The sequence below is a fragment of the Equus quagga genome, chromosome 17, assembly GCF_021613505.1.
Source record: "Equus quagga isolate Etosha38 chromosome 17, UCLA_HA_Equagga_1.0, whole genome shotgun sequence".
Lineage (NCBI taxonomy): Eukaryota > Metazoa > Chordata > Mammalia > Perissodactyla > Equidae > Equus > Equus quagga.
Window position 1 is genome coordinate 40,849,475 of NC_060283.1, and position 70,533 is coordinate 40,920,007.

Genomic DNA, 70,533 nt, shown 5'->3' on the forward strand with positions numbered 1-70,533 from the left:
TTTTCAGTAAAAAAGGTATAAAGAATGGGAATATTTTTGTTTGTTAAGAAAGATAAATTCATCTTAAAGCACTAGAAGGGAAGGAAGAAGGCATGGGACCAGATTCTGATTGCAAAAAGAAAATTATAGAAGGTTTGTGAAAGAGAAACCCTGAGGAGTTTTGTGCATGGCCAAGTTGGCCAAGATTAAAATGAATTTAATTAAGTGAATGAGTTTAAATGTCAAAAGGAAGCTGGTAAAAATTAGAATTTGGTTTCTCCCCTCTCTTAAAAGGATAATTTTCTTAAACTTTTAGTCTGCTCTTGACAAAGAGATCATGATAAGTCGCTCCTACTCCCAGTAGGAACATTAAAAGTTAGAATGGCTAGCTTACTGAGAATGTTAGAGATAGCTATGCAGTCATCGGTGCTGTGTGTCCTTCTGTCCCCTCATGGCAGACCAGGGAAGAGTCTGTGCCTTGGCCAATACGTCTTGCCATCTCTGTGTTAATGCTAGTGGCACTATAGAAGAGAGTGCAACCAGGGGAGTGGAAAAGGCCACTTGGCCAACGGAAAGGAGCCAGCCGGACCTCCCGCTCTTGGGCTTCTTAATAGCCATCCTTCTTCTCTTGCTCTTGGGATCCTGCACGTTTAACTGTCTGGTACAGTTTGTGACTAAACACATTGAGGCTACAAAATTGTAGATGGTTGTTACACGAGGATACGAACAACTCGGAGCTGTGTGCCTGGTGACCCACAGACCTATCTTAGATCAGCTGGGGAAAAATTCTGCTTCTCTCCTGGTCCCTGTGATGATAACCATGCTCACCAGGAAGCAGCCACAGAAGATGGACCTTCACCCTTTCCCTCACAAGAAGGAGGAGCAGGAGGAAACTAGAGCGGGGATGTTGTCACCGATGGATTGCCCAGAGGAACTCCAGGGTGGGTTTGGAAGCATTTAACAGTTTAAGAGATGCAGCCACCAACCACCCTGAACCAGACCAAGCCCCACCACGAGAGCTACGCCTGTGACCTTAGCCTTGTTTTCAATGCTAAGATCGCCTCTCTAGGAGGAGCTTAGGCTTTAGTACTGTAACCTGCAGTGTATGTGGAAGCGTGTTTTCCAGCTGAGCCTGTGCAAGCAAATGCCCACCTCTCCCTCTTGAATATTCATTCCCTGTCCAAAATAAAAGGCCCTGCTTGCCCATGTTCAAGGACACCAGGACTTTGGAAATGACTCCACATGGCCTCCTGTTTGCTGCAAATAAGTTCTACGTTGTGTGACAACTGCCTCTGGTGGAGAGTCTGATTTCCCCTCTGCCAGGAGGGAGCCCACTCTTGGTCTGGTAACGGCCTCAGCCAGCATCTCTCCTTCCTCACCTCAGAACTAGCCTCCCTGGGTGCGCATTCTCCCTGAGCCACCACGCTCCAAGCCTGGGCCACGGTATCACACTTATTCCCCAAGGCCAAGTCGAAACAGGATGAAGGCATCATTGTAACACCTGGCAGTGGAAGTCCTCTTAGCCGGGGAAACATCTCGGTAATGTTAGGGCAGAAGGCGGAACTGAAGGCTGTGGGCGTCACCATGAACCTGGGCCACATCTCAGAGGCTTCAAGTGCTCTGTGAGAGGTAAGAGGAGAGGAGAGAGAAGGGTCGGGAAAGCAGTGGGGTGAGAGGAGCCTGCCCGGAAAAGACTAGACTCCATGTGGGGTCAGGCCAGGCTGTTCCCTAGGGACAGGGTAGCTGTGGAGATGCCTGACTGACAAGCTGAAGTTTGTGTTTCTGCGATGTGAATCTTCTTGTCTCCCTGTAGCCCCCTAACTTCAAAACTGCCCAGGACACTCTTGACTGCCTGTGGGCAGGGGGTCCTGGTGGAACTCTGAGAAGAGGCTAACGTGCAGGGTGGCCAGAGGGAGCCAAGGAGATATCAGCCAGCCCTGCCCTGGGAACTCGCAGGAAATTTGGGAGGGCTTTGGCCGTCCCCGGTCCATGGAACAGAACATCCCAGGAAGGGCTTTGTCCTTCTCCAGCCCCTTGAGGTCCAGATAAGCCATCTTGTCTAGAGCTCAAGGGATGGCAAGACTCCAGCTAACTTCTGGATCTCAGAGCTAAGACCAGGCTGTACCTTTTAATCATAAATTGCTAGAGGTTTGGGGATAACAGGGGAGCATTCCAACATGGAGAACACTCAAAGTGGTCCCCATGTTCGCATGCTTCCAGTACCCAAGCTGTGCCTCCCTTGGGATCCCCCTCCCTCAGGCCCTGGCCTACTGCCCACTGGAGGATTGGCCTTTGACTGTGTCACCTGCAGTCCAGTAACCCCGTCCTCCCCAATTTAATCTTCCCTGGGCCCAAAAAAAGGGAAACAAAATTCCTTCTTAGTCTCTATTCTCAGGATCCCAGGCAACTCACAGACATTTCCCTTCCTCTGGTCAAAGGGTAGGCTATTTTTAAGCCTCTTCATTGATGGTGCCAAATTGCCTTCTAGAAACCACACAAGGATGTCCTTCTCCCTAGACTTCTGCCAGCACTAAGAATTACCATTTAATAAATCTCTGCCAGTTTGATATGAAAAAAATCTCATTTTCATTTTCAGTTCTTTGATTACATGTGAAGATATGTTTTAAAAATATACGTTACCTCTTTTCAAGGAGATGAGTAATAACAGAAAGCCCATTTCAAATGTCACTAAGTCTCTGTTTAGAGAAAAAATTTCAATTTTTATGACTAAGGGAAGGCATCATCATCTGTGTAACTTTTGTTATGAGAGTTGAGGCTGGGGGAGGGGAAAGGAGAAAAACAAGAGAAAAGCTAGGAAGAGGAGAAACGGAAGAGCAGAAGAAATAAAGCAAGAAAGAAGAGAAACAAAGGAAGAAAATGAACACTTGCTTTGCATCTTGTTCCAGGTGGCTCTCCTGGGAGACAGGCTGGTAGGTGATGGTCAAAATGAGCCCCACTCAGCTGACCTTGCCCCTCTGCCACATCACATCCCAGCCAGCAGTTCTGAAACTATGTGACCTCAGGACCCCTTTACGCTATTAAAAATTCTTAAGGACCCCCCCCCAAAGCTTTTATTTATGTAGATGATATCTATCAGTATTTACTGTGTTCGAAATTAAAACACAGAATCTTAAAATATTTACATAAATAACATTTTTACGAAAAACAATTACATTTTCCAAAGCAAAAAAAAAAATTGTAGTGAGAAGAGAGGCATTATTTTTACAGTTTCACAAATGTCTGATGTCTGGCTTAATAAAAGATGGCTGGCCTTTCCTTTCTGCTGCTGTACTCAATCTGTCGTGATACCCCATGTCATGTAGGCTCCGGAATACTCCCCTGTACGCTCATGAGAGGAAGACTATGGATTTCCTAAAAGTGTCCTGGGAACCCCCCCAGGGGTGCCTGGACCACATTTTGAGAACCACTGATCCAGACAGGGGAGATGGATACAAACCCGCTCTCCCTTCCCCGGGAAGGGATATCTCACAATATGTATCAAGGGCCATAAAACACTAATGCCCTTTGACACAGTGATTCTCCTTTAGGGGACATGTTTTAAAACAATAATCACCCAAGAAGGAAAAGCTGCCCAAATGGTCTACAGCTGGGGAATGATTAAATAAGTGCTGGTATATCCACATAATAGACTCTTTTGTGGTTCAAAAATTGTAATTATGAAGACTATGTGCTAGCATGGAAAGAATATATATAGCCCTAAGTGAAAAAGCAATTATCAAACGGACTCTTCACTCTGCCTACCAATCTCGGAAGACTTTGGCTGCCTGGAGGCAAAGCCTGGAAGGAAGAAAGGGAAAGTCAGGTCTGTCCGACGTCTGGGGCAGGGATTATGGGGGAATTTATTCTTTTCTTTTTTGTCTTTTTTACAACCTTTGGTTATCAAAGGCCTGCGGGGAGGTGACAGAGGACCGGCTGTGGCGGGCAGTGCTTCACTTCACAAAGGGAAGGAAGAAGCTCGTGAGGGCAACTTCAGAGCCTGAGACATATTGGAGAGAACCACGGTCCGGGGGCCACACATGACTAAAGGAGCTGGGTGAGGCCAGCTGGAAGGCCGCCAATGCTGGGCGGGTCTTGGCCTGGAAGGCACATGGATTACAGGGCCTGTGAACCGCAGGTGTGATGGACACCAAAGCTGCCTGGGCCGGAGAACTAGGATGCAGAGACTCCGTGTGGGCAGAACCAGGGCCAGGTCTGTATTTTTGGAAGCCCTCGCTGGTAGCTGTGTCCGGGCTGTGTTAGGCCTGGAGAAACTAGTTGAAGTTGAACATAACGGTTCTTAAAAGGCAGCACTGAAGTCATCATGTCTAGCAACAGACTCAGCGTTAGTGGGAAAGGGGTAGGGAGCCTGGAATGGGTTCTATTCCCCGGAGCTGAATATACAACAAAATCCCTAATTACACCTTGTAACTGACGAGCGGTGCCATGTCCGCGCCCAGGATCCGAACCAGCGGAACCCCGGGCCGCTGAAGCGGAGCCCGCGAACTCAACCACTCAGCCACGGGGCCAGCCTCACCCCTTGTAACTTAGACCCACTCTTCTGTGATCGTGTGTGTGCTCTTTGTGTTCTTGGCCTTCCCAGTGGAGCCCGATTGGCCCGTGTAGGTCCAAGGAGCAGCTGACGGAGCCTCAAGGTCGGCTGCTTCGGCACACCTCCCCATTTCCATCTTTGTCTCACCTGCACGGTGTTAAGGTCATTTCCTAGGGCTAGTATCAACACTTTCATTTTTCTGTTTTCTATTCACAGTCATAAAATAGTAAGGACTAAACTCAGTAAAACAGTCCCATGACCAGCAAAACTATGGTGCAACAGACCAAGAGAGGCAGGTGTACAAACAGCTGTTGGCTGCCAGGCAGGTGCTGGAGGCCATAGTTCAGAATGTCAATTTGACAGCCAATGGATCTCTCTAGATTGGGGGTGTGAAAAGGGTGGAGGGTGTGGGTCTTTATTGTGGCCAAGGTGATGGGTGTGCTGGAAAGTTGAATACACTAAAGTCAAGCGTGGGGAAGTTGACAATGGGTTAGGTCAACTCAGGTTCAGCATGAACCTATGACAATTCTTACTTACTTTTTGGGGTTCACTAGCATATGATATGGCTAAGATGTTCTGCTCTCCAGTTTGGGGGCGTGTCTCAAAGAATCTCAGCAGTGTCCAAAAGAACCACATTGAGTACCCACCTGCCATGGCCCTAGTATGCCACGTGGTCTCCAAGGGTCCAATGGGCCAATCTTGCATGCTTCTATCTCTGTCAGAGCAGACTCGGCCCCAGCTGCAGCCTGGTCCAGGTGTGGACCACTGCCCCACTGGGACCCCCTGCCCAGCTACCACCACAATCAACTCCTGCCAACCTTGTTTCGTGGATCTCTGCCTCATGCCCTCTCCCACTGACCTCATGGCATCAGCCTAATCCTTCAGGGTGGATCTCTTCTGTTAAGGACACTTTTTAATGCAACCCCCACGCCATCATCACAGCTAACAAAATTAAAAGTCAATCTTTAATATCATCTACCACCCAATCCATACCCAGATTTCCTCAATTGTCTCACACCTTTCTTTTTACAACTGGTTTGTTCGAATTAGATCAGGATCCAAATGAGGGCACACGTTGCATTTTATAACAGACTGGCATCCTTTTTTTTTACCTTTCCTTTTCACGTCATTGGTTTGTTGAGGAAACTGAGTCATTTGTCTGGGAGTACATTCTTAATGCACAGCAACTAATTGAAGTCTTCTCCCCAGCACCCCCCTTGAAATATACTCCATACAGAAGCAGCTGCCTCCCTGAGCTCACTCTCAGTCTTTCTCTCTTTCTCAAATCCCAGCCTGATCCTTTCTCCCCCTGGTTTGGTCTGTAGGACTTTCCTCTCCTACCCCCACCGTCTTTTGCACAGATCACCTGAGCTTTCTGGTCTTCTTTAGTGTTCTCTCTGCTTTGCCCATGACCAGGATTTGTTATCACAAAGGACAGCCTGAGACCTGAGCCAGCGGGCACACATCCTTCCCCCAAGGGGCTGGAGGAGGAAGGCATGCAGGTTCCAGGGACACAGAGAGAATCCCTGCCCCTGCCTCGCGGAGGGGGATCTGGGGGCATTGTCATCTGTTCACGTCTCTGCCTTCTTCACCAGACAGCACCTGTGGTTGGGAATGACATCTTAATTCATTGTTGCACTTGCAGGGCCTAGCGCAGTGTCTGTCACTTGCAGGACATCCAGAAGGATTCCTTGTCGTGAGCACAGGCAGTGGGCCTTCTTTGTTGTCTTTGGGACAGTGGCCTGTGCCTGGTGGTGATGAACAAGCTCAGTGTCACGTTGTGACAGAACGTTCAGTTACAGTCCTTCCACTCCTGAAAGACTGTCTCATCCTCCCGCTCAAGCCTTGCATGACATCAGCGTTGAGTCATCCTCGGGTCCTCCCACACACACGGCATTCTCATTTTCACTCTCAGAATTAACTCTCGTGCCGTGTCACAGTCATCTCGCTGCGGATCTTTCCCTCTGAACTGACTGGCAATGGTTACTGGAATCCAGTCCCCTCCAACCTCCTCCGCAAGCTTTCTTCCCTTCCCCTCCAGACTTGTGGGGTTTGCCCCGGGATCCGAGTCTTCACGCCGATGAGGCTGGTACACATCTCAGTTCATAAACTCAGGTGTGAAGGGACCGTAGCTGCTTCACTTCTTCCAGGACTTAATTGCTGGTTGGAGGCCCCCTAGGCTTGGTGAGCTCAGGATTCTCCTCTTTTCCAGGATTGCACGTGCATGGCGAGTGGGGCCATGTAGGAAGTGGGGGCGGGGTCGACATCAAGTCCTCCTGGGCTTCTTTGATCCGCACTGAGTGACATCTGCCGAGAAGCCCTGGCCTGACATGGCCTGGGCCATCAGCCCCCACAGGCTGCTCTCACTTCTCCACGGGCCTTCCTGTGGATGCAGCTGCTTCCTCTCCCCTCACAGGCTCAGGGATCAATCTGTGGCCCCGATGTAGAACCCTCCGGGGCTGACTGGAGGAGCTACCTCATGGTTTCCCACCACGCTTAGGTGTGCAGGGGTCAGACGAGTGCTCCCATGACAGGCTGGTCACTGGGGTCTCTGGGAGGCACTGTGTCACTGCTCTGGTCTCCACCTGGGCAGGGGGAGCAGTACCACCCCTCTCCTCGCTTTCTGATCCCACATCCTGTCTAGGGCTCTGTCATACTCTCGTCATGCCTCCCTCGCCATGGGGCTGTGAGAGGCAGCACAGGGCCCTCTCTTAACAACCCACCAGCATCTTGGGGTGTTTGCAAGGGAGCCAGTATAATGAGGGTAAGTAAGGACAGGAAGGGAGTGGAGGACGGCGAAGAGCTGGCAGAGTGACGGATGGTGGCCCCAGGGCCTTGAGAATTGTTGGAAGGGAGCACTAGGGGGAATGTATGAGGTGATGCTCAGAGAGAGGAAGCAGAGATAAGGGAGTGCTGTAATAAGATATGACCCCGGATGGCTTGATGGGGTTCAGGATTTCTTGGGCGTTTGCTTGGAGACAATGGAGCATCTACAGGAGAAGTTTGAGGGTCAGGTGGACTTGCAAGGTGAGTCCATTAGAACCCAGAAACCCCAGAAACTCAGGTTCCTTAGCCCCGTTTGCTAAGCTCATGGAAGTTCTAGGGAAAGTCATTGTCACACGTGGGAGGGAAGTGAATTTGCCCTTTTCCACGTCAGGTTTGCCCCAGTCTGGCGTCCAGTCTTAGGTAATTTCCATCACTGTCCTAGGAAGTGTCCTCAAGGTCCTTCCCGGGATCCAGAGAGCACAGGGATGTTACCGAGAGAATGACAACGACAGAAGGTGTGTTCACGGAAAGGTTTCTTATCTGACTATTCTCATTGGTTGTTACTCCTGGGCCTGGGAGAGGAAGCCGGGGAAAACAGGGGCAGCCCTGGGGCCCCGTGGCTGACTCACCCCGTCCTAGCAGAGCCCTAAGAGGACTCTTAGCTCTCCAGGCAGATGCTTCTTGACCACCATGCCAGGGTCCGGCTCTCTGCCCACTGGCAATGATGAAGAAAAAGCAACCCTACTGTTATTCTGCAGCCCCCGCCCACCCCTCCTGTTCCTTCCCTTTCTCTTCCCCCTTACCTGCTGCCCTCTACCCCTGCCTTCTGCAGCCCCCACTCTGGGCCCTCGGCTGGGCCCCCTCCTGCTCGCCCACCTCGCCTAGCCAGGCTCCCATCTCTCACCAGCGGGCCCCCTCCTCACTTTGGAGCCCTCAAGGGCCCCTGGAGTCCCCTCCCCCCTCCTCCACCCTTTCTGCCTGGCCTCCCTCTCCGCCCCTCGCTCTTCCTCTGCCCTGGACCTCCCCCTGGCCCTTCTCTGGCCTCCAGCCACCTGCCCCTACTCCCCTCCCTCCCAGTCACCTCCTCCCGCCATCTCCCCTCCCTTGGGCCAGCCTGCGAACCATCCCCTGGGCCTGGTGCCCCTGCCCGTGGGCACATGGACCTCTCAGAGCTTCGTGAGTAAGGCACCTGCTGCGTGCAGGGAGCAGCACATGGTGGGCAGCTGAGGGCCAGCCTGGTGAGCCCTTGAATGCTCCAGGAAGCCCCCATCTCCACAGTGAGCTCTCAGTCATCTGGGGGTCTGGCCTGTGTCACTGGGTGGGTGCCCCTCCTTGGGATTGGTCCGCAGGCCGAAGAAAGTGGAACAAGCTCCTCTGTGTCCATACTCAGGCCCCTCCAGGCTCTCCAAGCCGCCATTGGAAGGGGGTGGCTGGGCTTGGTGGACCCAGGGCATCTTTCCCTGCAGGCCCGTTGCCATGCATGGCTCCCCCCACTCAGAAGGAGCAACAGTGTCCTGTGCCTGGTACATACCCCACTCTCCAAACCAGCTTCCCCTGGGGACAGCACCTGGGGCTCCCTTTGGCAGAGCAAAGGCCACCTGGGTTGGGGAGGCTGGGCGGGTGGAGGGTGAAACCCTGCTGTGAGGGACTGGGGCATGGAGGCTGGGGGAGGGCTGGGACCCCTCTGGGGCAAAGCGTCCTGCTCACTGTGGGTCCTGGGCCCTCAGACAGCAGCTGCTTAGCTCTGTAGTTGTGACTGACCATCAGCGTCCAGCTGGGTCAGGATCTGTTCCTACAACCTCCCTGGGGGCAGCTGTGGGCTGCTGGGGGGCGTGAGAGAGACTTCCGGCTGGAGGTGCAGGCTGCCAGGAGGGGCCTCTCTGAGCCTGGAGGCTCCTGGACCTCGAGATCTTCACAACCTCCTTAACTCCCTTCCCCACAGGCCCCACTGCAGCCAGGTTCCCACCCATGATGGAAGCAGAGCAGGACTGGACCAGCCAGAAATAGGGGCACCCACGTTTATTCTCTTCTGTCTGCCCAGCTGGGCTAGACAGCTCGAGTTGGGGTGGCCAACCATCGACAGCCTGTCCCCCTAGGAAGGTGAGTCCTGGAGTGCTGACTGCGTGTCGGGAGGGGTGACCCCTGAGAACTCACAAACAGAGCACAGGCTCCCTGCCCCCCCCCAAGGCAGGGGCACATCCTGGGCTGGCTCTTTCTGACCACAGCCTGGTGTGGTCAGGGTCCAGAATGATGCTTTCTTTTGGCCCCTGTAGACCTCTCAGCCTTGGTATCCACCTTCCTGCAGGGCGAGAGTTCATGCTCTGAGACATACCCTCCGATCGATACCTCTTCTCCAAGGGTCACTGCATTTGTGGGCTGCGGAGCCCAGATTCTTCCTGCTGATGGCTTCGAGTTTGCAAATGATTATGAAGTGAATGCAGTCTGCCAGGAAACCCCAACCTCGAGCTCTGAATTCTAATGCCAAGGTCAGGCGGGGAGGTGGAAAGGGTGTGAGGACGCCCTCCGCAAGACCCTTGCTGAGAAGTTCCTTCCTCTCTCCCTCCATCTGCTCGGGGGGTAGGCCCTACCCCGAGTGGAGCCTCAGCTGGGCCCTGGTCCAGGCACAGGCCAAGGAGCCAGCAAGAAGCTGCTCCCGGAGGTTCCAGCTTCTTCAGGGCATTTGCATGCCCCAGGCCCAGCGTGGCAGGACTCCAGAGGTGCCATCCAGATTGAGGGTAGGAGGACTGGCTCTTTCTGCAGCCCAGCAGGGCACTTTGGCCCTGGGCCTGCTGGACATAGCTCTGAGTGCTGCTGGGAGCGGGGTGGCAGACCAAGGAGATGTCTGGTATGGGGGGAGTGGTATACCCTCCCCAGACCCACCCCCACCCCACAAAGACCTGATGTCCCTTCAGCGTGTGGGCTGCCTCAGTCTCCAGAGTCTCTTAGCTGCCTGGACGGGGGCTGAATCATGGCAATGACCCTGCTCTCAGAACAAGGGTCTGGCCTGCCCACCGTGCCTAGGCTGGGCTGTGTTCAACTTCGACACTCACCCCTTCACCTGGCTCTTGAGCCCCAAATTCATCCTGTCCGTTCTCTCTCTTTGCACACACACGCACACACACACACACAGCAGTCAGACACAGAGTCCTCTTTGTTCACTTCAGGACACACTCTGGTCTGCACCCCTGTCCTTCCCTCTTCCTCTTGGCTAACTGGACACATTTGGGCCCTGTCACTGCCAGAGACCCTCAGACATCTTTTCTTTGAGGTCAAGGGGCCTTCTAGCCTCCTGCTCAGGTGCCCTAGAAGATACTCCCCTGAATGTCTATGGAGCCAGCGGTGGGAGGCCAGACTTCTGCAGCCTGGGGGAGAGAGGCAGCCCGGAGGATACCGTCCTCTCAGGGCAACTGAAGTGAACCGCTTCTATGAAAAACACCCTGGAGCACCTCCACCGTTTTTGGTTTGGAAACTTCTCTGGGAAACATTTGGGACTCGTCATTCCCAGGCCCCAAATTGCCCCTGAGGACTCTCCCTCCTGTCCATGACCTGTGACACCTCCGGGCTCCCCCAGGCACCAGCGTCTCAGACAGGGCTGACCCAGGATGGAGCTTGCAATGTCCACCCAAGTAGGGAAACCAATGAGTCGGCTCCTTAGAGCTGTGGGACAGGAACCCCGACCCTTAGAGTCCCCTAGCCTACCCAGGTAAACACTGGGTCTCGGGGGCTCGGCCTGGGCCCGTTGGCTGCAGGACGATGGAGAGGTCTGGGGAGGAAGGTTGCGGAGAGTGTTCCTTGTTAGCCAGGCCATCGCTCTCCATCTTGCGTACTTGCCTTCTCAAGAGAAGCCTCGGTGCATGATGCTCCCTGCCCCGAGGTGGGGAGGTGGGAGCCACGTTGTAGCTAAGTTTCCTCCCCAAGTGCTACTTGGAGGCAACTTTTAACGAGCTCTTAAGAAAGTCCAGGCCTTCCTACTTTACCTGGGAGTTGTTTCCTGAGACCAGAAGAGATGCAGCTGGAATCAAGCTTCTCACAAATAAACAATTGGACTTGGAGGCCTTATTCCCTCCCACCCAAAATGGCATCCTTCAATTTCCTGAGGGCCATGAAGAAGAGGTAGGGTCATGAGACCCATGAACAGCTTGGGGCTGCCCCAGTGCCGTGGAGAGTGGCTGGTGCGAGGACCCAGGGCGCCAGGAGCCTTGTCTGAGCCCTTCCTTTTGCCTACTGCTTGGCCTTCCTGGAGAGTCCGTATTTCCCAGAGCTGGTAGAATTAAGCCAAAAGAGAACCTGGAATCTTCCTCCCCCATCTTCCTGATCCCAGATTCCTCAGCACCAGTCAAGCTGTCCTAGCCTTTCCTTCAAGTGAGAAGCCATCAGGAAATAGCAAATACTTCTCAAAGTAATATAGAATACTTGTTAACAACCATTTCACGGAAAACAGGGCAAAAGACCAGGCTATGTAGGGCTGGCTCAATTAGTTTTTGGTCATCTGGTTACAGAAAGAGAACTTTGATTATACCTCATATATTTTAGAGGAACCAAATGGTATTACGTAGTCTTTTGCAAAGAAAATCAATTTTGTGGGAAGCCCATCCTGATGGCCTCTCTTCCTCAAGTGGCAGTTCACGGGGTCTTTGCCTGGCCAGGTTTTTATGCGACATTTTACACGACTCCACAATTATTCGTATGAGAACTACTAACCAAATTTTAAGGGATTCAAATATCTTGCTGTCCTTGGTAAATTTTCTCTATTCTATTTGGTGATTCTGACAGCATCTGTGCCACAGAGTTTATAGATTTTGAGAAATTATCATTAATGTTCTCCTACATGAGGCCTTCACTGCGTGATTTTTTTTGAATGAGGCAGGGCAAGGGTTTTTTCAATGGCTTACATTTATACCCAGAATCCACAAAACAAGTAATTGCAAATTATTATACACTACTTTTTTTTTTTATTTTTGCTGAGGAAGATTAGCCCTGAGCTAAATCTGTCACCAATCTTCTTTTTTTTGCTTGAGGAAGATTAGCCCTGAGCTAACATCTGTCACCAATCTTCCTCTTTTTTTTGCTTGAGGAAGATTAGCCCTGAGCTAATGTCTGTTGCCAATCTTCCTCTATTTTGTATGTGGTCTGCCACCACAACATGGTCACTGTTGAGTGGCATAGGTCCACACCCAGGAACCAAACCTGGGCCACCGAAGCGGAACACGCCCAACTTAACCACTAGGCCATGGGGCCAGCCCTATTATATACGACACTTTTTTTTAATGTTTCCAGTATATGTCATAAGGCCCAACCTAAAATCAGAGCCATCTTATTCAAGGAAACCAATTTAAATTTTGTTAAGTTTGTGTTTAATTTGTTAACATGTGTTTTAAAATTTATTAATAAACTTAGGAGACTAGGGAGGCAAAAGGAAGACAAGGGAAACATTTTTTGGCGCAGGAGATCTGGCTTGGTTTAGACAGAAAGAGTCACTACTCGTATTCCTTTACATAGAAGCATAAGGAATCATCACAAACATCGATTACTTGCCACTTGTTCCTCAGCCAAATAACTTAATAAGCCTATGATAACTTGCGTGATAACTCAAATAATATTCTAGTAATTTATTTTGTATTATGACAAGCTTCAACAAGTTACCTTTGGGGATTATCCTGGACTCGAAGTTTTTCGTAGACAAGTGATTTCCGTGAGGTGCAATCCATGTCTCTGTGCTCTCCTGATCCTCTGAGCCACTCCTGTGGGGCGGCATCTGCAGAAATTGCTGCTGTCAACAAGGTGCTCTTTGTTTTCTCTCCCAAGACCCACCACTGGCCACCGGCCCCCTTCAAGGCTCCATCACGTATCGGCTTGAACCTTCCTTTGGTGGCTTGTGGCTCTCCTGCCCCTGGCCAGCTCCTCTCCATCTTCATGGGTTCCAGTCTTTCTGCCAGTGCTTTGATTGTGCTCTTCCTGAGTTACCTCCTTGAGTATTTTCTCACTCCATGCATTATTTCCTATGGACCCACAAGCCTCCTCCACTATCCTTATAGTGAGGACTCCCCACTCTCTGTCTTCTGTCTCTGGGACATCATCTTTGGGGCCTCCAAACCCTTGGGTCCAAAATGGAACCACTTCCCTTCCAGCCCTATCCTGGAGCCTTTCGCTGCCTCTCCTTTTGAATTCCACTGTGATCCATCTAGTCCCAGCATCAGAAACCTTGGAGTCACTGTTGACCCCACAACACTCTTCCTCTCACCATACTTCAGGTGGTCCCTTAGCCCGTCAGTCCCCCAGTCACCCACGGAACACACATTTCCTTCTTTGCGTCTCCTCCGCCCTCAGTTCAGGCAGCATCTCCTCCAAGAAGCCTTAGAGTATAAAGAATGTTTTATTCATCCTTGTGTCCCGAATGCTTTGCACCAAGCAGGTCCTCAATAAGTGTTTCTTATTAGTGAACTGAAACATAATACTTGAAGTTGAACTCTTCTGAGATGGCAGATGAGCAAGAGTGGATCCTCAGTGTTGAACTCAGTAAACCTGACTCATTCTGCTTCTACAAAATTCCACCTGCTTCTACAAAGAAGATACTAAATTCTTGAGGTAGCAACTTCATTCTCTGTGGCCAGGTAGGTTTTGATTATAATAATACCTACATGGTTATAATTTTAATTTTTATTTGCCCATTTTACAGAAGTATTGGAAAAGAGAATTTCCCACGATGCCATTTTCCTCTTTCCACAGCATTTTCTTTCCTGTGTATTTCCCATTAACGTGTCAAATGCATGTTTATTGGCATAGTTGTAATCAGAGTAAAAGATTCCCTCCGAATTTATTTTCTTAAAGTTATATTATAACTTATGTATTACTCCACATAGCTAAACATCTAATACAGCTCTTTCTCACAGGATACACCATAGTTAACCAAATGTTTTACTTTTGTAAGCAGTGTGTCTTTCATTTCTCATACATCATTCTCCATAAAATTCATTCCTTAGTTGTTTTTATTGGGTTTGGGACTCTGAAAACCTTTTAGCTTAATGACTTGCTGCATGCAAACTGCAAGAATAATTTTCAAATTCTTCCTCAATTGCATGCGGAAGTGGTCAAGAGGACGGAGGGTTTCACCCTGGCCCGTGGGCGGCCATGAACACAAGGACTGTGCCATATAGTAGGAAGGTGACTCTGTTGTGTGTCACTGCCAAGTTTGCCAACACCCTGGCTCCGTCCTCTCTGAGTGTCTCTCTTGAACAACCTGCCACCTTCTCTCCCGCTAAGGGCTCTTGGTGAGGAGTCCTGGGGAGCCCAGGACTGAGCCTGCAGGGAGGGCAGGAGGTCAGGTACCAGACAGGAGGCAAGGGAGCTGCACAGGATCTGTGGGAGTTCCAGGGGTGCGCCTGTCTGAGAGTGTGTGGCTGTGTGTGTTTGTGCAAGTATGTATAGCTTTCTGACTTTAGATCTGTGAGTGTGTCTCCTTATGCATTTTGTGTGATTTGTCTGTATTATAAATACCTGTGTCTTTGGGTGTGAGTGTGTCTCTGTGTGTGTGTGTCTGTGGGAGCATCAGAGTGTGTGAGTGTCCTTGGGTGTGTGTGTGGGTGCATGAGCATGTGCGTGTGTGTGTGTGTGTGAGTGCTTGTGCCTCCATATGTGTATCTTTGGGTGACTGTGTGTGTGTGTGTTTCTAGGTTAGGGTATGTCTCTAGGTGTGTATGCACGTGTGTGTTTAGGTACATGTGCAGGACTGTGTGTGTGTGTATTCCTTTCTCTGTGTGTCTTTGGAGGGGTGTGTGTGTATGTGTGACTCTGAATGTGTTTCTGGGTTAGAATACATGTCCCTGGCTGTGTGTGTGTGTGTATGTACATGTCCACACACGAGTATGTCTCTGAGTGTGTCTATGCACGTTGACGTCTAGGTGTGTGTGCAGCTCAGGGGGGTGTGCACGATTCTGGCTGTGAGCCCATGAAGGTCTGACAAAAGACCACAACACATGGCACAAGTATTCCGGACCCTGGGGCTGAACTAACTGGGCAAAGCCCCTTTATGGCAAGGTGGTCTGGTACCCATTTGAGGCACCCTGGAGCCAGTTAAGAAGGGAAGACTGCCTGATGGAGAAAATAATGAGTAGACCTGGAGTCCGGTCATCGTCATCTGTCGCTCCCTGGGCCCCTCATCCAGACAGGAGGCTGGGGCCGGGGGTAGCTGCTGGGCCCGGGACCACACACTCTAGTTTCCTGAGACGAGCCTGCTTCGTGTAACCTGAAGCCCCTTCTCTGATATGTTCCAGACGTTTCCCGCTTGCTGGCCACCAAGAGCAGCCCAGTAACACACAGCCCCTTTGTCTGACCATGGTGCTGGGAGCCTGTCCTTGGAAACATGGTCACTGTGGTGTTGAAACCAGGGTGCGTGCCAGCCGTCCCTGAGGGAGAGAGGAAAAGTACCTGCCCCACCCCCAGGTGTTTGCTCTGAGGCCCAGACGTCTCCGCAATGAAGGAGGCTGTGTTTGCCCTTTTGTCCAGGTGGAGGGAAACAGGGGGACCGTGTGCACCCCGAGAGCCAAGGAGGATCTGTGCATCTTGGGCACAGCCAGCTGGAAGCAGGGACTCTGGGCCAAAAACCCAACAGGACAGTGTCCTTCTCTGTGGGCTGGACTCAGGAAGAGAAACCCTCAGGCTGAAGACAGGGGCCAGTTCCCAAAGCCCCCTCACCCGCCAGCAGCTGCCAGCTTACCCACGTTTGTCAGGGACTGTCCTGGCTTTAACACTGAAAGCCCAGTGTCTCAGGAGTCTCCGCAGCCCTGGGCACCAGGACAGTTGGCCACCCGAACCCCACTCCAGGTAGCCACTGGGGCCTCCTGAGGGGAAGCTGCCTCCTGCCCAGGAAGTGACCTCGGGCCCCTGAGTGCATTGTCTGGGGGCCAGGGGGAGTCTGGGGATTTTGCTCAGCACCCTCGGAGTGGCCAGGCTGGGTTTTCCCATGGCTGCTGGCCTGCGTCCACCTTCCCTGCCACCAAGAGCTCGGGGCTGGGGCTTTCTGCGGAGATTCGCTCTGTTAACAGCTGTTGCTCACCTCACATTTGGTCTCCAGATGCCCCTCCCTGAGGTCCTGGGGAGGAAAAAGCTGGCACAGCCAGGGAGCTGCGAGTGCAGCTGGGGCCCCTTAAACCTTTCATTCCAGCTCCTTCCACTGCTTCTGGTGAGAGAGGTGCGGAGAGGTCATGGCCCTCATGCAAATGGAGGTTTTGTGATTCCAGAGCCAGGACTGGGTTCTGTCATCCAAGGAGGGAGGCAATCAGCCCTTTGTGTTAAAGGATGCAGAGGAGAAACAGCCAGAGCAGTGAGGGGTCCCCCACATGGGCAGGGTGAATGCCAAGGCCAGTGCCCTGTGGAGGTAACTGAAGTGTTAGCATTGAAAGGGAGCGTTTACAAGGTGGACAAGGAAAACACCTGAGCCCAGGTGACAATATGGGCAGAGCAGGTGGGTGGGGGCGAGACAGGCTGACTGGAGCCTGGCCCAGCACCTCTGGGGTCGCAGGGTGCTTTCGGGGAGCTGTAGAAGTGACCTGGGAAACCTAAGTTGGGGACTTCTGAGGCCAGGCTTGATATGGAGGGCCTGGTAATGCCCCCCTTGAAAGACCCCAGCCCCGCCTTCCCTCCCTGCTCCCTCCAAGCTTCCATGCCCAACCTCACAGCAGGGCTTTACCCTCCTCATCCTGCCACATCCTGCCCCACCCAGCGGCCTTTGCTCTGCCAAGGGAGCCCCAGGTGCTGTCTCCGGGGGAAGCTGGTTTGGAGAGTGGGGTATGTACCAGGCATAGGGCACCGTTGCTCCTTCTGAGTGAGGGGGGCCGTGCTTGGCCACGTGGAGGGAAACAGGCCTGCAGGGAAAGATGCCCTGGGTCCACCAAGCCCAGCCACCCCCTTCCGATGGCAACTTGGAGAGCCTGGAGGGGCCCGAGTGTGGACGCAGAGGAGCTTGTTCCATTTTCTTTGGCCTGTGGACCAATCCCAAGGAGGGGCACCCACCCAGTGACACAGGCCAGACTCCCTGATGGCTGAGAACTCACTGTGGAGATGGGGGCTTCCAGGCTACCCTTCAGCTGCCCACCATGTGCTGCTCCCTGCACCCAGCAGGTGCCTCACTCACGAAGCTCTGAGAGGTCCATGTGCCCACGGGCAGGGGCACCAGGCCCAGGGGGTGGTTTGCAGGCTGGCCCAAGGGAGGGGAGATGGCAGGAGGAGGTGACTGGGAGGGAGGGGAGTAGGGGCAGGTGAGCAGTCTGCCCAGGTGGCTGGAGGCCATAGAAGGGCCAAGGGGAGGCCCAGGGCAGAGGAAGAGTGAGGGGCGGAGAGGGAGGCCAGGCAGAAAGGGTGGAGGAGGGGGCAGGGGACTCCAGGGGTCCTGGAGGGCTCCAAAGTGAGGAGGGAGCCGCTGGTGAGAGAGGAGAGCCTGGCTGGGTGAGGTGGGCGAGCAGGAGGGGGCCCAGCTGAGGGCCCAGAGTGGGGGCTGCAGAAGGCAGGGGTGGAGGGCAGCAGGTAAGGGGGAAGAGAAAGGGAAAGGAGGGGTGGCGGAGGGGCTGGGGGCCACAGGATAGCAGCAAGGCTGCTTTTTCTTCATCGTGGGCAGTGAACAGAGAGCCGGACCCCGGGGTTGTGTTCTGCCTCTGTTCCCTCAGACCTTAGGATCAGGTAATTCTAGAGAGAGAGCAAGGTCGGTGGAAACTCTGCCTGCAGCACAGCTGTGCCCACTGTAGAGATGAGAAAACTGAGGTCCACATGGAGCCGGTCAGAGGAGGTGCTTGGGCCGAAACCAGGTGTACTCTTCTGCAGGAGAGCAGAAAGTGATGGGATCAGGCAATGGGATCCAGAGGAGTCCTGGATCAGGGTGGAGGGCGGGACGAAGCCAGAGATCCAGGCTGCAGAGGCATCCAGACAGCTGGAAGACGCAGGACCCACATGCAGACCTTCCTGTGATGAATGCCGTCTTGAGTTCAGAACTTGGAGGGTGTTTAGTCAAGAGGCCTCGGGGCTTTCACCTTATAAATATTCACACCATGTTCTTTTGATTTAGAAGAGGTGTAGATCCAAATATTGTAATGAACACTGAGAACTTTTCCTTCCGTGATAGCTTTCCCTTCATATAACGTCGTGTGCATGATGTAACAGAACTTAATGTACCATTAGAGAAATCTAATTTTAAAATTATATAATACATAAGTTAAGATTTCTGGTTAAGCTTATAGAATAGTATCCATCCAATTTGTGAGTAATTTTCTACCTTCAAAACCAATAAGTAGGCAACAAAGTTTTGGTCTTGTGACATCCTCCAACATTTTCCCTGCCCCATGGACATCCCTCATAAACACCAGTGATAACTCGGTAGAGCAGGTTCCCCAAAAGCAGGTGGGATGGGCTGAAGGTGGGAGGTGAGTTTGTTGGGGCAGGAGAAACACCTTGTGGTCGTTGGCTGGGTGCCGACAGTGGTTTGAGGACAAGGAGCCAGAGATTCACACCTGATAAGCCATATTTTCTCTGTGCATTTGGAGGCAAAGGCATCTGGATGGTGGGGAGCTGCGGAGGACCCTGAATGAGACGTGGAAGAGGCTGGGGTGGGCTGAGCTCACACCAGGAAGGGATGCTGGCACTCCAAGACCGCCATTTTGAGCAGCTCGGTTTGGCCCGTTGGAGCCTTTTCCATGGCTCAGTGGCCTGGAAGGGAGTGGGGGAGGGGGGGGGGCGAACCCAGGCGGGGGAGGAGGGGGGGGGGGGGGGGGGGGGGGGGGGGGGTGGGGGCACCACCCAGGGGGTGTATAGGGAGGGCTGGAGTCGGGGGAGCTTTCAGGGGCTGAGGGATTCCACCATGTTCCTGTGGGGATGGGGGGTCCAAGGGCAGGAAGTGAGAGTAGGAGGAGGTCACGTTGTGAGGCCAGAACGTGGAGGGTGGAGTCTCTGGGGAAAAACAAAGACCCGTCTGGAGTCAGGTGTGGTTTGTGTTGCTGTGCAGCTTCCTAATAACTGGGTCATCTCGGGTAGGCTGTTTAACCTCTCAAAGTCTCCGTGTCCACACCCATGAAGTGGAGGCGCTGCCGGGCCCTAACCCGTGGGGCTTTGTGAGGACTCGATGACGGGGGCAGGGTTGTGCTCAGCGCCAGGCCCGGCAGGTTCAAATCTGGACTTGCAGCGCCATCGCCCACCCAAGCCCAGCTCTGCTGTGTGCCCCTGGTGCACACGTGGGCGTGCGACTCAACCTTGCTGGACTTCAGTTTCCTCGTCGGTAAATGAGGTTGATGATAGAATGGGCCTCAGAGGTTGTTTGGAGGATGAACTGATTTTATTTATAAGGTGCCTAGCCCACCGTCTGGTCCTTAGGACCCTGGGTACAAATGGGGCAGGATGCCATTGCTCAATGATGAAGTCTCCATGAAGGGTTGGGGTGTCCAGGGGTGGAGACTCAGCCAGGAGTGGGGTGTGACAGCAAAGATATTTGATGACAATAAGGAGCAAAGATGGAGGACTCCAAATCTGGAACAAGAGGCTCTGGGGACAAAGAGTTTTTGCGTGAGAATAGGAATGCTGGCCTCACCGTTAGTGGGGGTGATAGACAGACAGACACAGACGGACAGGACAGGGGGACCTCCCCTAGCCCTGACCTGCCAGGCCTTGTGTATTGAAGAAGCTTTTTATTCTCCAACCCAGGATTTAAAAAAAAAAAGAAATCAGAATTAATTCAAAGGCTTCCAGGAAGGTGGTACCAGCCTTGCTCTGTGGCGGGGTGGGGACGCTCCTGGTGTTAAGGTGCTACAAGACAGTTCATGGGAACAAAAGGACGCACTGTGACTCTCAAATTAACAATTTCCATGCAACAGAACAAAGATAAAAATGCGTGCCTGTCGGGGAGGGGTGGGAAGGGATGAAGTGGGGAGAAAATGCTCACAAAAAAGAAGTAGGACAGACATTTAATAACTAAAGTGTGGAGGAGACCATTAGGCTCCCACTGGAGCTGTGGGCTGAGGACACTACACTTCTGGCAACAGGAAACATGATGAGAAAAGAAATATCCTGAAAAGGCCCACCATTCCCCCACTGTGTAAGTACACAAGTGTAGCTCAGTAGCTGTGACCTCTGGCAGGTGTCAAGAAGCTGGGGAGACCAGAGGTGACAGCCCCGGGACTCAGGCAGGAGGGGCCCCAGAGCCCTAGCACTGAAGGTGTCTGCAGGTGGCTCAGTGGACAGCTAGGGGTCAGTCCTTGGGGACCTGGTTTGGATCCCAGGAAAGGGCCTCGTCTGTGCTCCAGTGGAGTCATGCAGGCTCAATGCTAGGTGGAGCTTGGGGACAGAACCGCAGCAGAGCCTGGCAGGTTCAGAGCAGAGCGTGGGAGGGCCCAAAGGGGACTGGGCCTGTCTCCCTCCCCGTGCCTTTCATTTCTCAGTTTCCTTTCTCTTCCTCTCTTCTCTTATTTCTGGAACCCCACCCCTTCAATCAGGAAGTTTCCATTCTCCAAGGTCCTCCTTTTCCTTTCTTCTTCAAGGCAGACATCGCGGGGACTAGGAATCTCAGTGCCATCCAGTATCAGACACTTGCTGGGTGCTGTTACCCCTGTTGTCACCCCAGCTCCTGAAAACAGTGTTTTTGAGACAAGTCCTCTTGTCTGTCTTGACCACCACTGCCTGTACAGGGTAGATGATCAATGGACATTTGTTGATTGAGTGAATGTGTGACCCCCAATTCACAGAAGTTAGGCAACGAGCCAGGTTTACAGAGTGGCTACATGAAGGAGTGGGTGCCTGCACCCGGCTGGCCTGGGGCTCTCATTGGAATCAGGCTGCCTCAGATCACAGCGGCCCTTCTCTCAGACACCCCGACACCCCCTTCCTGTCCTGATTCCTTCCATTATAGCTGTTGCCCTCATCCCATGCTGACCCTGCCAATTGAGTCTGTCCTGTGTCCAGTCCTTGAACTGCCCCATCCCACTGCAGCTGGTCCTGATTTGGATGGTGTTAGAAGAAAGGCACTATACTGTCTGAGGTTTCTCTTTTATGGGATGGCTTCCTGTCCCAGGTAGGTTCCCAGGGACCTCTGAGCACCCCTGATGCTGCTCCTGTCTGGCCAGCCCTCCAGCCTCAGCTCTTGCTATCCCACACATACCCTGGCCTTTGGCTGCACAGTGAGACCCCCGGACCCCCCCTCAAAATGCTGAGCTCCTCCTTTCTTGTGTCTGCACTTAGGCTGTTCTCTGTGCCTCTTGTCTCTTCTGTCCTCACCTTGTCCCTTGCCCCTGTGCCCTGAGCAGCTCCCCCAGGCTGGGTTGGGGGCATCCTGCATGGCTCTGGTCAGTGCTTCCACCCTGCAATGCCCGTGGTGGGCAGGTCTTCCCTTCTGGAGGTGATGCTAAACGAGCAAATTTCAGGAGCATCAGGGAGGGTGTGGGGAGCCCTGGGGGCTAGGGAGCCGCTTTTTGGCAAATACGATCAGAATGGCTTGTTCCTCACCCTACAGGGAGCTGGCTCCCGGAGCGCAGATGCTGCCCAGAACGCTGGTGGGATTTTAGGTTTGAGCTCCACTGCCGCCCACTCTGAGCTCCCCAGCCAGCAGGCAGGAACCCACCCAGGTTCCCAAAGCCTCTGATTTGTGCTGGATGCTGGGACGGTGGGCAGCACCATAGTGGCCAGTTCGAGGAGGTTTATGGGAAATTCTCTGAGAAAAAAATCTTGATATTTATGACTCCCCAGGGCTGTGGCAGAGACAGGAGAGGAGGAAGCTGGATGGACAGGCCTGACCCATGGGCGGGGCCTTGGGCAAGTCCCTGCCTAGCCTGCCTCTTATTCGTGAGCACAGCGCTCTGAGTCTGGACCACACGTTCCTCTGCCAGGGGTCCACCATTACTCCCTTGATAAGGGTTATTGGCAAAGCTCTTCCAGAAAGGGAGGTAGGAGACAATTTGTATGCAGAACAGCCCATGTAGGACTCAATCTTTTGTATCAAAAAAGGGAGAAAACAGAACACATATGTATATATGTTGGTATAGAAACTCTGGAAGAAGCTATTGTCAGTGGTACCCTGAGGAGCAGGTGGGTACTGGATTTGGGGGGCAGTGGTGGGACAGAGACGTTTTACTGTATGTGTTTACATATGTATTTGAATCGTGTGCATGTATTTGAAATTTTAAATAAAAAGCAACAGCAATAAAACAAATTTTTTTTTTTTTTTGGTGAGGAAGGTTTTTCCGGAGCTAACATCTGTTGCCAGTCTTCCTCTTTTTGCTTGAGGAAGATTATCCCTGAGCTAACATCTGTGCCCATCTTCCTCTATTTCATATGTGGGTCACCACCACAGCATGGCTTGACAAGCATGGTTGTAGGTCCACACCCAGGATCCAAACCTGCAAAACCGCGGGCCACCGAGGTAGAGTGCAGGACTTCACCACCACATCACCAGGCCAGCCCCAGAATATTCATTTGAAAAAAGAAGATAGCCAGAATGGGAGGTGGGCGAGGCTCCCTCGGAGGAGGGAGGGGCTGAGCCCCAGTCACTCTCTGCAGGCCCCTCCATGCTGACTGTTTCCCGGGGCTCCCATGCCACAGGCCCTGGACACCTGCGTGTCTTGTTTCTGCTGCTGTCCTGACAGTCTCCTGGCCTCTTGCACCTGCACCCAGGATGCCCTGGCCTGGCCGCCTCACCTTGGCTTAGGTTGGGCCAGGGGTCTGGGGGGGCGGGTCTTGCTTGGGGAGGGACTGCCCAGAACCCTGTCTTCAGGCCCAGGCCAGCTTGGACCCCATGTCCAGGAGCAGGGACTGAACTTGCATCCCCACAAGCACAGGTGTGATCAGGTGAAGATGATGAGAGCTGAAAAGGCTGTCCCTGTTCCATCAACCTCTTCACTGAGCTGGGAGAGCCCATGCTCTGGAGGGCCAGGTGACTTCCCCACAGTCACCCACAAGCTGTTATTTGTACCGAGATGACCTGTACGCTGGGACGAACCACCCAGATCCATCTCGGGGAGTTTCTATTCCTGTAGACACCTGCAAGTCCCAGCATGCCTGGCCTGTCAGAATAGCCCGTGCCTCAGTCTCTCACAGGATCTCCTAGTCACTCCAGGCTGCAGTTCAGCCCCAACTTTCCTGAATGGCCGGAATCTGCAGGGGGTCCCCGCTGAGAGCCGCCCAGGGCCCATGGGTGAGTCTCAGCTCTCCTGGCCCTGGAGATGGGAGGATGTGGGGAAATCTCTTCTCGCAAGGCCTTCCGGAGCTATTTGGCCCAAGGCTGACCCAAACCGCTACGGAGAAGCCAGAGCTGGCGAGTGGCATGGGGCCCAGCATAGCGGGGTAGGGGGTGGGGGAGGCCCTCCTGCTGCCCATCCTCGAAGACACTCTGCATGAGTGCCCCCTGCATGGGGCTGAGGCATCCCCCAGGCTGGGCCCTGAGGCCTTCCCAGCCCGTGAGTCCTAAATATGAATGTGCCAGCATCACGCTTTTTTCTGTGGGTGGTAGTTCTGAATCCTAAACCCCAGGAGCGCTGGAAGTCTTGGTGGCTTCTTTTAGATGCTGGTGGCCCCTGTGTGACACCCAGCCTAGAACATCTAGTGTGTGACCTGCTTCCCTCTCGTCCAAAGGCGTCTCCTGCCTCTGCTCATGCGCTGGTTCTTGTGCAGTGCGCAACCTCCAAGAGGGCACGGAATGCAAATCCCCTTCCTGGAGAATGTTCCCCACTTAGACAGAGGGGACCCCCACGGAACCCCTCTCTAGACCTGATAGAACGAGCCCCCTCTGCCAGATCAGGCTGACACTAGAGCCATTTGAAGAGCATCTGGTCCCACCCCCTCATTTCACCGATGAGGAAGCTGAGCCCCAGAGAGGGAAGTGACTCTCTCCAGAGCAGGTTGGTGAACAAGCTGGGAGGAGAAATGACATCTCACAGCTCGCTCAGCTGTGCCACACCACCAACAGGTAACAGCCCCCGGGCCACTTAGAAAACCCAAGGCACAGAGCCATGGACTGACCTGGCTCTCGTGAACTGCAGGTGACTTTCCTGAGGTCAGCAGGGCCTTCACGGCCGGGGCTCTATCCACACCTGCCCCGACTCTGTCCACACCGTCCCAGATGGCAGGGGCAGCGGCAGCCTCCGGCAGCCTCCGTGACAACAGCAGCAGCAGACAGAAAGCTGGTTTGTCCCTGATTATCGGTGACATTTTCTACGAACCTCAACTTCCTCCTGGTTTGACTCAAGTTTGAGCATCTTGCCGGGGTGGGGAAACCTCACCATAGGCAGCCCAAGAACCTTCTCCAGGGGAGCTTGGCTTGCGTGCCACCACCCTCGCTGGCCCGGCTCCCTGCTCCCCCAGAATCTGGCTGGGAAAGCACCAAGAGCCCAAGATGACACATTCTCAGGAATCGCCTTGCAGCCCCTGAGCAAGGTGCTGGCGGCAGACCAGGGCCACGCTTGGGAGCCCAAGCTAGCCGCTTGCCAACTGCATAACTTCCTGGCCTCAATGTACCTCTCGGGGGAATGGGAGCAATAATGATTTCTTCCTCACAGGGCTCTTGGGAGCAGTAAGTAATGGGGATTGCTTGCCCCCAGTAAGTACCAGGGAAGCTTGGTTGTTATATATTATACCTGGATTATTCTCGAACCCCAACCAAGTGTCTCTTGGATAGGCTGGGAGGGAAGATACAGTAGCATGGAGAACCCTAAGAATTCTAGATTCATTCTTGAGAGTGGAGGTGGAGAACAGGAGGTCAGGAAATGTCCCAGGATCAGCCTGGGTGAGGTTGGTCTGCCCAAGGTGGTGGGGCTGGGGGGCGGGGTGTGCAAGGTGCTGCCCAAGGCTCCGTGGAAGGCTCGGGGCTCCTCCAGTTCTGACCAGTTGTCCCCACACCAAAGGGAAACGCCTGTCACTCTGGAGCTGCTACAGACCAGGTCCTTCCCTCGTTCCTCCTTTCATTTAATAAGATCTTCCCCAGGGCCTTTTGATGAGGGACATGGTGATCTAAGGGTGTAGAAGACCTGGTCCTTGTCCTGGGGTGGCTAAAGGACAGCAGGGACACTCCCCCCCGGTACACAGATGTCCTCCACTTGGCCACGGCAGGGAAATCACATCGGATGATGTAGGTGGATCAGGAAAGTGGACATTTGAAGAAAGGGATGGGTTTCTAGGAGGGGAAGTGACAGGCTGAGGGAAAAGAGTATGTCAAGCAGCGCCAGGCACGCAAAGGAGTGAGGAAGCGGGGCTGGGAGCTCCTGGATACACCGGGTGCTCTTGCTGGTGATGCTTGTGGCAGCCTGGAGTGGGGAGAAGATGAAGGCGAGACTCAGAATGTGAGTTCCAGCGAGGCCCCTTGCTACCTGTTTAACCTCGGGTAGACTTGCTACTTTCCCTGAGCCTCACTCTCCTTCTCTGTAAAATGGGCGTAATTATCACAACATCCCAGGGATGTACTGAGGTCCCTCCTGCAGGGCACTCGGCACCAAGCTGGCCACACCTCAAGTCCCTGAGCTGGCCTCCCCTACTCCCCCAGCTCCACTCTAGCACGACCAAGCTTAGGATGCAGCTCCAGCAAAATTCTGCGGTCAGGGAGATTCTGTCTACGTGCTCTGTCGCCGCTGTGTCCAGTTCCTTCTTGCATCACATCCCCCAGAAGCCCAGCTCAGGTGCAGACTGATGAATTTATTGGCATTATGGTGTTAGTGGCAGATAACTACAACCAAGCAACTATTTATGTTCCAACTGTGGCCTTCAACCCAGCCCCTCAGAGGAGACCGGGATTTTAGGTGAGGAGCCTGGATGGGGATGACACTGGTCTGGGGATTGGGGACCACTCCTCCTCAACCTACGCCCCTCAGGCTGTGCCAACTCTGCTCAGCCATGGGCTGGCCCTCTCATCTCTGGGTGGCACAGACCACAGAGTTTCGTGCGAGTGAGGGGTTTGGCAGCACACGAGAGGGGAGCGCCTTCTTAGTCTGCAAACCTTCCAAGGTTGCATTCTTTCTGTTGCTTGTGTTGTCTGGAAAGTCCAGTCCTTCCACTGGAGGAAGGTTGGCTTGGTCTAATCGACAAGGGGTTTAGATGCCCCGGTTGTGCAGGCACAGGCTCAGGGCTGCCCGAGAAGGAGGCTGGATCCTTGAGGGCATGGAAGGGGAGGGTACCAGGGGGCACAGGCAGCTGCAGGAATTACAGCCCAGAACGAGGTCAAGTTGGCAGTAAGAAAGCCAGCTCCGTGAGGCCCTGGGCTCCCCATTCACAGGGCTGAGCAGGGCTATTCAGATGAGAGAGCCCAGAGAGAGGCCCTACAGCCAGCGACAGCCAGGAGCAGAGCTGCCGCCTCTGGACACCCTGCCCTGTCTTTTTTCACATATGGGACATTTTCTCTCCTCTTCATAAAACACTAAAAAATATTAATATATTGACAGAAAGTTCCATTTCAGGGCTAAAAAAAAAAAAGCCCTCCAGTTGCCTGAATTCCCTTGACAACATTCTGGATAAGTGGCTCTCCTGCTTTTGCTTGCATACCTCTGGTGACAGAGAGCTCACTATATGGCATAGCTGCTGTGTCTGCTTTCAGACCCTCCAGTGGCAAGACAGGTCTGCTTTCTGCAGCATCTGGAACCCATTCCTTTTACAGCCCCGCGGAGTCACAGTGGAGCAGGTCTTGAGCACCGGAGGATGCTAATACATCTATTCTTTTTCTGGCTTCCTAGCCCCTCCACATGCAGCCCCAGAGGACAGACAGCCTCTGGTGCGCGGGTGACAGAGCAGTGCAGGGCCACTGTCACGCCATGTTCCTCTTCTAGATTCTCCAAACGCAGAATTGGGTGCACCTCAATTCTCATCTTCTCTCCTGTTTACAAGACTCCTTAGGCATTCCCATTTTCCTTGCAGCTGTGACTGCATCCGTGTTTTGTGTGTAAATATTTGTTCCTTTCCAATATTTCAGGAGTGCACTTCTGATCTTATCTCTGACTCACACATTGTTCAAGAGACTATTGAAGAGAATGCACAGCAATGTCTATCATATATTTTTAATACCACTGTGCTGCCGCAGAGCTGTGATTTCTTTGTGGTCTGAGAACAGGAGGGTAGAACCGCCATTGCCTTGCAGTCCTTCGCTGCGCCCAGGGTGGGATAAATTTAGTGAAAAACTCTTTCCTGTCCCAAAGAGACTGTGTTCCTTTGATTTACGGCATAGCCCTCAATGATCTGCTAGTTCTACCTTATTAATAGGGCTGTGTAGAGCTCTCAATTTCTCTATTTGATGGATGCTATTCTAAGAAGCGAGCATTAAGATCTCTACAATTATATTTCCATTTCGACTTCTCTTTGCAGTTCTGGTGTGTTCCCATTATGTACTTCTTTGCTATGCTCATTGGAACATAAATTGAGTGTTTTATGTTTTAATTACGGTTTGTTAACTTTTACGTTGGTAGAGTTTCTGTGTTTCTTAATTCTTTTCACTAAAAAAAATTACTTTGTTATATTTCCTTCTTTTCCAGGGTTCTGTGTGCCTGATAAACTGTAGATAATCCTATCATTTTACTGTCTACGCCTATTTTCTCTGGGTTTCTTATCCGCAAAAGATGATTGAGTTTTGAGTTTTTAATGGATGCCCCTTTTTATGGAGAGTATTAGAATTATACTATAGTTGTTACATCTGTGCAAGCCTCCGGGGTTGCCCTCTCCTTTCTATATTGAGACATTACAATTTTTCACTTTCAGTTTCCATCGTGAATTTTCTCTTCCTTTTTGTCCCTTTAAAATAGACAAGATAATTTAACCTAAATGTGCAATTTAGAACATGGTCAAGTTTTAACATCTACGTTTATTTCTATTAATAGCTCTCCAAACTTCCCGTGAATTATTCTTAAATATCTTCCCTTCCTTCACCCACTCTTCATTGTTAATGTGGCATTTTGGCTTTCTTTTATATTCATCTTTACTCTTTATGTTATGCACACTTTTTATGATGTGATGGTTGACCTGTGAACTCATGAAATTTTTCTGTTTATCCTGGATCGGGGTCTTGTCATCCTGCTCTCATCTCTTAGGGGCACCTGCTTTCTCAGCTGTCACTTCCAATTCTCTGTCACTTCATGCTTTGTTCCCAAGTCCCTCAGATGCTACATGTTGAAGTGTTTATCTTTGACCTGGCAAGATTTATGCCTCATCAGCTGAACACTGGTTAGCTTATGCGTTTCTTTAAATTCGGTGTAAACTTGCCTCTTACCCACACAGTGCCTCAAACACGCTCCTAAACTTTTCTTCTTTTAAGGGAAAGTCAAAAGCTATTCTCATTTTTCTCCTTTTTTCTCTAGCATTTAATACAATTTTTTTAAAAAAAATTAAATTGTTTTTATATTGTCATTAATTAATTGGAAAAATATACCAAAAGAAGAGAGAGAGAGAAATAAAAATAAATGATTTAAAAATCTGCCACCATCTAACTGTTAGAATGCAACCGAGGTTTGGAATATGGAAATTTTTTTCTAGGTTTTTTTTCCCTAAGCGTGGGCTTTTGAAAATCATAGTTGAAATCGTTGTGAATGTATAATCCTGTAGTTTGTGGGTTTTTTACTTAACGTAGTCAGCATAAACATATCATAGTCAGATAGAAAAATTTTCCATTGAGTAGATTTACCGTAGTGAAATTAAGCCCTTGTTGGCATTTTAATGCATGTATTTTTTGCGATGAGAAAAAACGTGTTAAAGTGAATATATTTCTGTACACAACTTTTTTTTCATAATTTACTTAAGGTAAATTTTCAGAATCACTGGATGAAAGACCAATAAGATTTCTGTGGCTTGTAATATAAGCTACAAATCTCCAAAGTTGTGTACTAATTTGTGTGTTCACCAGCATAGCGGTGACTGTTTCACGGAACCCTTGCCAGCTTCTTCATTAAATCTGATGAGCAAAAATTTTATCTCTTTGTAAATCTTCTTCTGGGAACTGCCATCTATTCGTGTCCTTTGCCTGGTTATCTATTACGGGTCTTGATTATACATTTTTAAATATTCTTCATAAGAGAGATTATCATTTATCTAACTATAGGTTGCATTTTCTTTCCTCCAGTGTATTATTTGATATTAAAATTTTTTAAGAAAAAGAATTTTCTAATTTTGTGCAGTCAAACCTGTCCTATTTTCTGATTTTTGTGCTTTTCAGTCATTCTAAGTTGAAAAGAGCTTTTCCTTCCACTGGCTTTTATAAGTTCTCTACTAAATTTTCATCTAGTTTGTCTATGGTTTGACTTTTTTGAAGTTTAATTCATTCATAAATTTGGAATTTCTTTTGCTATACGGCATGAGATGAGGATCTAAGTTGGTTTTTACCCCCAAATTGTTCACTGATGTCTCAACATCATTTCTTGATGAAGGCTTCTGTTTGTATTATTGGTTTTTGGGAATTCTCATTTAGTCTTATTTCTGTTAATTGTCTTAGTGTAGTATCTGGACCTTCTGTGTATTGACAAGTATCTGATTTCAACAAAGTTCCCTTTATTTTTTTACCATTAAATACAAAGTTAGCCGTTGATGTCAACAAGTTACTCCATATCATGTGTAAGAAATATCCTTCTATTCCTTCATTTAAGTGACTTTTGTGGAAAAACTATTGATACAATCAAATGGCTTTTCATTTTTGCTTTACACAATATCGATAGATTTCCTAACCCTGAAATGGTCTTACATCTCTATAGTAAGCCTGATTTGGTCAATGATGATTTATAATTTTAGTATACTGAGTTCTACCTGGTAATATCCTAATTAGGATGTTTGCATCTATCTTCATAAGTGCATTTGAGCAGTAGTTTTTCTCTTTTGTGCTACTTATGTCAAGTTTTGGTGTTTGGGTAAGTTAGTTTCATAACAGAAATTCACTAATATTATCTTATGTTCTGAAATTGTTTGTAGAGCATGGGAGTTATCTGTTTCTTGAAATTTTAAATAAACCAGAGCCTGTTTGAGTAATTCTTTGATCGCATCCTCAGTTTCTTTCATGGTTGTTGGTCTAATCAATACTTCTTGTGTCAACTCTTGTATTAATTGTGGTAAATTATGTTTTGCTCCTGAGTCGTCAATTACATCAAGCTTTTTAAATGGATTAGCCCACAGGTGATAAAGTGGCGATTTCTTATTTTTTTCCTCTCCTTTCCATCTAAGCTTAATGCCTTGTTATGATCAATGAGTCTTTCTTCTCAATAATAGTTCTTAGAGATACATGTATTGTTTTGTTTACTGTTTACCATCCCCCCTCCCCGCCCCCGCCCCCTCCGCAAGGAACCAACTATTAAATTTATTGATTCTGACATTTTCCTCTTTTCTAATTCATGTATTTCTGCTTTTATCTTTATAAATGTTTTCCTGATTTCTCTATGACCTTTTTGTTCTTTTTTCTAAATACTCAAGGTGAGTGCTTAGTTCATTTGCTTAGTTGCCTTTTTTTAAAAAAGATTAAAGCTGTTAAGGCTGTTTATCTCTGAGAATAGTTTTGGCAGCAGCCTGTGAATTTTTTTTTAAACAACCAATCCAGAAAGGTCTTGTCATTCTTGATTATATCCTGTGTATTTTGTTTTGTAGTTCTGACTTCACTTATTTTTAAATAGATAATTCTATTTTTCATTTCCTAGCTTTCTGTGTATTGTGGCCAGAGAATAGACCCAACATAATTTCTGCTTTTTTTTTAAGTGGAAAGTTTTGTTCTTACTAGGCAGATAATTCATTTTGGCAAATGTTTCTTGGATATTTGAGAAAAAAAGTGATGACTTATTTGTCTAAAACCAAATCCTAAAGCTATTAATTAAATCGTATTCATTGTATTGTTTACGTAATTCTATATCCTGATTTATATTTTGCCTACTTGATCTGTTCAAATCTATAGTATATTAAAGTCTGCCCTACAATGCGAGTGGCTCTTTGAATTCTAACAATTTTACTTTATGTATTTTTGTGCAATGCCATTCGGTGCATAAGATTACTATATTTGCCTTTACAATTTTTCTTTTATTGATATACAATGACCTTCTTAATCCTGATGTGTGGCTTTATTCTTAATTTCTACAATGCTAGGTCTGAATGTTTTCACTTTGACTTTCTTTTCATGTATATTTATTTCGATATCATTGAAGGACTTGTACATTGAACATTTCTCTATCATTGTGTCCTTCATAAGCAACAAAGAGTTGAATGCATTTCATAACTGAACTGAAAAGGTTAGTTAATAGAGGAAAGTTGGAATTTTTCGTATTTATTGCTGTAATGTCTACGCATAGTTTCTTTTTCCATTCTGTTTACTTCTCTGCTATATAGTATGATTTGTTAGTTTGTTTCTTTTTGTCTTCGGCGATTTTGAAGATAGACATCCTGCTTTTAATAGTCAGTGGTTACTTCAAGGTTTAAAAAACTATGTTACAGTTTCCGTAGTTATTAAAGTAAAAAGAACCCAGCGCGATAACTTACTTTTCTTTTATGGACCGTCTGCTCCGTCCACGTCCTGTTGCTCTGCACCATCCTCCCCCCTGCAACCCGAGAACATTCTTCCTTCTGTGTTAATTTATCGAAAGTGTTATATCTTTTTTTTTTAAAGGACAGGAATGATCTCTTATTTGTTTTGTAATTTTAAATTTGTAACTATATTCATCATAACTTAAGTCCTTTTCCATGCTTTTCTTGCTTTTAATGCTCAGCTCCAAGCTTTTCCACCTTGATGTTTTCAGTTTTCATTGTTGCTGTCTCTCGGAGGTCTAAATTTTTGCCTCTTAGAGACGATTCTTTTTCTGGAAGCCACACATACCTGAGGGTAGCTTTCCCTGCTCTTCACACCTGAACAGCACCCAACTGGGCATGAAATTCTTCATCCAGATTTTCTTCCTCAAACCTCTTCTGGTGTTAATTATTTTTTTTCAGAGACATTTCCAAGGAACTTGGTGTGTTTATTCACAGATGTTTGTAAGGTTCTGTATTAATGACATTTAAAGATGAAAGTGGAACGTCTAGGAGAGGCTCTGTCTCCATAAATTTTGCATGAAACTTGGCTCCTTTAATCCAACTTCTCGTCTGCTCTGTTGTTCAGTTCAGCCCTGCCTCTCGGGCATCAAGCTTCTGATGACCAACAAAGGTCATCCTCGTCCCTTCTGGTCTGTTCACAGACACCATTTGCTTGACCCATAACCAACCCCCATTCAATTCTATTTCCTTCCTGGTATGAGACTGGGACCAAGGCCCATTCAAATCCTCTCTAAGGCAAAGGGACCCACCATCCCTGCCGAAGAAAGATAACACACTACAGATGGGCCTGCTGGGAATGGGAATCAGGAATGGCCCCACTGTTGCCTCTGACACACTCCCCAGATTCCAACGTAAGTGGAGGCGTTGGCTCAGCCTCTGCCTGGCTATCAGGTGCAGCTGGCTGCTCCAACCTGCCTTCAGGAGAACCTGGTACCTTCCGGGAGTGCTGGTGACTGACAGCCCAGCTCTGCCCTTTCAGCTCTAGAGTGATGTTGATGCCGGGGCCACACTTTCCTTGGGCTGCTTCCAGCTAATGACTAAGCTCGGCAGAGGTACCAGCCCTGGGTGATTCCTGCCCCCCCAGTGGGCAGCCTGTGCTTAGGAACTCCCCATCGGCCTGGCTAAGACGTTCTTAGAGCTGCACTGTGGTCTGAAGCTCTTCCTACCAAGTCCTTCCTTCCTGCTCTCCTTCCACGGGTGTCAGACCTGCTTTGTGGCTTGAAGGCTCTCCCTATCTCCTCCTGCTCCCTCTCCCCTTCATTGAAGACATTTCCTCCAATAAATCTCTCAAACGTCTAACACCATCTTAGCATGTGTTTCTCAGGCTCTCACCCACCCACCTTACAGTGCCACCGATGGACTGGTGTGGATCCTGGGTTGGCCAGAACAGGAGACATCAATGGCCCCAGGCAACAGGTCAAGTGTGGGGGAATCGCTGGCCCCCACTACAATTGGACTGGTCTTTATTGGCAACCCATCTTTGAGAAAAGTGACCGTTTCAACCCTTACTGCAGGCTGGAGCCTTTTTATCTTAATCCAGTGAAGTTCCTGATCTTTTCTTTAAAAAGATTTTTAAAAAGATGATTTCCTTGAACTTTCAGAGGGAATTCAGAGGATTAATTTTTCAAATCCTCTGCTCACTGTGCCATGAGCTGGAAGCACTTATTTTCAACCTAATTTCTTTTTTGCCAGCCGATAGAGTGCTTCCTCTGGCTTCAAAGATTACCATTTGAAAAGTTCCCATTTGAAGTCTGTCAGTGTTCCAGATGTGACCTTTAGGATCAACCAACTGGAGAACACTGATAGCTGAGTGGTGTCTATTTCCCACACATACACCTGGGACTGTCAGTTCAGACAAGCCCCGGCATCCTAGACTGTGTGCTTTCCGCCAGACCATTTTTATCCCTTTGTTTTTCATTGGTTTGTTCAATTCAGCCATATTTGGGTTTGAGTTTATCTTTGAGCACGACTGACTTTTTTCTTTTTGCCTACTTTAGTTCTGTCTTTGATCATCAGCAGTGTGCTGGGTCCATCCATGGAGTATGCCTGAGTGATACCTAGCCCCAAACGGATGCCTTAAGTTCCTTTTTTGAAGCTCTTTAAATACAAACACGTCTTCGCTGTTATCTTTGTGGTTCTTGGTTTTCTGCTGTTTCTGATCTTGGAGGTGACTTCCGTAAGCCAATTAATTGAGTCCTCCCCTTTACTGTTGCGGCACTTCTCAGTCAGAAATGGTTTGGGTTTTTGCCTGCTTTTCTTATCATTTCTGAAATTGATCTTGTTGGTTCCAAGAAATTATCTTGTTGGTTATTCTGGCTATTTTTTTAGACAGGCCTGTGGATACGCTGGCATAGTCAGGAGGAGACAGCCTGCCAGCTTGCACGTGTTCTAGGCATTTTTGGGTAGAAAGAGTTATACCCGGGGCTCTACACTGTGCAACTCCAGCAGGCGCCATTCACACAGACCACAGGAATCTAAAGCTTTGACTATGAGCAAATACATTTTCCTAGATCTCTTATGACATAAACTAGTAAGGAAAGTTGACACATAGGAAAGCCACCAAATCAAGTAATGTATGTTTAATGTTTATTACATGGCGCTCAATGGGTGATATATATATATTTTTTTTTTTTTTTCTTTCTCCCTCTCTTTCCCTAGCAGTTAGAGAGGATTTGGGAATGACATTCTATATAGAGTCTTAAAAATATCCAAATCCTTCCTTCCAAAGACTCCCAAGGGGACTGCAGTGATGAGAAACAGTAGCAGAACAGGAATTCTCTCAGCAATAGCGGTGCAGCAAAGAAATAAATCACAGTGATTTTTTTGTGGAATTTTTTTGTTTTCCAGTAAAACTAGGAAATCTAAGTGTTCATCAAGAGGCTACCAGCTGGATGAATTATGGCCTATCCATGCAATGGGCTGCAATGGCGCCATTGCAGTGTTAGAAAGAAAAAGTCAATTCATAGATGCTGACGTGGAACAATTTCCAAGAAGCACTGTAAAGTGAAAAAGCAAGAATAGAGCTGTGGGTATAATATTTTCCAAATTTAAAGAAGAGTCATACATACATATGTATGTACATATATATATATATATATATGCATATACTTAGAAATTTTCTGGAAAATGTATGGACAAAACTGTTAACCGTGGTTACCTCTGGAAAGGACATCTGAGACCCTGGGGTACCATGAAATCTCCTTTCTTTTGTTATTTTGTACTGTTTGAATCTTATTGAGTGCATGGAATACTTTTTTAATTAAAAAAATGAACTATGGGCTGGCCCTGTGCCGAGTGGTTAAGTTCGCATGCTCTGCTTTTGCGGCCCGGGGTTTCCCCGGTCTGGATCCTGGGCACGGACCTAGCATCACTCATCAGGCCATGCTGAGGCAGCACCCCACATGCCACAACTAGCAGGACCTACAACTAGAATATACAACTATGTCCTGGGGGGCTTTGGGGAGAAAAAGAAAAAGAAAAAAAAAGAAGATTGGCAACAGATGTTAGCTCAGGGCCAATCATAAAAAAAAAAAAAACAACTAGTAAAGTAACATAAGCTCAACGAGTAGCTGCACTGGTCACAGCACGGGATTCTCTGTGAAAGACTGTGTTCGTGCCTTCTCCCTGCCACGTCTGCGTCTTGGATCTCAGCCCCCGCTGCTGGGACTTCTCGGAGGGTGGGAACTCGCTCACCCAGCTGCCTGCTGGCGAGGCGGGGAAGGAAGAAGCCAAGTGTGAGTGATCTCTCATACGCAGGACCCTGTGTCCTCATGGACGTGGCATGCTCAGTGTCTAGGACTAGTCACGCCAGCAGATGGGCCTCATCCGGGCGGGGGAAGCGTGGGTGAGAAAGGAGGGAGGTGGGTGGAGGTTTGGTCATATGTGAATTCTCTGCCCAGCAGCACTGGTTCTGGAGGCCTGGGTTGAACATCTCCTGGTTTTGATCTGCTCCAGGGCCACTGCTATGGACTGAATGTTTGGGTCCCCTCCCAGGTTCACACACTGAAATCTAACCCCCAACTGACGGTGTGAGGAGGTGTGGCCTTTGGGAGGTGATTAGGTCTTGTGAGTGGAACCCTCACAAATGGCATTAGTACCCTTAGAAGAGAGACCCCTGAGAGCTCTCTTGCCCTCTTTCTGCCATGTGAGGACACAGTGAGAAGTCAGCCGCCTGCAACCTGGAAGAGGGCCCTCGCCAGACCATGTTGGTGCCTGATCTTGGACTTCCAGCCTCCAGAACTGTGAGAAACAAATGTCTGCTGTTTATGAGCCACTCGGTCTATGGTATTCTGTAATAGCAGCCCAAACGAAGACAGCCCCCTATCTTGGTATAGAACTCCACCATAACATGCACCCCTCACCCCCAAATTGGCCAGGCTCTTAAGTAAGACTCAGCCAGGGCCTGCCTCAGACTCTCATCTTGGCCTGACTTGTGACCCCCTCCTTGTCTGCCGGCACCCAGCCTCCCTGTGCAGCCACACCTGTGGCCTTGGTCCTCTTTTCCCTGAGACCAGTTCTAACTTTCTACCTGTCTGAAGGCCTTTCTTTGCCCTGTGGAGACCTCAAGCCTTCACTTCCTTTCCTCTGCAAATGTCTTTTCTTCCATGTTTCTCCATTTTCTGTCTGGTTTTCTCCTCGGGGTAGCACAAGGCTGCAGCAGCTCCAGACCTTCTGTCTTTCCAACTTCAAATCCACAGAAAGAGCCCCAACCCGCTTCCTGGTAACCCAAGCAAGAGTTTTGTTGCCTTTCAGTGCCTCTGGGTGGTCAAATGTCCATCCTTGAACCAATGAACGAACCAATCACCACGTCCAGGGGAATGTGACGTGCTGATTGCCGCCAGCCCTATAGTCAGGGGTGGGGCAACTCTGTCCAGTCTTCAGGAATGTAGGTGGGGGAGGGGAGAAGGACAACGTATAAGGAGGAGCTGGGTCCTGGAAACAGCGTTTGAATCCCTGATGGAGCGGCAGCTCAAGTCAGCCCTGCCCTAGTTTTCAGTTACAAGAAATTCTCTCTTTGCTTAAATTGGTTTGGGTCAGGATTTGTGTTTTTGTTACTACTTTTGACAGAAGGAGTTCTGATTGAAAAAAAGGGGCAGATGTTCATACGCAGTTCTTTTTTGTAAAAGAAAAAGGCACACGTGTGTGTGTGTGTGTCCAGAAAGAGAGGGAGAGTGCGTTTGGAATGAGACACATAAAAAACTAACAGTGGTTATATCTGGGCAGCATTAGAGTAATTTTTCTTTCCTGTGTTTTCTAATTGTTATTCAATGAGCACGAATTGCTGTGTGATAAAGGGGAGGTGTTTATTATTCTTGACAAAGTCGTTTGAAACCATTGCTTTCAGAGAGTGAGAAGAACTCCAGCTAATTTATTTTTGACCTTGTAGGAAAGAACATGAGCCAGGGCAACAAGAGTGAAGACTGCTCCTTCAGTGACGTGGATGAGCTGATGAAAAGCGTGCAGCTGGCAGTCTACGTCCCCACCTTCCTCCTGGGCCTGCTCCTCAACGTGCTAGCCATCCGAGGCTTCTGCACCTTCCTGCAGAAGAGGTGTCTGGATTACGCTGCCACCTCCATCTACATGATCAACCTAGCGGTCTTTGACCTGCTGCTGGTGCTTTCCCTCCCATTCAAGACGGTCCTGAACCACGTGCCGACACCCTTCCCTTCCTTCTGTACCTTGGTGGAATGCCTCTATTTCATCAGCATGTATGGGAGTGTCTTCACGATCTGCTTCATCAGCCTGGACAGATTCTTGGCCATCCAGTACCCCATCCAGGTCAGCCACCTCCGGTCCCCCAGGAAGATCTTTGGGATCTGCTTCATCATCTGGGTCCTGGTGTGGGCTGGGAGTATCCCTATCTACAACTTCCACGGGCAAGTGGAAACCTACAAATGCTTCCACAATATGTCTGATAGCACCTGGAGTGCCAAGGTCGTCTTCCCCCTTGAGGTGTTCGGCTTCCTTCTTCCCATGGCCGTTATGGGTTTCTGCTCCTCCAGGAGCATCCGCATTCTGATTGGCCGTCGGGACCATAACCAGGACTGGGTCCAGCGGAAGGCTTGCATCTGGACTATCGCGGCCAATCTGGCTGTGTTCGTGGTCTCCTTTCTTCCAGTCCACCTGGCATTCTTCTTGCAGTTCCTGGTGAGGAATGGCTTTATTGTGGAGTGCAGAGCTAAGCAGAACATCAGCTTGTTCGTGCAGTTGTCCATGTGTTTCTCCAACGTCAACTGCTGCCTGGATGTTTTCTGCTACTACTTTGTCATCAAAGAATTCCGCATGGGCATCATGGCCCACCGGCCTTCCAGGGCCCAGCTAATCCTCCAGGATACCCTGACCACAGGGGCTACCAAGAAAGACCTGATCAAAGAAAGCAAACCCTAGCCCTGAATTCCAGCAGCGGATATCCTGTTCCAAGGTTTGGGATGTGACAGGATGATATATGGCACATTTACTAATGCTCTTTCCATTTTGATGCTCATTAGATGCTGTCTTTGCTAGTTACGCCCCAAAGACCTTTCCGCAGCACCCAGACAGCTTGACATAAATCACGCAGTGTTTGGGGATCTCTGAAGAACCTAAGAACCAGGTGAATTCTTGACTTTTAAGTCCAAAATCATGAGGCAGAAGAATTGAGAAAGACAATGAGACCATCTGAACAAGGCTGTTTCCCAGCTCTCCCTGTCCTTCTGTAGACTAGAAGATTCTGGAAGGGACAAGAGGAAGGAGTTAGGAACGAGAACTAAGAGGGTTGGTCATGGTGGAGTGTGTCCTGGGTAGAGATGGAGCCGTAGAATGGATCAAGCTCCTTTTTAGTTTGGGGATGCCGGGTGGAGCAGACTCACACTTTGCTATCCCTCTGGGCTCTGTTGGCCAACAACCTCACAGAGATGACAGCAAGTGGGGGTGATCGAGGCAGAGCAAGTACACACAGAGAGCCCCAAGTTTCCTATTGGCCTTAGAAAGGTCTGGGAAGCCAGCCAAACCTTTATTTGTTCACAAGAAGGCTACAGAAGGATGAGGGGGGCTGCGGTGAAGCTGTGGACACTTTGTGGAAGCAGTGAGGACAGTGTGGAAAGATGTTGGTGACACCTGAGAGCCATGAGGGGACAGGATACACCCGGGGAGGGAAGAAGGCCAAGGGCTGGAAGTGGACTGCCCCTCCCCCAGTGCTATCAGGATGTCACGGCATGGAGTTTTAGCGCTCGCCCAGAGGGAGGTGAGGCGGTGGAGAAGGGAAATTCCTAGACGTGATCAGCTTGCTGTCTTGAACAGCCTGGGAAGTTGTTAATTAGACTTGGTTTCCTTGAGAACCGGGAGAAAGAATCAGGTCTAATTTAGTTCAGCGAGAGAAGAATAAGGAACATGTGTTTGTGTTGCCCACCTGAATCCTGGCTGGGCATCTGGCCAGGGAGGCACTGTCCACAGAGCTGTCCCCCTCCAGTGGTGACAGGGAGAAACTGAGTCAGGCAGGAATGGAGGCACCATCTCAATGGCACAGGGCTCTTGGCACTTCCTGGTTGGAAACTCTGAACAATTGAATCACGGCTTCGATTGGGCTCCTCAATGATCCAGAGACGGAGCGGCAGCGACAGCCGAAAGCTTCCGGTGACTCAGCTGCTCCAGAGAGTAAAATGATTATAAGGATAAACGTGGGGCAGTTTTGCAAGACAGAATGAGTGGGATGAGAAGTAACAGATGAGACTTACTGTAAACAAGGGGAAGGTGTTTGGGAAGAAAAGCAACCACCTTCTACCTGTAGGATAAGAGGCTTCCATGGCCAAGTGGAGGATGGAGGGGAGGGGTGACCGTGTGGCGGGGGAAGGGACCTATTTAGATAAAACCCTGAAGGGAGGAAGAGGTGGAGGTTGGGCCATTGCCCAAGGCTTGAAGCGATGGGGCTCTGTGAGGAGGTGGGGGACGGGCAGGAAGGATGGAGGGCAGAGCTGCTTCCTGCCCGAGAATCCCCAGCTTGACTGAGAGCCATCAAAGGGCAGGAGCCCCGCCTTCTCCTCCTTCCTCTCAGCTGACTCAGTGGTCAAGTGGTGTTCTGTAGGGCTGGAGGGAAGGGTGAGGAAGAAGGTGTCAATGAAGGGGTAGAAATGGCTGTGGAGGGGTGATCATGACCAGGACCAGAGGCTCTTGTCCCTCAGACTGGCCTCCAGGAACCAGCAGCCAGAGTCAGGGGCTCTGCAGACCAGAGATGAGTCCTGCCCGTCTGCCCCAAGCCCTGGACATCCTCCCCCCTGCCTATGGGCTGGCTACACTGTCCCATGGCCGTCCTAGACAGAAGCACACCTGTGTTACTGTTGGAAAGCCAGAAAGCTGCCATATGCAGCAGGACATTTGGGCTGAATTGGGGTCAGAGTCCATGGGTGGGTGGAGATATGGACCACCCCTCCTCCAATTTCTCTCTTTGCATGAGTCTAGACTCATGAGCTGTGTGACTATAAGGTGTATGTCCTTGGAGGGGTAGAGCAGTCCTGGGTGGATGTGACAACTGTGGACCTGTCTGTGGGTGAGTCTTGGAAGCCTGACCAATCCCAACACACTAGGGGGAGGAGAGGTACCTCTTCTCTCTCCCCACAGGGACCCATCCTGGCCTTCGAGTCACAGGGGACTCATCAGGGTCTGTGGGAGTGGCTACAGGCCCAGTGCAGCAGGCCAGGCTGCTCTGCAGAGGATCCAGCCTCTGGGCCCAAGCCCAGCCCACAGTCAGCGGTCAGGCATGGAAAGGGCAGAGGGTCAGGGACACAGGGTCAGGGTCAGGGTTAGGGTGCTGATGCATGCAAGTGCCAATGCCCACAGCAAGTGGCAGCCAGTGAGTTGGGGAACGCTGAACTTTGTCACGGAAAAGGCTGAAATTCCTGCTACTAAAGCCGGTGGAGGCTTGGAGACATTGTTTGGCCATAAACGTGACCTTATTTGTACTCCTAGTCTGGAAAAACCCGAGACATAGCTGTGATGTGTACCTGCATGAAACTGGCACAATTAATTGGAAAAAATGATTTGATTAAGCTGACCTGTCAAATAAATAGACTCCTATGATGCTGTGTGACCTTGTCTTAGGCTACACTTACTGGTTCCAGAGAAGAGCTGGCTCCCGATGGCCCTGGCCAAGTGATCCAACAATCTTGGTCAAAGGGACCAAGAAAGGACCAGGTCAAAGTAGCCACCTGGACACTGTGAGAGCCCAGGGAGCTGCCCTAGGCCTGTCCCAGGAGCACAGCTGGGGCCTGTCCCAAGCGGCTGGGAGCCAGACCCTGCATGGTCTACTTGAGACTCCCCACATCCACACAGGTACTTGGTTCTCTGTGGTCCCTCCAGCACTGAATCCACCTCACCCTGCTCCCTCCATCTTGTCCCACCACCACCATGACACTGGAGTTGCTTCCAGAGGCCCTGGCTCTTCTGCACACCCCATGTGGTCCAGCATAGAGACCTGCTTACGGCTGATGTGCTGAAGACACAGGGCCAGTTCTCTGGAAGTCCTCCAATGGTGACTCCTCTGTCTCTGACCACCTATGGAGTGAGTCCGACTCTCCCAGGTGAGATCTGGGTTCTTCTTCATAGCTCCTCGCACGTGAATCCTGCTAACTTATCCAGAGCTCCTGGACAATGTGAACTGCTGGCTGCTGGCCCAGCCACCCCTTTCTCCTGAGTTCCCCACAATCTGGGCAAAGACCAGTCATGGCCTGGGTGCTAAGGGCTGATGGGGACATCCTTGTTCCTTGATGGTTGCTATGGACTGAATTGTGTCCTCCCCAAATCCATGTGTTGAACCCTACCCGCCAGTGTGATGATGTTTGGAGGTGGGGCCTTCGGGAGATGCTTAGGTTTAGATGAGGTCCTGAGGGTAGAGCCCTCGTGATGGGATCAACTCCATAAGAACAGACACCAAAGCACTTGCTTCCTCTCTCTCTCCACGTGCACACAGAGGAAAGGCCACATGAGGGCACAGGGAGAAGGTGGCCATCAGCAACCCAAGGAGAGAGCCCTCAGCAATCATCGACCCTGCTGGCGTCTTCATCTTGGGCTTCCAGTCTCCAGAACGATGAGAAATAAATTCCTTTTGCTAAAGCCATCCAATCTGTGGACTTTTCTTATGGCAGCCCGAGAAGGGTAATACAGCCAGCTCTTGCTAAGCCGGGAGCCGCTTCATATCTGGGCCATGTCTCCTCAGGGCCAAGGACTGACCCTCCCTTGGGATACTGGCCCCCAGGGAGCATTCGATGTAGAGAATGCTAGTCCACAAACTGCATTTGTCAACTATATTCCTCTTGAGTCCCTCTCTGGGGACTCTATGGAGCTGAAAGTCATTATTTTAATGCTGTGTAGCTGCCACGGGATACTAACGACATTTGGAATAGTAAGATAGCAGCCTCGTAGCAAGTTGCCACAAATAAACAGTAATTGCAAAGACGCTTGAAATGGCTGAGACCTGGTAGGTGACTGTGGAGACTAATAGAGGTTCAAAAGGATTTTGTTAATGGATCAGTGAGGAGAGAAATTGAGAAGAGCAATCTGTGTGGGAGTGAGGAGAGCCTGGTGTGCAGAACAGTCAGGAGGCAGGGACAGAGGCGTCCCCGCATAGGAACCATGTGGAGATGGTGGAGATGCCCACACCAGACCACCCTCCATGGATCCTTGAGGGTAAGCTGTGCCGAGGGCAACGACCTTCCAGAGAGCCAAGGAAAGACGGCCAAGGCCACCGTGAGAACCCTACTGCTGAGGGGACAAGGAACTCAAGATCCACAAGAGTGGAGCTTTTTAGAGGGGTGGGAGTGCCCCATGAAGCTACATCGCAGCCACCTCGTGCTTTTTACACCTGGAGCTGGCGTCTCTACCAAGCCTAGGACACAGAACCATGAATGGGCGTCTCAGGGAGCATCCATGGCAGGTCAAGGTGAAATCCAAGAGCTTGAAGTGGAAGGACAAGTGGATATCCCTCTACCTCAATTCAGCCTGAGCCTCCTGTCCCCTGCCAAGAGCCTGTGAGATTTGTTCTTCTCAGAAAGCTGCTGCAGATGCGGCCGCATGGTGCTCGATTGTGAGCCGTGACCTAACGGTGACCCTCCGTACTTTGAAGTCTCAGAGGTCGGATCCGAAACGCTGTCACTTCAAAGCCTGACGTCGGTTCTGCTTGGTGGAGGGGCCCTGAGTGCACTTTGAGACCTCAGACAGTCTTTGTTCTGGGGGCCTCGCTTGAGTGAGGGTAACCAAGACAGCCCCTGCGAGGGGAGGCTGTTGAGACCTGGGGCTCCACGGGGCACCCACAGTCACGCAAAAGGCACCTGAGGGTGCAGCTGTGTAACATCTCTGCAAAGCGTGTTCCTCTGTGGGAGACTTCTTCTTGAAGGTCGGCTTTGGGCTGTAACTTGTACAAGCGATGGTGAACAGACACGCATGCTTGTGTTTCTCGTTCAAGGCATGTGTTGTAGAGGCTAGCCAGTGGAGGCCGCAAAGAATTTAGGAAAGACACGCAGGAATCAGACCAGCCCTGGCGAAATGCAGGTGATCCAAATAGCTGATTCTCATGAGAGGGAGAGAGCTCTCTGGCGTCTCTTCTTGTAAGGACACTAATCCTTTGGATGAGAATCTCACCTTGATGACCTCATTTGACCTTAATGACCTCCTGAAGGCCTTGTTTCCAAATACAGACACATTGCAGGTCAGGGCTTCAACATGTGCATTTTGGGGAACACAATGCAGTCCATTGTATTCGTGACCTGGTGTAAAAGAAGTGTGTGCTTCTAAATTGAATGTAACCTGCTCTGCGCTCATCAAGCTTTGCTATAGGATATTCCAGCTCCATCATTGGGGCTCCATCCCTCTCCCGGGACCCTGCATAAGTCCTAGGGGCGGTGTCCCTTGATGGCTACACTATTTACAGAGACCTCTGGGTCTCAGCTCACACTCACAGCCACCTCTTGCTTTTTACACCTGGTGCTCACAGCCACCGTGTCCATTTATCAGGCCCTTCGATGAGGTGTCCGTGTCACACTTGGGCCTGAAGCTCATTCTGTAGCCCCTGAGACTTCAGTGTTAAGTGTTCTCTCTCCTTCAGGCCTGGGGCTCCCTTCAGTGATCCTGGCACTCTGTGGGGGAGCAGAGTCTTGTCCTGTCTCTTCTTGGGAACCGTGACCGCCCTGTACCTTCCCAGGCTTGGGGGGCTGGTGCTCCCACCTCCCTGAGTCTGGTCACTCTCCTCTATATCCTCCCCGAACAATCCCGCGGGGTTTTCTTCATCTGGCCTCTGGACACACAAGCTCGCTTCCTTTCCAGGCAGGTGGAAAGGAAGTGACATCTTCCCAGTGGTCCCTGGTACTTGTGGTCCTGATGGCAAGTGCTCTGTACTGTCTGTGGACAGAACCACTTTCAACTTCAGTTTAACTGGCATCGTATTTCTGAGCAACCACTGTGCGTCCACTGCTGCGTGGGACAAGAAGGACAGAAGAGGGGCTCACAACCTCTCTGAGAGACCCGTGAACACCTGGGGAGTGGAGAACGGGGCAATTCATGAACCCACACCAGCTGCAGGCCTTGCATGTGGTGTGTGGTTTCTAAACTTAAAAAAAAACTACAACAGCAATTTACATGGCAGGCATGGTGGTCTGATAGGTAAAAGGATAAAGGAGGAGTGACTATGGTGAGCGGGTCCCTTGAACCCCTCCTTAGAAGCACCGCCCCCCCCACCATCAGCTTCACTAACCTGTGGGTACACAGGGGCATCCTGAGGCCTGTGGTGTGAGTGGCCAGGACTGTGGGGTTCCAGTGGTGCTCACAGGCCCTCCTGCCACCCACACCTCCTCCTAACACCACTCTGTACTCTCAAGAAGTCCTGGCTTCCACCCCAGGCTGGAGCCACAGAGCGCCCTGCAGGTCAGGTTTCCTGAAAAGCTGACCCTGAGATGGAGCTTAGCATGTGGGAAGTTTATTAAGAAGTGCCGTGGGGACCAACACCTGTGGAGAGAGGGGACGGATGCAGTCGGGGCAGGGGGAGAACATGAGCTGGGATACAGGACCAATGACAGCTTCAGCCAACCCCAGGAGACCTCTGCAGCTATGAGGTCTGTTTGGAGTCAGCCCGAGTTAGAATGAGACCCCAGGCTAGCAGACCCCACGTGGCCCAGTCTCAGATGTAGGCCTGGGAAGGGGTATGACCTTGGATAGGTAGCTCCCTGTGCTGAGGGCCTGAGGGCAGCTGGGCAGCACATCCTCACTGGAGGCGGGCCTGGGCTGCGCCTCACAGGGTCCACCCAGGGGTGAGCAGGCACAGTGCTTGGTTGGCAGCTCAAACCTCTGGGCTGGATCTACTCTGGGGGCCAGCTCGGCCCTGGGAGGAGTGGTTGGGAGTGCACATGTGGCCAGCCCCAGGACGCAGGATGGCTGAGTCTGAGCAGGGTAGGAAGCTGCAGAGGGTAGAGCGAGTTGCCTTGTTCTGGGAAGGGATACAAAGTGGGCAGCTGGACAGAGAAAGTTCCCAGAAGCAGAGGCAGTTGGAGACCTTGGTTCCCAGATGCAAAGTCTTTAGAGAAGTCAGACCCAGCATCTTAGCCTTGGAATGTCTTTGAGACTGTTGAGGGCACGAAGTGTGTTCAGGGCAGACCCCCACTTTGAGTGGCAGGTGCATGGAGCTGGGGCTGGGCAGTAGGCTTTCTAGGCACCCAATGCTGCTTTGTGGCTCCTGGTACGGGGTGCACAGAGGACCAGCTGAGAAAGCCTTGGGCACCTATGACGTGAGTGAATGATGTCCTATTCCAGGGATCAAGAGCACACATCACCCACCCAGGGCTCCTTCCTCCCTCATTTGGGGTACTTGGGGCCTCTTATGGACGGGATGCTCATGTTTCCCCCAAATTCATATGTTGCAGTCCTAACCCCCAATGTGATGGTGTTAGGAAATGGAGCCTTTGGGAGGTGATTAGGTCATGAGTGTAGAGCTCTCATATATGGAGTTAGTGTCCTTAGGAAAGATTCCCCAGAGGGCTCCCTTGCCCCTTCCTCTGCATGAGGACACAGAGGGAAATCAGCTCTCCAGGAACAAGAGGAGGGTGCTCACTGGAACCTGACCATGCTGCGCCCTGATCTTGGACTTCCAGCCTCCCGAATTGTGAGAGACAAATGTCTGTTGTTTAAGCTCACCAGTCTGCAGTCTTCTGTCATAGCAGCCTGAACTGACTAGACAGGACCCAGTTCAGTAACTAGTTGTCAGTGAGATTGAGAAAATGCTATTTACCAAAATTCCCCTTCTGAAAGGAAAGTATTTGGGAAAGTCCTTGGGGATGAACGTGGGAGGAACTGTTCCAAGAGAGAAGGGGGCCGGAATCCAATGCCTCAGAAAGGGAGGAAGGAGGAAGGGAGACCAGAGAGGTCAGGGAGCTGGAAAGAACCAGAAGGATGGCAGGGGGCATGTGTGACCTGGAAAAGTTCTAGTGAGGGATGGAAAATTGTGAAGTGCCTGGTGTGAGCAGACCTTCTGGAAACAGAGAAGGGAAGTTTGGCAGTCTGTAGCCCAAGGCAGCTCCAGGAAAGAGAGATGCAGAAGGATGTCTGCCCCATAATACGTGGTTGTCCTGGGGAGGGCTCTGTTGCTCCTGAAGGCTGGGACATTGGGGTTCTGGTCAGGCTTATCCAGGTCTTCAAGGGGTAAGGAGTGGGGGTGACCCTGGGATGCTGAAGGTTGCTTGATGTCTGTGCATCAGAGCAGGCCACGGCTACCCTCAGTGGGGTGAATGCAGGACTCCCCGAGACCTCCTCCCTCCCTGGCCTGAGCTGGCCACGGCCCCATGAGTGTGAGCTATGCTCAAGTCGGGCTCCCAGGGCCTTAGAGGCAGCCTGCCTGAGAATGTTGAAAGCTCAGGCGCTGGGCTGAAAGGTCAAGGCTGAGTCCTGGCTCTAACCCTGACTGCTGTGTGCCCATGGCTAAGTGACCCATTTCAGGGTACCGGCCTCACCTTTAAACAGAAATGACAGCTCTACCGACAATGCCACAACACATAGAAAATGTCTGGCAGATGGCAAGGGCTCAGTAAATTTTGACTCTTAGAATTGTGGTGAGCTGCTTTTTAAAAAAAAAAAAAGCAAAAGAATTGGCCAGTGGCTCTCTGTGTAGGTCACAGGTCTCAATCGACTTTGCGCCATGGGAAGCCTGTGGAATTCCCCCAGCATAATAGTTTTAATGGCATAAAGTAAAATACATAGGATTATAAAGGAAATCAAATATACTGAAATACAATGATCAAAATTTAGAAATTGTGATATCATAATATTTGTCCTTCTTTATTTCTTCTATATAAGAAGGTCTAGTGACAGGTTTAATATCTACGGTAATCTTGAGCTAGTGATGAGCTGAGTTAAAATGATATTTGAAATATCTGCAGTAACTGCGGTGTGATATGAAAATAGCTGACGTCTCTTGGTGACAGAGTCCCAAGAACCATCTATACTACTGTGGTGTGATACATACACGCACAATGGAAAGAAATGTTAGTTTCAATTAGCAATTAGTGAAAATAAGTATATAATGTTTTTCCCCAACCAGTTTGAGACCCCTGAATTCCACTCCTGAACCCCAGGTTAACTCCTGGTTTAGGCAGAGACAGAGGGATATCTGGGAACAATGTGTGCCCTCTTGGTTACGTGCATATGGGCCACCAGGGTGCCAGCCTCTTCCTCTTGGGGTGTGGGTTGTGGGGCTTAGCAGAAGCTGGCCCGCCCCTGCTGGCTGCAGCCCGATAGGGTGAGGCTCTCGGAGACTCTCGGAAAGCAAAGACACCCGCATCCCAACCCTGATCTCTGAGATGCAAAGTCAGGCACACCTGTCCAGGCATGCTTGGGTGTGATCCAAGGAGCAGAGGCAGAGAGGAGCAGAGAGGCCCTCGAAGTAAATCACCTTGAGTGATTGTGGACCCCGGCTGATGTGCTGTCTCATTTCAAAGGGGACGGCTGGGGCCAGCACGCAATGTGGCTGATGCTGGATGCCCCTTCCCACCCAGCCACCCTGCCCCAGGGGCCGTGCTTAGGGAAATGATGGCTGAGTGTGGGAAAATGCACTAAAAAGAGCTGTAGGCCTGAACCTAGACCACCAAGGGCATCCCAGCCTTGGGGCCGCAGCATCCTCTGTGAAAGAGTAAGCTTCAACAGTGACACCTTGTGACAGGAGGAGCAACAGTAGCCATGGACTCTGGGGACTCTGGTTCTTCTCCTGGGGAGGGGAAGCAAAGCTGACTTTCCCTTTGGACTAAGGAGGACCCTGGGGGGCAACCCTCCTGCCCAAAAGACACGAGAGGACTAAAGCAATGAATTGGGGAGATAAAAGAGATGTGAACACGTTTGTAATCTAAGTTATGGAGGAGGCCATCCAGCGACATCATCCTCATCATATTATATGTCATATGTTATTATTATTCCTGTTCCTCCACTGTGTTGATATAATAAGTTCAACTCTCGGAGGATGACCTTACCTAACCTTATGTGAAAGTTCTTGGGGGCACATTATTGTCACCCCATAAAGCATCTCCAAGGCCCAATCACCAACAGATCCAGCCTTTGGCACGACTGTGAATTCAGTTTCTCAGCTCCTAATTCTGTTCTCCAGTATCCGCCCCTCCCTCCCCCCAAGGCCGTATGCTCTCTTCCTGCTCTTCATCATCTGTCTTAGGACTCGTTACTACTGATATAAGTGCTTGGTCACGTGGTTCTTCTGTCTTGGGACATTTTCAATGAAACCGAGAGAAAGCTGTACTTCAAAGGAGGAATCGAAAGAGCAAAGGGGAGAAATATCCCCCATGCATCTGAAATTGCAACCAACAGCCTGCACAGGTGGGGTGCTGCGTGGACTTGCCAAGGCTGTGGAGCATCTGGAATCAGCAAATCTGGGGAGGGGGCAGCATAAGGCAGATGAGAAATCCCTCTGCAGAGAAAGATACTCGGGTGCATTTTAAGTTGCTGTGTGTTGTAATCCATCTCCGTTAGCCCCGGCCTTTCATAAAGTCTCCCACACTCAGTAGCCTTGTGGCAGTTGTCTTTTGTGGGAGAAAAGAATCAGGGAGGTGTTCCATGTGGGGTCAGACAGACAGATGCATAGGACCCAGGGCTAAGATGGAGAATTGGGGCAGTTTCCCCTGAGACCCCTGGGTCTATTGCAGGAGATGCCACTGAATGTGGGATGAAAGCCTAAGCCGTTTTGTTTGGAGATTAAAGAAAGGGTGACTCCATAAGGATTAAAGAAAGGGTGACTCCATAAGCTAGAAATAGCTATGTTCAGGACTTTGCCTTCCAAGGGAACTGTTTTACAGATGTGGAAACAGATGTGAACGGAGGTACCAGTGACAACAGCTCTCTGACTCCCAGGTGAGTGCTCTTTGCAAGACACCACTCCGGGTCTGTGTGCCTGGCTGTCCCTCCCCACTCCAACATCCTCTCCAGGCTCTTCATAGACCCTGAGCCATCACAGGGTGACCTGTCTGCTCCCTAACAGAGATTGGTACAAGCCCAGCCGCCAGCCTCCACCCAATCTGCACCTGGTCGAGAGTGGACTTATTCTCTCCTTGTCTGTTCTGCCTCATTTGGCCTTCCATTGCACTCTGCACCAGGCATGGCGTTCTAAATAGAAATGGTCCTTCTTAATGGTCTCTCACAGCGAGGACTCACATCCCCTGTCTGTCCCCAAGTAAATACCTAGTGCTTGACAGCTGCGCTCATCACCAGTACCCCAGCCCTCGCCTCAAACCCGTGAGCAACTGGAGGCTTGACTGCCCCCTGGATCCCGGGCCCCACAGCACCTGCTGGAGATAACAGAGGGGCGGAATCCTGCCCCAAGCCACTCATCCCCGACTGAGGACAGGGAGCCTTGGTCACCCTGATAGGAGTGGGGATAATGCTGCGGTAACTGATATGTCCCACATCACCAGTTGCCAATAAGGTCCCATTTCTCTTAAGGTTCAAGCAACAATTCTAAGCCCCCAACATTACGGGAAGGGACACTTAAGACTTGGGATAAAATTCCCAGTGATGGTGTCACGCAGGGATTCAAAAAGTGGTGAATCTGAGTAGCAGACTCGAGGGCAGAGCACGTGCTCTGGAAGCCCCTGGTGATTTAAACTGTGGCCCAAGGGACGATGAAGACACAGACACTCAAGATGCTGTAAAAAGTTGAGATAAAAATGCTCCAAGAAACGTGAAAGTGGAAAAGAGCACTATTTCCAAATTAACATATTAGTAACCCGCTATGCGATTAAAATAGGTCTTTAAAAATGAATACATGAATTACTACATGAAACATTTAAACAATTGCATGCACACCCCTAATAGTCTGTATACTCAGGTCAGATCTTCTCATTCAGAAAAATGATTTCTTTTGTGTGTGCATCTTCTTAATGGCCAAGTGGGAGGTGCCTCATGCTCATACATCATACATCAACTCAGGGTTGCCTTAGGTTTGGGCATATATGGCATGTGCTCCTGCTTCTGGGAGAAACCCAGGCCTGGGGAGGTAGAGCAGGTCCAGATTCTTCTATGGGATTTGGAAGCAGATTGGGGTGGCATATCTCTGGAGGCAATGTCCGGGCCAATGTCCTGGGTCCCTGCCACAACTGAATGATCCAAGGGCCCAAGGCCAGGGACTCCAGCACCCAATTGTCATCTGTTCTTTCTCTTGGTGGGAAGCCAGAGGAGGCCCAAGGTGGTTGGAGTTACCTGGAGAGAGGGGCCTGAGCTCTGGGTCGGTCAGCACCTCATTTGCAACTTGGAACTGCTCTGTATTTACTTGAATCAGCTCAGGGTTAGTTTCTCTCACAGGTAACCAAGAACCATCCTGTTAGGGGGATGGCATTTCCTGCTCCAGAACGAAAAAGCCTGGCTGTGGGGAGAGGGGAGAGCGGGGGCTCTGGGGAGCGGGTGAGACTTGGAGATCTTCTCTCTAATAGGGGCTGGGAGGGGGGTGTTGGATGGACAGGCCCTTCCCGCAAGCCTCAGAGCTACAGGTGTAAGTCTTTTTTGGTAATCTCACCTCAATTCCCTGGGAAACTCCGGGTTAGGGTCTTTCCTGGGATGAAAGCTCTCTGGGTGGTGCAGGCAGCACAGCGACCATAGGCTGCCCAGGGGCACGGGTGCAGATTCATCCTTTTCCTGGGAGGCAGAGGCCTGAGGTGGGGCTTGGGAGACCTCCCAGGGCCCTGTCCATGGAGCCCAAGGGGTCTCCACAGGAGGGCGTGGAGGGAACAGGGAAGCTGCTCTGAGTCCGCTGGGTGTTCCCAAGCAGCATCCGATGGAGAGTCCTGTCTAAACCATGACTGTTGTAGGGGGCACCTGGTCCAGATGTTGACACCTGGCAACTGCCAGCTGAAGTTCGAAGAGGTGATGGGGATCTCCCCCTCCCCCATATCTCCTGGGAAATTCTCACCGCGCTCAGTCTCTGCTTAGACGCCCCTCTCTCTGGGAAGCCTTCCCTGACCCCCACGCCCTGGTTAGGCCCTTCCTCTGGGTTCCTGTTGTATTCTGGTTTCTCACACAGAACTGGAGTGTGTGAGGTCTTTTGGTTGCAGGGAATTCAGTCCGATCCCTTCAGGAAAAACAGATTTATTACAGAGGCTGGATGATAATGATGGTTACATAGCTTTACAAATTTACTAAAAGTCACTGAGTTGTTAAACAAGAAACAAAGAAAGAAAAAGGAAAGAAGAAAGGCACGAAGGAGGAAAACCTGTTTCATTGCAAAGATGAACTGGAAATAAAGACAACAAGACTCTCAGCTCCATTGCAAGGTTGCCTGGGAGGCCCGGACGGGCCCACGGCAAGGCATATCTGGGCTGGGCCTTCTGAGGCCTGGAACGTGGCTTGGTGCTTGGAGAGGCTGGAAGGCCCCACAACATCCGCTGACTCTGCTCTCCCTTTCCAGTCCTTCAGCTCCGTCTCCTGCCACCATTGTCCCAGCTATTGGCCACTGTCTCTGGTGGCCAGTCCACCTCTGTTGATCACTGGCAGCCTGAGGGTGGGCTCACTAGCTCACCGCTGGTCCAGTCAACCATGGTGGGGGCCATGAGCCACACAATGCACCACTTGGCCATCTACAGAGCCTGATGGGCGTTCTGAGGCTTTGTGTGTCTGTTTCTACCTATAAGCTGGGGCCATGCCTGTGAAGGCTACTGGAACACAGTCATGCCCATCTGGACTGTGTGTGACGGCCTCCGAACTACAACCGCAGAGTCGGGTAGTTAAGATTGACACTGTAGGATCTGCAAAGCTAAAACTATTTCTGATCTGGCCCTTTGCAGAAGAAGCTTCCTGACCTCTGCTCTGAGCTGTAAGCTCTTGAGGGCAGGGACTCAGTCTCGTTCACTTGATCTCTGTCCGACACTTGGCAGAGTGCCTGACACACAGCGGGAGCTCAGTACACTGTGCTAAAGGAATCAGCAAATGGTGTCTGGGCTGAATCTCTGCGGGGTGTGCCCCTCCTTTTAGAATGAAGCTTCACCTAGACAGCACCCTTCACGCACTTCTGTCCGTCGAACAGAGTAACCGACTGTGCCAGCTTGCCCAGGACTGTGGGTTTCTCAGGACAGGGGACCATCAATGAAAACTGGGAAAGTCTTGGGCAAACCCAAACAATTTGGTCACCTTATGCTGAACAGCTTGGCCTCTTTCTACATGGAAGCATCTGCCTGCCCCATTTGGGCCAATGAATCCAGCACGGGTTGCCATGTAGAAGTGTGTGCCCAGCAGTAACAAGCACGTACAAAAGCAGCTGCATAACAGCCACAGAGTCAAAAAACCATGTCAAAGAGTGGCTGTGCCTGACAGCAGCAAGGGGGCTGGAGAGGCGATTGCCATGGGGATTCGGGGTGCTACCCTGGAAGGCAGCTGAGATCTCGTTGGGCCTGGAAGATGAAGAAAGGCTTCCTGGGGAGCTGGCATCCAGCTGGGACGCGATTGAATGAAGAGGAGTCCATCACTGGCAGAGAAGAAGGAAGGCAGTGACTTTATTGGTGTGTGAGGCCCTCAATGTCCATAAGCCAATTTCCAGGGAAAACTCAGATGGGTCACATGGCCATCCCTGAGCTAATTTCTGTGACCAGGGGATGAGGTGCTGATCAGCCAGCCTGGGTCATGTGCCCATCTCAGAGGGCGCAGTGGGGTGCCAACGGTGGCACGAAGAACATCGCATGGCGTGGAAGAGGAGCTCTGGAAGGGAAATCAAGGGGGCTTGGTTTGGGTTCCCTGGAAAGCAGAGCAGGAGGCAAAGGCTCAAGGGCCACTCCTCGTTTGGGGTTGGTGACCACAGGGAGCAGGAGAGTGGAAAAGGGGACCTGGAAGGAGGGGAGCCAGTCCTAGAGTGGGTTATGGAGCCGGCCCTGGCTAGGCAACAACGTAACTGGTTGCTCAGTCTCCAGGGACCATCCTCCTAGAAGTTGTATAAATAACTGTTTCTCAGCACAGAGCTTTGGGGGAGAAAGTGAGAAGTGTTTGTCCACAGGCTCCCAGGTTCACCCATAGGCCGTTAATTGCCCGGAAATCACGGTTGTGCATGGGTGGATGCACCATCTCATTCTCTAACATCCGGGGAAGCCCCAAAGGCAAGAGATGCACAGCCTGGACCCGAGGCCAGAGGATGCTGGATTGTGCAAGGATGAAGCCAGTCCACATCCTCACAGAGGTGGTGGTCTCAGCAGTGGCTGGGACTGGGGGTCAGTGACCCAAAGATAAATGAGAGGGTCCAAAGTGGCACACAGAGGTGTCTTACACAGAGGGAACTTGAGTGTGGGGCGAGAGGAGACTAGAGTGGCCACTGTCCTCCTCCAGACCATCCCGTCTCCTGCCTCTAACTGAAGCTGCGACCAGGACTGTCTGGCATTTGCACAAAGAGATACCCAGGGCTGGGCGGTCACTGGGTCACGGGAAGGTCAGCTGTCACTAGTGAGAACCAAGGGACAGTCTTGCATCCCCCGAAAAGAAATGAGCTCCTCTCTGTGGAGTCCAGAGAGGTCTTAAAAGGTTGCTCAGCAGGGGCTGGCCCCGTGGCCGAGTGGTTAGGTTCGCGCGCTCCGCTGCAGGCGGCCCAGTGTTTCGTTGGTTCGAATCCTGGGCGCGGACATGGCACTGCTCATCAAACCACGCTGAGGCAGCGTCCCACATACCACAACTAGAAGGACCCACAACGAAGAATATACAACTATGTACCGGGGGCTTTGGGGAGAAAAAGGAAAAAATAAAATCTTTAAAAAAAATTAAAAAATAAATAAATAAATAAATAAATAAAGGTTGCTCAGCAAATATCTAATTCAGCTAAAAGAAGGAGTAAGCACCAGGACCCTTGTCTTCCTGCGTGTCTAGAGAAGTTCTGAAACAGAGCGCTTCGCTGTGGCAGTTGGGGAACCCTAAGTTAGACAGCCGGCTGTGAAGGTTTGCCAAAGGACCTGGAGGGATGGCAAGCAGACGGGCGGCAGAACATCCTGAAGGAACCAGGGTCCCCCAGCCCCAGCCCACGGCCTCAAGTCTCCACTGTGCAGGAGTCTGCTCATCTCACCGTGTCCTGCTCACACCCAGCCCTCCTCTCTCTGCGGGAGCCAGAAGGTCATGGAATCCAAGGAACTGGGTTCCATCCCTTGGCCTCGAGGGGAGGGGAGGGAGAGAGTGGCCCTTGGTGGCTGTTTGTGGGGCCCGGTCACCATCTACCTGTGCAGGGATGATCAAGCCTTCTGTAATTGGATGCGAACTTGGCCAACGTCAAAAAGGAAAGTGGAGAAGTGAGCTAGGGGCATCACAAAACTGTTAAAACGTGTGACCTTGATGACAGAAGATGACATTTAATATGAATCCAACACACAGGTCCCCAGCTGTGCTTGTCTGGCCCAGACACCCATTCCCCCACGGAGCCCTGGAGGACCTGTCAGAACGTTTAACCCACCATCCCATAACTTCCGGTTTCTTCTTCTGAGCCCCTTGACGGTGATCTTGGGAGGGCAGGGTCCACTTCCTGTTCCCAGCCCATGTCACGGGCCTGCCATGCTGCAGGCTCTCAGCCATACTTCAAGAGCCCCTGTTTCTTATCTTGGTCTACATGTCATGTCTACCCAGGCCAAGAGGCCGGCTATCAGGTCTGTGAGCTCCTAAGGGGCAGGGCTGGAGTCCTGCCATCTCTGTCCCCATTCCCGAGACAGGACCCAGCACATAGTAGGGCTTAAAACCACTTGTTGACTGAATCACTGACATCACCTCCTCACTCACTGCCTTTTTGGTTCCAACCCAGTCTTCAGCTGGGATGAACCCAGTGATGTGCAAAGGAACTTCTCTTAACAATCTGGGAAACTGTGACGACAGCCTCTCTGAGCAGAGACAGGAGCAGAGATGGTGAAGAGGGGGCTTCCTCATGGTTCCTGCCTCCCCAGGACACAAGTGTGGTGTTTTCACATGCTGTACAGCCTCTGCCCTGAGGAGGGGCGGCCGTGTGGCTGCCCTATGACACTGGGGGAATGCAGACTTCTGAGCCAGGGCATCTCATTCCTCAGGCTCTGGGCCACCCGAGAGGGCCACTGAAGCCCTGGGACTTGGCACAAATCACTGAAAACCTGTTCTTCCCCCCCAGTGTTTGCCCCAGTTCTGGCAAATGCGCGTTTTATCACCAGCAACACAACAACAGGCAACAACACAAAGAGAGTCGGAGAAGGTCCAACTGGAAACTTCCCTGCTCTCAGAAGCACAATCTCTGCTCGGCGGCTCGGCAAACTGCCCCGGGCGCCTTGGTGACAGCCGTCTCCTGGCAACAGTGGGCCAGATGGGGAGCTCAGGCGTTGCTGGGGGTCTCTGGAGTCAGCTGGGTGGGCTGTGTGGGGCAGCTCCTCTGAGGGGCTCACCTAGGGGAGAAACGACCTGGGTGGGCGCTGGGGTCCACCACCATTGCAGGCCAGGGAGGTGGGTGCATCTGGGCTGGTCAGGGGCGAGGACGCCCTGTGATGCCTGGGAGAAGAGGGCACTCCTAAAGCAGGATGCGTCTCATTGCTCCAACCCCATATTGCAAGGCGCCCAACCACCATATCCCAGGCTGCCCTGCCGTCTCTGAACTGGGCATTTGTGAACACTTAGAGAATCAGATTGTTCTGTCTTTTGAAATGAGAAGAAAGGACTTTGCTCCCCGAACCGGTTAGAGCTGCCTCATTTCCCAAATTACATGGTGCTCTGTCAGATGGCTGCTCACTGCCTCTAACCGCCCGAATCCACAGGGGCCTGGGCATCCCCCAGGATCGTCAGCTCCCTCCCCTGTTTCCTGCAGAAATTCCACAGCCAGGCCCCTGCAGAGTGGGCCCCCAGGCCTGCCACGGCCGCTGCACTAATGAACTGCTGTTGCTGGGGCTGCTCAGGCAGAGGTGGGGTAGGGGGTGGTCTCTCCTCTTCAAAGCCTGGACTCACCACTTCTTTCTCTTCTCCTGTTTCACCCTTTCCCTGCACGGTGGATGTTATCATGAAGGGAAGAGCTATAGGAGACACCCAGAGGTCGGCTACAGTTTTACAACATTAAATCGCTCCCAGTTAGTGGAAGCCGGTAGCAAGGGGCTTCATGTTGGGAGGGGTGGGCAATGTCAGCATTGTTCCTCGGGATGGGGGCTTGTGTCCCAACCCAGGGAAACTGATGGCCTAAATGGCCCTCCAGGGGTACCTGGGAAAGACTCTTGGGCACTTTGCTGCATCTCCAGAAGAAGGGGAGGAGAGGCTGGGGGCATCTCGGATGAGGGCACTAGATGCAGACGGGGAGACTAGAGAGAGATGTCAGAGGCAGATGCTGAAAGGACGAACGGTGGGAAAAATTTCCACCATCTCTGGACAATGTATGTGTTCTAGATTGTCTAATACTAATATTGAATTCTTTTGAGCCGTGGACTGTCCTTATACATTCTTCCAACAGTTGTAAGCTCAACAGAGAGCCTATTTAATCCTGTCAACAACCAAGTGACATATATATTGTTATCCTCAGTTTACAAAAGGGGAAACTGAGACTTGGAGAGATTAAATAGCTTGTTCAAGTTCACTGGGGTAATTGGTCTCCAGAGATGGCCCCAAGCAATTTCGCCCCTTCCTGTGCACACATGCCGTTCTTCCCCTCAAGAGGTGGAACTTACACCCCCAACTCCTGAATCTGGGTTGGGCCCAGAACTGTTTTGACCAATAGAATGTAGAGGAAATGATGTACTGGGACCTCCAAGCCCAGGCGTTGAGAAGAGTTGGCAGCTTCAGCTTCCTCCTTTTTGGAAAGCAGCCGCCATGATGTGGGGAAGCCCAAACAGTCGAGTGGAGAGGCCCATCTGGAGGGGAATCGAGGCTCCCGGCTGACCAGCCCAGCTGAGCTCTGAACTGATGTGGAGCTGTCTTAGACGGAGATCTTCTTTGCCCCCATAAAGACAACTCAGCTGATGACACACAGGGCAAAGTCAAGCTGTCCCCACTGAGCCCTGCTCAAACTGTAAAATCTCGAGCAAATACCTGCTCTTTTAAGCCACAGGTTTTGCAGTGTTTATTATGCAGCAATCGATAGCCCACACAATCACACAGCCCGTACGTGGCGGAAATGGGATTCAAATCCAGGTCCTGAAGTCCGGAGTCCACTCTCTTACCACCGTCCCCCGGGGCTGAACTGCCACCACCGATGTATAGGATATGATCAAATTTCTGACCCTTCTCCCGAGATGAGGCTGTGCAACCTTCCTTTCATGTCCAAGATGCAGGCTGGGCATCTCCGTCCCCAGGAACCCTCGAGCATCAGAACATTCTTCCTCACACAGCTCCCTGAACTCCCAGCCCAGCCAGAGGATGCAGAGCTGGCCTCGGGGTCAGACTCATCGCTCTGGCCCCTTCCCAGCTATAGAATCAGCTGCCCGGGATGCCCACGGGGGGCCTGCAAGGCCTAAACAATATGTAGACCTAATGAAATTTTTACACCCTGTCCCTTCTCCCCACATCTCTCCTCGAGGTGTAGATAAAGGTCCCGTGAGCTGAGAGGAAGAAAGGTCAGTGAGGCGAGGTGAGGTCTCAGAGAGGGGGCCCTGGGTCCTCCTGTCTCTATCCCCTGAGGTTAACTCCATAGAGGAGACTTGTTAGCTCCCTTCAGGGACTCCAAAATAATGGACTTATAAAGGAGATGACCCCAGATCCATCCTGCAACTCTTGCCCATGTCTCCCTCCAGGCTCGCCGAAAGGACAGAACATTTCTAAGGAGAGACTAATCAGAGAGTCCCCATCACGTGCCTCTGCCTTTGCCTGGTGAGAAGGGCTTCCGTGACACTGCCAGAGAGCTCGATACTTGTCCCCTGCTCTTGGGAGCCGGAGGACCCTGAGGATCCGGTGTGTGACAAGCTCCGGAGGAAGCTAATGGTGAGCATAGTGGCTGGAGCTGCCTGCTTGGACCACAGAGCAAGGAGAGGCGGCTGTGCCAGGAGCAGCCCACGCTGCTGCAACCGGTAGCATCAAAGGGTATGCGAATGGTTCAGAAGCTGGGCGGGGTCACTTAGATCCAGCCCAAGAAGACGAGCCAGTGGAGCGCTCACCTGGGTGGAGGTGCAGCGAGAGGTGAGGCTGGGGGTTGGATCAAAGACTCCCACAGGTGCCGGACAACACAAATGCTCCCGCCCCTCTCTCCTCCCCCTGCACCACCCCCGACCCAATCATCTGAGTGGCCTGCTGAGGAGGAAGGAGGGTGGCAGCATGAGGTCGGGGAGTGGAGAAGAAGCTGGGCAAGCTCTCCTTTGCCCGGCCGGCTTCCTGTGTGGCGGAGTCCTCTAATGGTGGCGGGGAGCAGCTCCCGCTTCAAATGAACTTTGGAATCTCGACTATTTTTCATAACTAGACATTGTAATTACTGAAATCGGATTTTTGCGGCTACAAGTGACCCAAGGAATTTTTATTATCTTGGACTGACCTGAAAAATCAAGAAACCTACCTTAGATTTCATCCAAGGTCAGGGGAGAATTAACCCCACTGAGCAGGTTTGAAAAAGGAGTGAGGAAGAAAGGATTAAGTCGTTTTCTGATTATATCCTACATGGCTCTCTTGCTTAATAAAGCCGTTACACCAGCAACAGGAAGAATTCTGGCTAACTTCGACAGAAAGGGATTTATTGACATGACACTGGGTGGCTCAGAGAATCACTGGTGGGCTGGAGAAGCAGCTCCAGCAATTGGCAAAAAGGGAAAATGGTCTAAAGTAGACAACAGAACCATGGAGAGGATGCCACCACCTCCTTCTGTCCACAGGGCTCTGTGCAATGCGGTCTTTACTGTCCCGTGTCCCCCATATTTCTTGAAATTATAATAGAAGGCAGCCACTGTCTCCCATCAAATCTGTTGAGGGGCCGGCCCCATGGCCGAGTGGTTAAGTTCGCGCACTGTGTTTCGGCGGCCCAGGGTTTTGCCAGTTCAAATCCGGGGCACAGACATGGCGCCACTCATCAAGCCATGCTGAGGCGGCGTCCCACATGCCACAACTAGAAGGACCCAGAACTAAAAATACACAACTATGTACTGGGGGGCTTTTGGAGAAAAAGGAAAAATAAAATCCTTAAAAAAAAAACCAAAAAAACAAATCTCTGTTGATGGGGAAGACCCCAAATACAGGAACATGATTCAGATGCTGGGCCTTACGGGGTGGCAGAGAAGCTGGCAAAAATTAACATCTACTAAAAGGATGACCCCTTAATTGACTGAGCTTAAAACTTAAGTAATGGCTGAGTTTACCCCAAAATGACCAAGATTACATTTTCTGCCACCAGGCTTAAATGGGGATTTGAAAACTAGATTGTCACACAAAATAGATTATTACAGCAAAATAAAGACATCTTTTTTTGTACTCCTGAGTTTGTGGCTATGAAATTCACACTCACCCCAGAGATAATGCAAGAAATGAACAAAATAAATCAATGAAAGCCTGGGGCATATGCTTGAACACTGGCCCCACTCAGTGTTTGACAAGGATGCTAGTCAAAGTCGCCCACCGCCTTCCTCCATCCCCCTCTTACTGCTCCCCCTAGTATTTCACTGCTGCCCCTCTTCCCTGTCTGGTCAGTCCTCCTCAGGTGCATAGCCCTTGCTCAGGGGGGCCAGACAGGACACCTTAACTCCCAGTGACAGGACTTTTCCTTTAACAGGTGGGAGGCTGGCACAGCGACCTTCGTCTGCTCTTGTGACTCTGGCTGCTGGAACCTGTGAGACGCACAGCAGGGACGAGGAGACGCCAGTGGTGGGCAGCAGTGTCAGGGCATCATTGATGCTCTGGACTCACCACCTATCCCTGGTGCCCCCAAGCCTTGGGCTCCAAGCCTCCCTTCCAGCCCCCAAGCACCCTTAGGGGCCTCAGCCCCAAGAGGACCATAGACTCCAACATCCTGCCCTGTGTCCTTTGGCCCATAGAGGGCGTACTTCTCTTCCCTGTTGCATTTTCCCCACCTTCTGCCATTCCTCCTCCTCCTTCAAAGCTCAGGTGAATCCCCAGGAAGCCTGCTCTGGTCACTGCTTGGTCTCTCCCTGCTCTGAGGCCCATGCTGCCAGGCCACATGCAAACCACGTGTTCTCAAAGAAGCTGGAAAAGACCTTCAGAACAACTTAGTCCAAATTCTCCATTTTAGAGAGGGGCACGTTGGAGCCCAGAGCCCATGTTAGCCCATCACAGCTGTACAGCACACCGGTGGTCAACGGCAGAGCCCAGATTCCCTGGAGCTCCAGACACAGGCCCCTCTTTTCCCTCCTGGGATGCTGCCTCAGGGGTCTGCTTCCTATGCGCTATGCCTCCCGACATGGGCATGTCCCATGGCGATGGGCTTTCTCCTTGGGCAGGCAGCTGGTGGTACCCACAGCGCACCAGGCATCCCTGGGGTGGGCAGGGGCCAGTCCACCATTTGCTCCCTAAGATTATTGCAGCTCTGAGGTCCCTGATAAGTAAGACTCCCACACCAGTGGGTGGTAACTCCTTCAGGCAGAAGGCTGAGAGCAGTTTCCATGGAGATCGCCCAGGCTCTGGTTTCCATAGCAACACTTACAGCAGGTTACCGAGCTTCCTATTTATGTCAACTTAACATTTCCAACCGCCCCATTCTTCAGGCCGAACCTGGGCTTAACATGGGGCTTCCTTTCCAGGATGGGTGACAAACCTCAAAGGCCAGAGGGGAAATGGGTGACACCGTGGGCAGATAGCTGAAAGTGAGGACATCGCCTCAGCCAGCAGGCCCTCCTCCGTCTCGGCTGCGCGGTGTAGATGTGCCGAGACATACACATGCTTAAATTATAGAAAGAATACATCTTCATGACTCGGAGAGACACAGTCATACAGCTCCTTGCCATCCCTACTCTCCAGAGGCAACTGCTGTTGCTTGACTTCGAGCCTTCCAGAAGCAGCACATGCACATCCATGGAGCTATCTTTTAGAAAATTCACAAATGGGGGATGTATTCTTGCTCTGCCACCTGCTTCACCCTAATTATAGATCTTGGAGAACTCTACACATCAGCACAAATAGATCCACCTTATTCTTCTGAATGGCAAGGAAATATTGCACCTTGTTTAAAGTCAGTCCCCAGTTGAGGAACTTTTGTTTTCCGTTTTTTGCTGTTACAACAATAAATATCCGTGTACCTATATTTTGTATACATGTTCGAGTACGTCCATAGGACAAATTCCCAGCAGTGACATTGCTGGGTCAAGCACACTGCATTTTAAAATTTGGACTTCTGAAATTTGGTTCTTGTCGAACCAGTTTACGGCCATTATTGGTACAAGCGGGTTGTACACACTTGAGAAGACTGCGTATTATTAAACTGAAGGAAAACCAAACCACCAAAACAATCTCCCCAACTCATTCTGAGACCAGTAAAACTTTAACACAAAAGCCTGAAGAAGAGAGTATGAGAAAGGAAAATTACAGGCCAATCTTACTAAGAAACGTGTATCTAAAACTCCTAAACAAAATATTAGCAAACAGAATCTAATAGTGTAGAAACAAATAATACATCATGACCAAAACAGTTATTAATGTTATTCACCACGTTAACAAATTAAAAGGGGAAAACATGTGATCGTATGGACAGATACAGAAAAAAACATTTGGCAAAAGAATTCAACATCTATCCCGAGCTAAAAATGAAAACTAGGAATAGAAAACAACCGTAACCTCAAAAGAGTATCCTCCCAATCTGTATAGCTAAAACCATTCTCAGGGTGAATTCCTTTTAAAATCAAGAATAAAGCAAAATTTGTGACGATCGCCATGGCACCAGAGCTTCTAGTCAATGTGGTAGGATAAAAAAAGAAATGAAAGTTTTAATTATTTGAATGGAAGAAACAAAATCTATTCATAGTCAATACAATTGCTGATGTAGAAAACACAAAAGAATCTTCAGATCACCTCTTAGAATAAGAAGGGCAGCTCGGCAAGTTTGCTGGATCAATACTCAAAAATAAATTACATTTATGCACACTAGCAACAAAGAGTTATAATTATTAATTATAATAACAAATATAAGAGACTTAGGAATCAGTCTAACTAAAGATTTGCAAAACCTCTATTGAGAAAAGTCTAAAACTGTACTGGCAGATATTCAGATCCAAATAAATTTTTAAAATATTGTGTTTATGGATCAGGACACTAAATATCTTAACAATTTCAATTCTTTCCAAGTGGATCTATAGATTTAATACAAGTCCAAGAAAAACCTCAACAGAGTTTTTCAAGAGACTTGATAAATTGTTTCTAAAATGCTCATGAAAACAAAAGGCAAGAACAAGCAGGCACTGCTGGAGACAGTGAAGGTAGGGGACTACCAGACATCAAGACTTATTTTAAGTGTGGTTATGGCTCAAAGGACAGCCCTACTAGGACAGATTAGAAAGCCCAGCAACAGACCTCACGCATACGGAAACTTGATCATTGCAGACGCTGCCGCTCAGCGGTTCTCCCTACCTCACACCATACCAGGGAATCAACTCCAGGGGATGTTTAAATGTAATATATAAAACTTTAAAAGAATTAGAAGAAGATATAGGACAATGTCTCTTCAGTCTTGGGGTAGGAAAGATTTCTGAAGCAAGAACGAAAAAGCCCTAACCATAGAGAAAAAGATGGATAAACTTGACTACATTAAAACCAATAATTTCTGCTCATTAAAGAGACAACAAAGAAAATAAGGAGAGAAGTCACAAACTTGGGTAAGATCAATGATGAAATATATAAAGATTATATTAAATATGTAAAGAACTCCTACAAGTCAATAAGAAGAAAACAAAGCATCCAATAGAAACATAGGCCAAAGAACACAAATAGGCATTTTACAGAAAAGAAAATTTGAGGATCTGATAAACTTGAAACTTGCTCCACTTTCTCAGTAATCAGGGAAATGAAAATTAAAACCATAGTGAAATATCCTTTTACTCCCAATCCATTGGCAAAAAAATCCCAAGGGTTGTTAATATTAAGTATTGACAAAGACGTGGAACAAGAACACCTATGCAACACAGGTGGGGGTGTAAATTGGTCCAACTCCTCCTAAAAAACAATTTGGTAGAATTTTCTGAGTTGAGCGTTACATTCTGTGTGAGCCAATGATTCCCTTTCTAGGTGAACATAGTGGAGAAACCCTTGCACAGATGTGCCAGAAGCCTTGTATAAGTTCATTAAAGCATTGTTGTAACAGTAAAAAATCAGGAAGAATCTAAATATTTGTTGTTAGGAGGATAGGTAATTAAATTGTATATTCACACAATGGACATGGGAATTAAATACTATTGCAGGCATTGACACGGATGAATCTTTGAAATATGAGGTGGCGGGGAGAAGCAAGTCAGAGAATAATACACGTATTTTATTACAACTTTTATAATGTTCAAATCCAAGCAAAACTACATTAGGAGTTCATAGATATGTGGTAGAATTCTAAAGCAAAACAAAGAAATTCAGGGTGGGAGTTACCTGGATTGGCTAATTAATATAAAGGAATTGGTAATATATAGAAAATTGACAAATTTTCATAGTTGTCTAGGGACCTAAGAATAGGTGTGTCTTTAATGTTCCCCAAAGGATATTGAGGTGAGGTGGGGATGGAGAGTAGGGGCTGGGATGATGTGGGAGTCTGTGAACATGGGAGCCTATGATTTCTTGCATCCCTGAGTATACCTGATTCTCTCCACATCTACAGGTGGTCTATTTCCTCTCTACTTGTATCTGGGTTGGTTTTGTGACTTACTTTGACCAACAATGCAATGAAGTAACATCCTGGAACTGCAGATTGCAGGCCTTAAGAGGGCTGGCAGCTTCGGCTTCCCCTCTCACGCAGCTCAGTGGCCAAACCGTGAGGAAGGCCAGGATAGACACTGATTGGAGGCCGGTGGAGGGAGGCCCTGGAGAGGAGGGGCCGTCTTGGATGTGCAGCCTAGCCAAGCTCCCAGCTGAATGCAAAGCAGGAGAGAGCAGCTAGCCCACAAGGGCTACTAGCATCAGTCAGCCAGCCAAACTCCGTCATGCTGCAGACTCAGGAAAAATAGTAAACTGCTGTTAGGCCGTTAAGTTCTGGAGCGGTCCGTTCTGCTGCAGCAAAGGGAGAGGTGTGTGCAAGGATTCAGTGGCATTGGCATCTTTCATTTCATAAGTTGGCTGGTAAGTTTCCAGATATACAAGGGTCATTATGCTTTATAACTTACATACCAGTGATTTACTTTAAGTATTTTGTATATATTAAATGTTTCACAATATAAAATATGTAAAAAAAAAAAACCACTTCGAAACCCTGACGACGTACAAAAATCCATCTCCCTAGTTTTTTTATTTTCTATGTAACTATGATTAAACACCTTTTCATGTTTAAGCATTGATCCATTTGTATTTCTCTGTGAACTGCCTGTTTATATTCTTTGCCTGTTTACCTATTGGGTTGTTCATTTTTCACAAGAGTTTTGATATTAAGGAAAATAGCCCTTTTTATGTCCTGTTTCAGAGACATCTCTCCTAGTTTGTTGCTTCTAGAACTTTTTGACTTTGTGGTCTGTTTTGTTGTACGTAAATTCTAGTTTTTCATAGTCCCAAGTTTTTCTTGATGGGGATCATGCTCAGAAAGGTCTTTCTCCTCCAAGATTATCTTTTAAACTGTCTCTTTTGAAGTTTTTATGGTTTCATTACACACTTAAAACTTTTGATCCATCCAGAAGTAATTTTGATACAAGGAAGTGGGATCCAGGTTAATTTTTTATCAAAATGGCTACCCAGTTGTTCCATTAAAAAGAACCCTCCAGTAAATCTCCTTGTATTGAAGTCAACTTCTGGGTCCTCCATTGCGTCCCATTGATCTTTTCCTTTGCTCCACCAAACTCTTTAATTACACTATTTTATAAAGTTTAGTATCTGGAGGCTGTTCTTTCCACTTTTCAGGATTTACCTGGCTATTCCCCATTTTCACTTTCCCAAAACAAGTGAATGTATCAAGTTTAAAAAAAATAAACCCTTTTGGCATTTTAATTGCGATTGTCTTGCACTTACAGTGGCAATCTAACAAAACCCAACATGTTTGCAAGATTGTCTTTGGATCTGAGAACAAGGCGTGTCTGCACTAATTGGAGTCATTTATGTTCCTCACTAGATTATAGAACCTGTGAACCAAGGGTGGAGGCACCCATCCTTGTCCCTGGGGCAGGACCCAGGTCCCACCTCTGGGGTCCACTCAGCCAAGGCGCTGAGCTGCTCTCCTCTCACTTCCTTCTCTGCAGAAATGTGACCGTGTGACTCATGCCAAACCTCAGCTCAGATCCACCAAGATGGTTACTAATTGCCCAGATATTGTGGCGAACACGACACCGTCCTTGTGCTTAAGGACAAGCAATAATGATGTCATCTCCTGTGTAGAACAGAACGGGATGGTTTACAGGCACTTAAAAAGCAGCATGACCTTGGGGCAAGTTGTGTAAGCTCTGAGCCCTTCCTTCTCCCTCACCTGTAAGATGTGACTCTCCCAGGCTGAGTGGGGTGAGGATGGAGGGAGAGAATGAACCAGGCAACGGGCCCACCTCTTCAGGGGCCAGAGGTCAAGGCCTGCGGACTTCTCCTGCCTGCCGCCCCCCACCATGCCCAGCCTACGGGATGGAGGAGGGGCCCTCACTCAGCCGGCACCACCCCCCACCCCCTGCCCTGCACCCACCCCCACCAGACACTCCCAAGTCAAAGTCAGAAGTCAAAGATTTTTATTGTTCTACAGACACTTCTGAAAAGAGATCTAACTGAGAAAATATACAAAGCATTTAAGAGTTTCATCTCCAGAGAGCACCTAAGTCTGACTGGAGGCGTCGAGGCCCTCCTCTTCAAAGCTCAGGGCTGAGAACGGTTAGCATATTGAACGATCAGTAAAAACATGCAAAAGTGAGAAGGAAAAGGAAAAATGTTGCATTCCCCCAAAAGCAGAGGGGGACGGAATTTCAGAACAAAGAGGGGGCAGGGTGTACAAGTACCAGGTGGCTCTCCCTCCCCGACGTTATCTTTACAACAGCTCTAAGCTTGGAGAGCAATGGGCCCCACCCCCTCAGCAGGACCTACTGCTCATCGCTCAGTGCTCAGCCCCCAGCCCCCTGCAGGGCGAGGGCGAGAAGAGACCCTTCCCTGCCTCCTCCTCTGTGGCCGCAGCTGCAGGGCCCCGGCTTGTGCTCCTGGCGGGGCCAAGGCTGGGGCCCCGGCTCCTCCTTTCTTTGGTTCCACTGGGACAACGAACGATTGTGCTTGACAGACTCATCCCCACCCCCCACACTCCAGGCTCCTGCAGGTGGGCTGAAGGCACTGACAGGAGGCCTGGGGAGACCCCAGGACAGCAGCCTTCCCTTGTGCTCTGGGTGGGTCAACCCCGGGCACATCCTGCCCATCCTCAGCCCAGGCCTGGGAATCTGGACACAGGAGGAAGTATGCCACCCAAGGAAAAAGCCTTTTGGGACTTTCCCGACTGTGCAGACATTTCTGAACCCAACTCCACACCCCTCTCCCGCCCCATCCCCTTGCCCAGGGCCCCCCTAGAATGCCTGGCTCCTCTGTCCAGTCCTTCCCCAGGGCTGCCAGTGCAGCTGTGGACCGGGCCCAGAGGACCCAACTTCAAGATGGTGGTCTCAGAAACCATCTTAGGGCGCCCCCTCCATCCCCAGACCCAGGAGGTCAGCAGGGGTGGGGGCCCGGAGAGGTCACGGCTCTGGTACAGGGAGGTGGGTGGGGCCGGAGAGGAACGGAGACACGTCACATCTATGGAAAGGCATCCAGGGTACAAGCGAAGCGAGGGGAAGGAGGGCCAGAGAGTGGCCGGAAGAGGAGGGGTACAGGGCCGGGGCCTGGAGGAGGGGTCTTCACACCACCCCGCAGATGAGCGTCTCCACCACAAAGGTGTTCTCGAAGTGGCGGATGGCATTACAGTTCTTGGCCCCACGCTTGTTGATCCCTGGGAGGGAACAGAGAAACCCCAGTGAGGCCTGGGTCCTGGCTCGGGACTGGCTGGGCCACAAAGGCTTCCAGCCTCAGAGCCCGAGTGGGACCTCAGAACCCGGGGGTTGGAGGGGGGCAGAAACGACACCCCGATTCACCCAGTGGCAGAACAGTGAAATGGTGAGAGCTCAGGAGCTAGAATCAGACTGCCCAGCTCTGCCATCTTCCTGCTGTGTGAACTTAGGGGTGTTAATTAACCTCTCTGTGCCTGTTTCCAAAGCTTTAAAAGGGGGGGGGGGGCAATGATAATAATAATGATAATAATAACTTACACTCTTTAAGAAGGACATAAAGAGCATAAAACAGTGCCTGGCAAATAGTTAATGCTTAATTAACATTAGCTGTTATTATTGCTGCTGCTCTACGAGCCCTGACAGCTGGTCTCCAGCTATGGGGCCAAGGGCCAGGGCCAAGGTAGGTGGAGCCAGCCACTCACGCCTCCGGGTAGCCCGGCGCCGCAGCCGGTAGGTGTCCTTCCCGCTGCACAGGTGGTAGATGAAGGAGCCCAGGGCCTCCTTGTCGCTGACATGCTCCGTGACCACCATCTCCTCCTGGATGATGTATGTCTGCGGGAGGTAGGTCCCTCTCTGCAGAAGGAACAGCCACCGCGCTGGGTCAGCAACCAGGGCTCCCCTCCCGAGGTCTCTGCTTGTCCCCCGGCCCCTCCCCTTGTCACCATCCTCCTGCTCACTGAGCTGGCTCCCCCCAACACCTGAGATGCCCATCCACCGACTCCCACCTCTCTCATCCAGAGGCCCCACAGTGTCCCCAGGCACTTCCCGCTTGTGCCCAGCACCTGCACGGCTGTGAATCATGTGTGTGTGCAAGTCTGGTCTCCCACCCTAGGGGGAGTGCTCCTGGGGGCTCTGCCGACTTGGGGCGTGGCCGTGAACTCTAAGGAAGCTGGTCTCAGGCTCCTTCACAAGTGAGGGAGGCAGAAGCATGGAGGGAGAAGAAAAGGAGAGCGTTGACTCCGGGATGCGGGAGAAGGGGGATGGAGGAGGAGGCCAGTTTGGGGTACTGGGGACAGCAATGCCCCTGCGCACTGCTACCCTCTGCGACAGAAGCCTCTCTTACCCCAGGCCTGGCCTCCATGGAGAGGGGGACAAGAGTGGGCCACCATGACCACTGCTCACCTTCACATTCATGAGGAGCTCCCAGAAGTTGCGAGGGGGCAGCACGATGGTGGTGTTGAGCTCGATGACATAGCATTTGTCCAGGGAGATGTCATGGTAGGCAGTGAGACCCTGAGCAGGAGGAGGGGGCCACGTCAGTCTGCAGGCGAGGGCCTGGCCCGGGCGGGGCTGCGAGAGGCCTTCGGCCAGCAGAGGCATGACCCCACCCCGCCAGTGCAATGCACCCCGGATGCCTGAACACCTGGGCGGGCGCGCCCCTCTCCTGGCCTATGTTTGTAGGAGCCTCCGCTTACTAGATGACAGACACCAGCTGTTAAACGCCTCACTTATTACAGGGTCTTCTCATGGGGTTACAGAGCGCATGACTGGGGAACACAGTAATGTGCCAGCTGTGCATTTCAGCAAACCTGCGAGGTCCAGCCATTGCTGTGGACAGCCTGGAGCCTCAGTAACGCTCCACCCCAGGCCCTGTGTGTGCTACACCTCAATCAAATGTCAACACGGAAATACCTCAAAAAAGGAATACTGGCCACACCCGTGACAGCCAGTATCTGCAGCTGTCAGATGGCCAAGGAGAAAATCAACCATGGCTAGTTCACAGTCAGTGATAACCACATTACCTACATAACAGAAGCAGTGTCTTTAAAACCCAGAGAAACCAGACCGTGGACATCTACCGCACACGGTTTATGTTACACAGTATGTTCTCAAAGGGTGTAAAGGGACAGCGGCATTCTCCTCTCACTCTTGTCCTACTTTCTCCGGACTCTTGGTGGAAAGGGGGCTCTGGGTCCTTGGGACACCCTCTCACGGCCCCCACCCAGTCCCTGACCGGCCTCACCCGCTGGAAGTCGTGGATGATGTCTGCAGGGTCGCCGCCGCCAAACTGGGGCACGGGCACGTTGATGCGCTCGTAGTTCTCTTCGAGGTAGATCTTTACGTCCTCCTCCAGCTCCATCCGGGTGCGGACCTGGGAGGACAGGGAGTCCTCGTAGTGGACGCCGCAGTGGAAGAAGTTGTCTCGGGCCAGCTGAGCAAGGCGAGGGGAGAGAGAGACAGACTGGTCACACAATGCCCTCGGCACAGCTACCCAGCCGCTTCCTGCTCTGAAGGCCTGGGGAAGCAGGATGCGTGGGACCGTGAGGCCCGTTTCACAGATGCAGAAACTGAGGAACGTCGGGAGTCAGGGAGCCGGGTCTACCAGTTCCTAGGTGGACGACCTCTCTGGGTCTCAGTTTTGCCATCTGTAAAATTCTCAGGCCTCTTCTGTTCTCCAAATCCATGAGTCTACGCCTGTGAAATGGGGGTGGACTGGCAAGGGGAGGACGCAGCCACCTCCACAAGGGACAGACACCTGAGAAAGAGGGTCCTGAGGGGCAAACACAGGAGGTCTGGATTGGACAGGCTGGGCCCTGGGGTGGGAGGGGTCCTGCCCTCCGCCACCACCAGGGGGCGCTTGCCCATCTCTCCTGCCGCCTGCTGTGGCGCCCTGCAGACCCTGAGGGGCACAGGAGGGAAGGGGAGCTGCGAGGCAGTCCCTTAGATCCTGGGTTACCACCACAGCCGGCTGCACGTCCAACCTCACCGAAGTCCCACCACCTTCCCTGGACACCGTGCCTCATGAGAAATCTTGACAAACACTGTGTCCCCTATCTGAGCGGCCAGCCTCACCATAAGGGGAGGGAGGCAGTGTGACACGACCGAGGCTGAGTGACCCAGCGGGGGGGACCAGTACACCCACTCGTACTTCTCCAGGGGCTCCTCTCAATCTGTGCCAGGCTGCTGGCCTGCAATCGGCAGAACTTCCCCTTCTCTGTTAGAGGGTAAACTCTCCCGGAAGGGTGCGCCATCACACATGAACCATACTCTCCCAGGGCTGGTCTGGGGTGCCCCGTGACCCCGGAACTGGGGTGGGGTAAGGAACCCCAAAAGGCCGTGACCGGGGGCTGGGAACAGAGGGGACCAGGAGCCAGAGCTGGTCCAGGGGAGAGTGGGGAGGCTGCATCAGGAAAAGGGCTGGAGAGGGCCCCACACAGGAAGGTGAGAACCAGGCACAACTGGGGAGCAGGCCGTGGGAGCAGGAGGGACCGGGACGGTGGGGAGAGCAAGGGGATGCCAACAAAAGGGGAAGTTGAACAGAGAGTAGTGAACAAA

The 70,533-nt window shown here is 50.7% G+C and overlaps 2 protein-coding genes across 2 annotated transcripts in view; one reads left to right on the forward strand and one right to left on the reverse strand.

Annotated features, from left to right (window-relative positions):
* Nucleotides 1-24,141: 24,141 nt before the first annotated feature.
* On the forward strand, nt 24,142-39,498 carry GPR55 (G protein-coupled receptor 55). The gene is made up of 2 exons (XM_046644464.1): nt 24,142-24,221; nt 37,158-39,498. Exons 1-2 carry the CDS (start codon nt 24,179-24,181, stop codon nt 38,156-38,158), a joined length of 1,044 nt encoding a protein of 347 aa, XP_046500420.1. The 5' UTR covers nt 24,142-24,178; the 3' UTR covers nt 38,159-39,498.
* A 26,455-nt stretch (nt 39,499-65,953) lies between these two features.
* The window catches only part of ITM2C (integral membrane protein 2C), a 13,779-nt gene continuing 9,199 nt past the window's right edge, over nt 65,954-70,533 (reverse strand). Inside the window, exons 3-6 of the mRNA XM_046644842.1 lie at nt 69,221-69,409; nt 68,380-68,490; nt 67,680-67,830; nt 65,954-67,199 (exon numbers count right to left, since the gene is read on the reverse strand). Of these exons, the coding sequence (XP_046500798.1) occupies nt 67,108-67,199; nt 67,680-67,830; nt 68,380-68,490; nt 69,221-69,409 (543 nt within the window). The 3' untranslated portion in view covers nt 65,954-67,107. The remainder of the gene's footprint in view (nt 67,200-67,679; nt 67,831-68,379; nt 68,491-69,220; nt 69,410-70,533) is intronic.

Bases quoted from the DNA above. Each gene is read 5' to 3' on its own strand.
- GPR55 (XM_046644464.1), top strand. From the start codon at position 24,179: ATGACATCTCACAGCTCGCTCAGCTGTGCCACACCACCAACAG. The intron at 24,222-37,157 runs GTAACAGCCCCC...TTGACCTTGTAG, and splicing joins CTGTGCCACACCACCAACAG to GAAAGAACATGAGCCAGGGC.